Below are 63,664 nucleotides of genomic sequence, written 5' to 3' on the forward strand. Positions count from 1 at the left end.
ATATCCTTGCTAGCCCTATACATCCCGATGTGAACTTTTGCAGCCTTCCTCCATCAGAAAGATAGGAATGGTGCAAACGACGCAATCAACACGAAAGAACTTCCGTTCAAGAATTGCCATAGGATCGCTATCACAGAGAAAGAAAAATACAGGGCTCAAATGTTCAATCCGTTGGGACGTAAACTTCAAGGAGAAACGAGAGACAAGTTGTTAAATGGACACTCGTCCCTCACATGACTCACGTCCAGCCTGGCAAGCACAGGCACAACATCAAGACTAAAAGGCCAACTCGAGTCAACTCTAAACATCGAATTCAATTCTGCCTCTCAAATCGCCAACCATATCTATGTACACCCACATCACACCTCCTTCGTCCTCACGCCCCGCTCACCCAAGCCCACCCTCTCCTCCCTCGGTGCATCAATACTCCTCTCCACCATCTCAATCCCACTCAAACTCGGAAACCGCTTGCTGAAGTCCGCGATGACATCCTCCCTTTCTTTAGACGTCATATCCGGCCTCGCAACCAGCTTCTCTCTCTTCGGCGGCGAGCCGGAAGCCAGGCCAGGACCGGTGCTGATGCTGTTCAAATGCATCGGTTTCGGCGGCGCGTTCGGTCTTGCACTCCCTGTTTTGGAGACCGTGGCCGGAAGCGGCATAGGGAGGGGCATTGAGTTTGATGATGAAGAGGGTTGAGAGGTGCGGGTTTTGTTGAATGTGATGTCGTTTGAAATTGACGGTGCGGTGCGAGGATGGATGATACTTCCTACCCCCACTGATCCTCCTGCTTGGATTGGTTTTTTGGTAATGGAAGGTTTAGCAGTAGTTGTGTAAGGATTTGCTCCCGAGGTGGAGTCGAAGTTGTGATTTTGTGTTGGTGGAGGGGGGTTGTTGTCGGTAAAGCGCCCGTACCCTTCTGCTGTTTTCCTGATGGGTGAGGGGCCTTGGTTTTCGTCGAGGAGGGACTTGACTTTGTTCTGGATGGATGTTGCGCGTGAGACGCCGCCGATGCTCTTCGGTGCCGTGCTTGAGCCGCGCTCTGCGAGCCGTTGGCGGTACTCAGCCGCAGCGTTCGCGACACGCTTTTCTTCCATTGAGAGGCGTCTTCGTTCGATCTCGCGCCGTTGTTCAGGAGGAAGGTTCTCCATATCCTCGAACATGTTCCCATCGTCGCTTCGGCCGTCTGTGGCTTCCGAGCCGGCGATGGGCGTGAGATCTTTTCGCTCCATTTCTTGTAATGGACTCGGCGTTCGAGGTGGTGCGTTTGCATTGTTTTCGAAGCGTTTGAAGGCGTCGCCGAATTTCCCGGCGAGGAGGTTCTTAGTGCCCGACAAAGCCATAGATGGTAAGCTGGAGCGCTTCTTTTGACCGCTGCTTTTTCGTCGATGGTGATGTCTCCCTGAATCGCTGTCTTCCATCGTCTTTAGGAAATCAACATTTGATTCAATATTGGTTTCATCATCTGAACTCTCATCCTTGACAGCACCGTCTCTCGAGAATGACGGTCGCTTATCTGATAGAGAAGGCCTTCCACTGGCCTCTTTCTCACGAAGAAAATCCATATGGCTCTCCAGATAGGTACTGGCAGGTCGAGGCCGAGAATTACTCGACTTTGTCCTTGCGATCGGGTCTAAAACTTCATTGCTGGGTCTACCGCCCTCAAGTGAAGGGCGAGAGGAAGATGGATGTCTTGCATGATGGGGTTGTGGCGTGAAAGTCGGAGTTCGAGGAGCAGAAGATTGCAGGGATACATTTTCTTCTGGACGGAGAAATTGGGTTCTGGAGTTGGCTGCTTCTTGATTTCTAGGCAGACTCGATGACCGGTGATGATCATTTGCGGCTGGAAATCTCTGAACAGGTGAAGGATTGTATTTGACAGGTTGTCCGGTGGGAGGAGGTGTTGGAGAAGTCATAGTCCCTTGGGAGATGTAGGAGGGATTGAGCGGGCGAGTTGGTGTTGGCTGGTGAACAACACTGGGCAACGAAGCCACCGCTTTCAACTCGGGATTACTCGATATGATCTGCTGGGCTCTGGAAACTACAGTAGTTGGGAGCTTGGAAGACGTCCCCATCGGAGTTCTAAGTGCAGGCAATGCAGGTGATGCAAATGCATCATCGGCTAACTTTTCTGTAACTCTTTGGCCAAGATCACGAGGAGCTGTAGCCTTCGTAGGTGAGGCTTTATCAAAATCAAATTTCCCACCATCATGAAGCAGGGAAAATTGATCCAAGCTAGGGAATCGGTTCGAGATCTCGTCTACTGGGCCTGGGGGAGATTTCGAATCTAAGGCTTTGAAAGGATCATTGGCTGTCCCTCGGAGGGGGGAGGGGCTCGGTTTCGCACCATGCCCTTGTGAGCTTGCGGTAGGGCGCCCTCTCCGCATTGGAACTACATCAGGAATAATTTGCTGTTGCGGCGGAGGTGGCGAGAAGACAGCTCCAACTATTGGGGGTGTCGATGTATGGTCTGGTGGCGACGGCAATTGTTGGTTTCGTCGAGTTTCTGATTGCGTCCTTCCCGCATATATCTACAAGAATAAGCTTCAATTCCGTAATCATCTACGTCTAGACATACATCTTTGATCGGAACCTCGATTCCTTGCATCAGACACGCTTCTCGAAGCACCTGGTAGATATTCGGCCGAGATTTCGGGTTCTCTTTCAACATAGAGGCTATAGATATTAACATCGATCGGATTCTGGTTTCCATGCCACATACCTATCAGCTTCTTTAGCTTGTCTGAAAAGACTGGGTAGTTCGGAAATTTAAAGCTCGCATTCAAAATCGCCAATTGTCCCTGTGCCTCAAATGGTGTAGTGTAATAACACAACTTATACAACAGAACTCCTAACGCCCAGATATCCGATTTCTCGTCAATCGGCTGCTTTCGATATACATCAATCATTTCAGGACTTCGGTATTGCATCGTTGTGTGTTTCTGCACATCGTCTTCGATTAATCTGCATTCAGCAGCTGTCGTTGCCGCAGGTCGAGGAGGTGCTGTAGACCCAAAATCGCAGAGTTTGAATCTTTTCGAACTTCCTGTAGATGTTATAAGGACATTTTCGACTTTCAGATCTCGATGTAGTAAGGGAGGCTTCAAATAATGCATGCAAGCCACACCTTCCGCCACGTCTGAGAAGATCTTCAAAATCTCGGGCTCCGTTAATCGATTTTGCAACCGGGTATTCATGAAGTCAATCAGCCCTCCACCGTTACAGAATTCCATCAGCAAAAACACTTCGTACCCCCCACCCTTCAGCTGCGAGGCATGCGAGTCGTAGTATGTGACAATCGGCCGGTGCCCCTTCAACTTCTTCATCGTTTCCACCTCTGTCCGCATATTGGCCAGATGTTCCTTGTCCGGTACGGCGACTCGTTTTAGGACGGCGATGTCGGTCCCATCAATGGGCTTGGGCATCTTGACCAGATACACATGGGCAAACCCGCCCTCAGAGAAGTACTTCTGGATAACCACCTTGTGACTCCCGACTTGGATCTTCGTCCCTGGCGCAAACGTACCAGCCGGAGCGGAAGGGTCAGTCATGGGGATTGGGGCCCCGAAGACAGGTCGGGATGCCGTCGCAGGCATCGCAGGATTGTAGGAGGTCATTGCGCCTGGGCGACGGCGGGCTGGAGGAGGAGAAGGCTAGAACGTAAGGGTAGATAGTCACCGCATTGAAAAGGGAGTGGAGGACGAGTTGGGGCAAGGAACGAAGAGTTTGAGAGCAGGTTGAAGGCGCAATTTGGTCTGAAGCAGTGTTGGCAGTTTGGAGCTTCAAGTTGGCGAGCCTCAATGCCAGCCAGGCGGATGAGTGTCAAGGTCGGCGTCACCGCCTAGGCTAGTCCTCTTTTGGCGAGTACTGCCAAGGCAGATGCATCTCATTGCACCACTTTCACCACTGTCCCGTTCGTGGGGAAGCATCCCACTATCTATTCGTAGGCTTCCTTTATCGTGAAGCTTGGATTGCGGTCAGATCTCCAATCATACCTCTGTCTCAATACATCTTGATGAGTCGGGGCGCCTGCTCTGGCCAATCAAATCCCGCAACGAATCACGATTCGGCTCAAGCCACTGCAGCCTTGTCTTGTATTCAGCAAGCCCCCGACCTTTGTTGAAAGAGAGGCACAACAGAAATGGTGAAAGAGCATAGGCATCATTGAAGTCTTCCGGATTACGAGTCAAAGGGTCATGTGAGGCGAAGGTCACATCAGATATCAGCTTCGTTTCTGTCGAGTCATCCATTTTTCGCCGCAGTTTCATGTCTGGACGGCACAGGTTGCCTCTGCCTGTCCCATCAGAACAGAATAGCATGAGGCTTCAGATCGCCTTTCACGTTGCAAGCCAAGCCTCTGTCTTCCGACGGCATGCAGCCTTGTACAGCAGAGGGCATATCGTCTTGTATTGTAATATTTGCAACAGATATGCAGGGCTGTTTTCCATAGGGCAGGGATCGCCATCCAAGCTGAGAAGATGTTTGTCGCCTCAAACGGTGCTCGGCGAAAGAACCCATTAACCTGTGAACGACCGGCATCAACAACAGGGTGTAATTCACTGCCACTCGGTATCCATGGTCAATTTGCCCATTTGCCCCTTTTCGATGACGGTTAAGTTCTCGGGTTGTGGCTTCTGGCCTCTGGCTTCTCCAAAAATGATCTCCCCTTAGTCGAGGACGGCGCTAATCCCGGATTAGCGCTAGCGCGTGGCTAAGCGAATTTGGAAGGACCGACGCAGATAAATAAAGGCAGCTGGATCGCCCCAAGAAGTGACCGACGCTGCACGCGTGCAACAAGCCAGGCCAGACATCCGCACCCCTGCGAGCGCAACACCGACCGCGCATCCACCACCACTCTAAGGCTGCCCTGCTCCCGGCCAATAGCAGCGACGCCCCCTCCGCCAAAAGCGTGAGTGGTGCTTTATTGGTACTTTATTGGCGACAGACCTTCCTCGCATTTGCAACCTTGCGCCCGAGGCTGAACGACACACCCGCAACCGCGAACCCAGAAGATCCACCCTGCGTCGCCATCGCGACTTGACTTCTCCCATTCGGGAGGGAGGTATCTGCTGCCAGCACGTAAATAAGCTTTCGCTCCGGCGGCCCCAATTATTTATGGCGATTCCCACCCTTCACCCACTCTCTTCTACCAGATAATGTTGACGAATGTTGACGCGTGTTGAAGATGGCTTCAAGGTGAGCAGGGCCGAGAACGCGCCCCGCAAGGAACAAATCTCCGCTAACATCACGTGCAAACAGACTCGATCGCCTCGTCACGTGCGTATTTTAATATCTCTGAAACCCATCCTGGTCTCACTTGAGACAGCTCCATGCCCCGTCCTGACTAGACGCTAACATTGCTGATATAGGCTGTTGGAGACGGGAAGCACCCAACTGATTCGAAACACCGCCGCGACACAGCTAGCTGACGTCCAGAAAGCCCATCCCGAGGAGCTGTTCAACCTGCTCACGCGAGTTGTACCTTATCTCCGACACAAGACCTGGGATACACGAATTGCAGCGGCAAAGGCCTTGGGTGGAATCGTCGACAATGCTGAGCGATACAATCCCAATGCCGATGATAGCTTCACCAAAGATGAGGCGAAGAAGGAAGAGAGCGATTTGCCCATTAAGAAAGAGGAAGCTGTCGATGAAGCCCCTCTTGCCGAGGGGCAACTGAGTCTGGATTCCCTCGATATTGTTTCGGTCCTCAGATGGGGAAAAGAGTTGTTGAGAGGTGGCGGCAAGGAGGTCGACTATGCTCTCTCGCAACTTGATCCGGTGCAGCGGCTTGCTCACCAGAAGAAGACGCTTCCTGGTCGGCTTGGCTTACTTGGAGAATATTTTGATGATGAAATGGATATCGACATGCCTGTCGTTAAGCAGAATGGGACTACCACTCCCCAGATCAAAACTTCGAACGGGCACACCAATGGCAATCAACGGCCTCCGACTCCTGCTGAAGAAGTTGGTTTAAGCGCGAGACAACTTAACCAATTGAAGCGGAAGCGGAAGCGTGAGGCCCTGAGTTCCGGAGCGAAGAACAGACTGGTGGATTTATCGATTCGACGTTCGAGCACTATGGATGCTAGCTCTGACACGACCATGTCTGACATTGTAGACGACGCTCCGAGCGCGAATGGCATGTCCGACTATTTCTCGTTGGAGCGTACGACAGAGGTTGATGAAGACTCGAAAGTCATCTCAGAATTCAAAGGTCCTGCCCTACCGATCAAGTCCGAACTGGAAACAGATGAGGAAGCTGAGGGAGCAGAGTGGCCCTATAGGGTTCTGTGTGATTTTCTCATGATCGATCTCTTTGATCCTCAGTGGGAGACTCGGCATGGCGCAGCGATGGGATTGAGAGAAATTTTCCGAGTCCATGGCGCTGGGGCTGGTCGTCTAAAAGCAAAGTCGCGAGCCGAGAACGATGTCCTCAATCGGCGATATCTCGACGATCTTGCCTGCCGATTATGTTGCGTTTTCATGCTGGATCGATTCGGTGACTACGTCTCTGACACGGTTGTTGCACCAATTCGAGAGACAGTTGGACAGACACTCGGTGCTCTCCTGATTCATCTGCCTGCTAGTACAGTTTACGCAGTCCACCGAATACTGTATCGAATGGTGATGCAAGAAGATCTCCAAGTTTCGAAGCCCCTATGGGCCATCTGTCATGGTGGAATGATCGGTTTACGCTACTTGGTCGCAGTGAGAAACGACCTCTTACTGAAAGACAGCGATTTGATTGATGGAGTCATCCGTGCGGTTATGAAGGGTCTTGGAGACTTTGATGACGATGTGCGCTCAGTCAGTGCTGCAACTCTCATTCCAATCGCCAGAGAGTTCGTCAATCTACGCCCCGAAGCATTGGACGGCCTAATCAACATTGTCTGGGACTGCCTTTCAAATCTGGGTGATGATCTCAGTGCAAGCACTGGCCAGATCATGGATCTTCTCGCAAAGCTGTGCAGCTTCCCAGAAGTCCTCGAGGCCATGAAGAAGAATGCCGCCAGAGATTCTGATCAGTCTTTTGCTCTTCTCGTCCCACGGTTATATCCTTTCCTTCGCCATACTATTACTTCTGTTCGGTCAGCAGTATTGAGGGCTCTCATGACATTCGTCAACATCGAGGGTGAAGGCACTCGAGACTGGCTCAATGGCAAGATCTTAAGACTCATTTATCAAAATATCCTCGTCGAGCGAAACCAAGATACGCTGAACCTTTCATTACAAGTTTGGTCAGCATTGGTGAGATACTTGGCGAAGGATCCAGAGGACCCCGCCGAGCAATTCTCGGCCCACGTGGATCCTCTCATTCAACTCACACTTCACCCTATTGGCGTCTCGCGACATCCTATCCCTATGAATGCAACACTCTTCCAGAAGCCCTCTGGCAATACATACTCTTTGCCTGCTGGTTTCGTGCAAACAACAACATCTCGGCAAATATCTCCAGTTGCGCAAACCGAGCCTCCAGCTAAGAAACAAAGACGAAAGTCTACAAAGACTTCTGAGCCAATCCCAACGAGCAGTTCTCACGACGTTGATGGTCACATGATGCAGGGAGATGTCGATTTGGTCGGGATGGAGATCTTGATCAGATCGAGGATCTCAGCAGCAAAGGCAATGGGCTTGATCATGTCTCTCGTCCCAACCACTGTGCTTGAGGCATACGATGGCAGTATCGTTCTCGGCTTGTCATCGGCATACTCATCGACACAACTCACTGCGGCGTTGATCGTTGATGAATATGCAAAGAACTGCACCTCGAAAAACCAGCCAGCACGTTTTGTCGATCCACTACAAAAGATTATCGAGACCGACCGACCATTGCATTACCGAGACCTCGTGAGCTATACTCAACTCGTCCGTGCTCAATGTGCTCAACTTCTCAACACCTTCCGAGATGTTGGCAAAGTCTCACAAAGCAAATTGCCTGTTCTTGCTGTCGTCGTTCAAGGCGAGCCCGAGGCCGGGCCGGATGCATTCTCAATTGTCACAGCTGACAAGTGCGTCAATGAGGATTTCGAAAGACTGAAGAAGGCCATGGCTCCTGGTCAACGATTGATTGCCACACAAGCCTTGACTGAGGCCCGTGAGAGTGTGGTCGAAGTCATCAGCAATGCCAAGAATATCAAAGATCAACGAGACATCCGAATTAAAGCCGCTGCTGCCAGCGCTCTCGTTGCCATGAAAGTCTCGCCTAAGAAGCCGACCCACATCATCAAGGGCATGATGGACAGCGTCAAGAAAGAGGAGAATGTGGAGCTACAACAACGCTCTGCTGCTTCTGTCGCTCGGTTGGTGGAGCTGTTTGCCGAGGGTGGCCGTTCTGGGCCAGCGCAGAAGGTCGTCTCGAACTTAGCGAAGTTCAGTTGCATCGATACATCCGAGACCCCCGAGTTTGTACCAAATGCCGGCTTTACCAGTAATATCTTGTCACTCCGAAAGGAGGAAGACCGACGAGATCACCCCGATGCAGCCAAATTCGCCAGAGAAGCTAAGGAGGCTCGGATTGTCCGAAGAGGTGCCAAGGAGGCTCTGGAGCAATTATCCTATATCTTCGGTGCCGATCTCCTGGAGAAAGTACCAACACTCAAAAGTATCATGGAAGATGCTCTGCAACACGCTTTTGCTGGAGAATTGCCACCGGACTGCAAGGATCCGGAGCAAGACGTCGGCCAAGCTGCAATCGATGGAATGTCTGTTCTTCGGGCTTTGACCCCGACTCTCAGCAAGGAGCTCCATCGCTTTGTTCTTCACCTATTGCCATTGGTCATCAAAGCCCTCCACTCAGAGCTTTCGGTCTTCCGATACATGGCTGCCAAATGCCTTGCCACAGTCTGCAGTGTCATCACTGTTGAAGGTATGACAATGCTTGTTGAGAAGGTCTTGCCTTCAATCAGCAACCCTGTGGACCTCAATTTCCGACAAGGCGCCATCGAGGCAGTGTATCACTTGATTCACGTCATGGGAGATAATATATTACCGTACGTAATCTTCTTGATCGTACCGGTCCTTGGTCGTATGAGTGATTCGGATAACGACGTTCGTCTGATTGCCACCACAACCTTCGCCACCCTCGTCAAGCTTGTACCACTCGAGGCAGGCATTCCAGATCCTCCTGGTCTCTCCGAAGAGCTTCTGAAGGGCCGTGATCGTGAGCGTACATTCATTGCCCAGTTACTGGACCCTCATAAAGTCGAACCTTTCCACATCCCTGTGGCAATCAAGGCAGAGCTTCGATCCTATCAACAGGAAGGTGTCAATTGGCTCAATTTCTTGAACAAGTATCACCTCCACGGCATTCTTTGCGATGATATGGGTCTCGGCAAAACTCTCCAGACGCTTTGCATTGTTGCAAGTGATCACCACTTACGAGCTGATGAATTTGCTAAGACGGGAGCTCCTGATGTTCGCCGACTTCCCTCACTCATCGTCTGTCCCCCAACCCTGTCTGGTCACTGGCAACAGGAGATCAACACTTATGCACCATTCCTTACTTGCACAGCTTACGTTGGCGCTCCAGCTGATCGAGCTCGATTACGAGACCAGTTGGATAAGACAGACATTGTTATTACTTCTTATGATATCTGCCGTAACGATGCCGATATTCTCATTCCATACAACTGGAACTACCTCGTCCTTGACGAAGGCCACTTGATCAAGAATCCTCGCGCAAAGGTCACCATCGCTGTGAAGCGTCTCCTCAGTAATCATCGCCTTATTCTGTCCGGCACTCCGATTCAGAATAACGTCTTGGAACTGTGGTCACTCTTCGACTTCCTGATGCCTGGTTTCCTCGGAGCAGAAAAGGTCTTCCTTGATCGGTTTGCTAAGCCAATTGCCGCGAGTCGTTTCAGCAAGTCATCTTCTAAGGAGCAAGAAGCTGGTGCATTGGCGATCGAAGCCTTGCATAAGCAAGTCTTGCCCTTCCTGCTCCGTCGTCTCAAGGAAGAAGTCTTGGATGATCTTCCTCCCAAGATCTTGCAGAACTACTACTGCGATCTCAGCGACCTGCAAAAGAAGCTCTTTGAAGACTTCACCAAGAAGGAAGGAAAGACCCTTGCAGAGAAGGCATCATCGGGCGACAAAGAAGCCAAACAACACATTTTCCAAGCCCTCCAGTACATGCGCAAACTCTGCAACTCGCCTGCCTTAGTCATGAAAGAAGGCCACAAGCAGTACGAGGAAACCCAACGCCTACTTGCAAAACAAGGCACCAGTCTCCGTGACCCAGTCCACGCACCCAAGCTCACAGCCCTCCGAGACCTGCTCGTCGACTGCGGCATCGGCACCGAACCGTCATCCGAGAACGACCTGACAACCGAGACATCTTACGTTTCACCACATCGCGCACTCATCTTCTGCCAAATGAAAGAAATGCTTGATATGGTGCAAAATGACGTTCTGAAGAAGATGCTTCCTTCTGTGCAGTATCTGCGTATGGATGGCTCTGTAGATGCTTCCAAGCGCCAAGATATCGTTAACAAATTCAACTCGGATCCTTCCTATGACGTCTTACTCCTTACCACATCTGTTGGTGGTCTTGGATTGAATTTGACAGGTGCCGATACGGTCATATTCGTGGAGCATGACTGGAATCCGCAGAAGGATTTGCAGGCTATGGATCGAGCGCATCGTATTGGGCAGAAGAAGGTGGTTAATGTATACCGGCTGATTACTCGAGGTACCTTGGAGGAGAAGATCATGTCGTATGTCACCCCTCCCCCCTCCCTCTTTCCCAACTAACACCCCCAGACTTCAACGCTTCAAAATCGACGTTGCCTCCACAGTCGTGAACCAGCAAAACGCCGGCTTGGGAACCATGGAAACCGATCAAATCCTCGATCTCTTCAACCTCGGCGAGACAGCTGAAGGTATAGACAAACCTACTCTTAATGGAGCGAGTGCAGGGGACGGCAGAGAAGAGGATATGGTTGATGCCACCGGTGAGGTCAGGGAGAGGGGCAAGAAGGGCTGGTTGGATGAGATTGGCGAGCTTTGGGATGATAAACAGTACGAGGAGAGTTTTGATCTGGAGGGGTTTTTGAAGAGTATGAAATAGGCTCTTCGTGCCCTCCTCAAAACTTACCTTTCCGACGCCGGTTTTGTGGTGATGCATTGCATGGATGGCGTTTTTTCCTTTCCTTTTGCTTTGAGGAGTTGGGGTTGGGGAACTTAAGAATGGGGAGATATGGGAGATTGGAAGGGATCGTGAGCATGGCATGCATAGCGAAAGAGCGAGAATGGTGGTTTGCATGAGCATTCATGTTACATAGTGCTTCAGCTGGAACCTGAGGGTGCAGGCTGAGCGAGGGGAGGGGAGGAGGATTGTATTCATTGGGGTTATTGTACGATAGATCAAGCAAGCGCCGGCTCCTGGCCCGCCAAAGAAAATATGTCTTCACGGCTTGCCTGCGATAACCATTGTTCTTCCCTGTTGTCCTCTAACGAGGCATATAGCTAGACAGACTTGGGCGACTTGCGTTCTGCGCACGCTGATTGTTGTTAGTGGCCGTGGCTGCTCTCTCATATCATCCTCGAGAGTCTGAGGCCCGGCGAACTTCTCTTGTTGCTTGAGTGCTTGGCTGTCTAATAAAGGCGAGGCGAGCAATCAAGTCTTTGAATAAAGTCGTTCATGTGACACGATTACCATTTGCTTCCTCAGGCAATCCCACGTGACATGTTATTTTTCGCTTAACGTTTGCCCCAAAAAAATTCATACCTATTTATTAATAGCGAACGCAAAAAAAAAAAAGAGAATCAAAAAAAATTGGTAGCTTCTCTTTGATTGAGCGTGTCATCCTTAGTGCAGGGGCCATGCTAATCTTCTCTGTATCGTTTCAAATTGACCAACTATAAATTTCGTTAGTGATACACTTTGGGGGTGGAGTGGTGGGCACGTACATGTTCCGAAGAACACAATAATGTCGCTAACAAAACCTATACCCCCCCATCTCAAAACCAGGCCACCCATGGAGATTCGGTTCGGCTCCCACCGCGGCCTCCCACAACCCAAAGTTCTTCACTTTCCTCCCGACGGTCGATATATCGTAAAAAAGTATTTTAAAATGATGAGATGATTCTATTATGACTTATTGAAAACGAAGGAGCGATATCCTAGGCTTTCGCTCAGCGAAATGGACGGGTATTCAAGTTGGATGAGCATGAGCAAAGACAGCCTGGACGGGGGAAAGGGGATCATACAATTCAATTTCCAATGCCCCTGACTAAAGCTGGACATTGCAAATGCTCCCTCTCCAAATGTACACCTGTGTTATTGTATATTTGAAGACTGCCCCTCTAAATGTCCCAGCAAGCTTGGCAATAATCCACCCTGGAACGTTCCATGGAACATTCCAGCCCGTATCAATAAGAGTTAGGTAATACTTGGTATTGGATTATTCCAATCGTTCCAAAATGGCAGGGGTAAGCAAACACAGCTATTCCCCCACTATGGCTCCCCTCGTACGATTATTTTACCTTGAGTATATCCTCAAAATGTCTTCTTTAATTAAACCAAACCGCTCCCTTACACCGTCCGAGATAATAGTATCTTCTGTGGACTATATAAAGGAGACTTCCTTTATTTGGAAGCTGTAATGGTGTGAGGCACGTAATAGCAAGGGGATATATAAGTAGTCAAGGTAAGTAAACTGCAGAGTGACGCTTGCAAGTGTAACTGGTTCCAAGAAGTAATTCTAACAAGAGACTAATCGATGCCCCTTTCCAGAACTATGTGCGTCTCTTTATATATTCCCTAGTACTTAGCCAAGCGTACGAAGCTCTTTACTTAATTAGGAAATATAATCCGGTATAATCCGTATAATTCCGGTATAAGTAATACCCAAAATAGGAAATTAAATCCACGATACCTGATGTCCGCCCATGCTCCGTTACGTGTGCCCACCACATGAACCCAATTTACTAGTCTCCGTACGTTATCTTTAACGGTAGCTAGGCACGGTATAGCGGAAGTAACTAGAAGAAAAGAGGCGGTTCTATTAAAGAGCTAAAGCTAAGGAGAAAAGGAGAAGAGAAGTGTTCGACGCCGTAAGGGCGAGGTTATAGCTACGGACTTGAAACAGGCTAGGTTTGAGGCTATTCCCCTTACGGCGGTCTGTGAGGACCATAATAACGTGGCAACAGGTGCTCGCCCGTGACACCGACCTTCTGGGGTCTTTATATATGTCCGACGAAGCTACTCAGACAGTTGTATATCCAGAAAATGCTCGAGTGTATATTGTCTTCGCCATGTCTTTCAGATCTGTTCGTGAGAAGAGGTCATTAAAGGGGAACATGGTATTCAACGCTGGGATATATGAAGACATAAGGTCGGGATCGAGGGCGTGCCCGTAGCCCTGCAGCGCTCGAATATACATAAGTGTGGGGCCCACACATGAGTGGTAGAGTCATACACTATTCCTTATATTTTATTTCGTTTTTTGGATTTGATATAGATATAGATAGATGGAAAAAGTCCAAAGGAGGAATCCGTTTGCATATTAAAAACCTTATCTACCAATAGCCCCCTTCACATTCAATAACCAAACACGCACTGCCTTTATTAAACCTTTGATTTTTTTCTAGTTCGAAAATGTAGTCGATCCCAATGTCTCATGGACCTGACTTCTCCGCCTATCAGTCCCAGGCAACTCATGTTCTATCCTAGATCCGGCCAACTCATGCCCCTGCTTTGTCGCTTGCTGAGTGATTGCCCAGGAGTTCGCACCGTCCGCCTGAACTCGTTGCTTTCTCGCTCTCCAGAACCACCAAAGTGTACCGAGCACAAGCGCAACCCCAACTACACACCCTAATACCACTCCAGCGGCATCTCCTGGACTCAAACTGCTGCCTTTGCTTGTTACGGTAACAGTCGCAGGTGGGGATGTAGTCGTGACCGTGGTAGATAGGGTACTAGTTGAGGAGATGGACGATATAGGCGTAGACGTTACGGAGCTGCTCGTCGAGAGCGGTGCTTCGCTAATATTGAAGTAGTGCGATGTTGCGCCGTTGTCGCCCGCATTATCAATTTGAAGGTAGTATACATTATGGAAGGAAGGATTGATACCACCGTAGGTTACCTTCCAGTTTTGTGTCGTACCATTAAGGTTATCTATCGTAATCAGTCTTTACTATCCCAAGATAGAAGGTATATATGTCTTCTTTTCCGTACTGATAAGTGTTACCGAAGGGCCTCCTTGCGCATTGTTCGGATAATTGTCCTGCCAAAGGCCCAGCGTTGCGTTCGTCAAGCTTGCCGCCCATGCTAGGATGACAATCTCGCCGGTGTTATAGGCAAAATTCCGCGAATAATTCTTATCTGGACCCTGCGTCCATGGCGGGAGGAATTTATTCTGGGCTGCGACTTGGCCACCCCAGATCTGGCAGAGAATGAGCGCGAAGCATGGCAAATCCCACCAGCGCGACGACATTCGCATTATGGTAGATGAATTATCCCGAGAACTCCGAATTTATAAAGGATATGCCCATAATATATATGCAATCTGCGCTTCTGGCTCCTGCACGCATTGGGGGGAAGAGCCTGCGGCACCTAACGCCGTTCGTATTGGCCTTTTACAATGTACACCTATTGGATGCCGCCCGATGTTGCACTATTAATATCCGTGCGGGAGTGGTGGCGAGGGGCATGCATGAGACACGTAGTGCTCTACCTGGGGGCTCAAGAAGCCCTTCTTAAGTTGTGTTACCAGGGTGCCTGCAGAGATATGGCTGATAGGTGCCCAGGTTAACACTCTAATACCCTTTTGTCTAACTAATATGCATTCACTATGCGAAGATGGTCAAACAGCCTCAAAAAGATGGGTATTTACGGATACGATTAAGAATCGACTCTCCCAGTCCATCAGAAGTTGGTCTGACAGGAAGAAATAACAAGCGAGTGCGCGCATCCCGCAGAACGAGAAACCCCCCTTTCCCATCTTTTATGAAGCATTTTAATTTTCTCAACCTCATCCCGTCCGAGGGAAGCATAGAACATCGAGTTTGCAAGACTTGCAGGGCTGTAGAGGTTGGGTGAACCTTTGTGCTTTTGAAGTTTTGAGGCAGTGCCTTTCTACTCCATACTCCTTCAACATTTCCATCTTGCGGAGGTACTTCGTCCTGCTTCCCTATCTCAATTGCCTATCTGCAACTTTTATAAATTTCATCAAACGGCTGCCTTACCGGCCACTCGGGTGACACAAACACTGCCCCGCGCCCTCTCACAGCCATCGGGCGTAGATGCGGGCTGACTTGCGCCTGCACGCCGTCTGCTTGCTGCTTTCTTGGACGAGAAAACGACAATCGTTTGGGTGTGACTTTTGTCTGTTGCGGCTATTTCGACGAATTCTCCTTTTGTCTCATCCTCAGGCAGATTGTATCTCATCAAACCAAGCTGGGCAACTTCGAACGCCACTATCTGAAAATTTTCAACGCGTGGAAACAAGAGACATTGCTTCGGTGGCCAGAACCGTGCCTACAGAAGTCCAAGTGATGGGATTCTAGATTGCAGGTGAGTGAGGCGCAGGGAAACCGCTATGGTGTGCCGCGATTGGTAACCAACCTCCAAGGAGTGAATATCAATTCGTCATGTCTTGGTTGCAGGTTGGGAGTTTCCAGCTGAGGAAAACAGGATGCAGATTGGATCGACGGCATGGTTTTCCATGTTCACATGAGGGCGATGGAGACAGCCATGGTTAGGACGAACCACTCGGCATCTGTTGCAGTCTCACGCCCGCCTCATAATCGATCCCGAACCGGCTCTTACCTCGAAATTGAACAAAATGGAGACCAGACCCTCGAGTTTCTAGACTCATCGTTTAAATTGGTGCGAAACTCATTGGATATCAATCTCGAAATCTCTCTTCGATATGGCTCCTCGTATGCAACAGGACATCGAAATGGGCTATAGAGGTAGCGAGGCTGGGAATGAGGCTCAGGACGTCGAGAGTCTGCAGCCACCCCGTCGGGGCCTGGGGTGGAAAATACATGTAAGATTACGAAAAATCTCTGTTCCAGTTAAAGTGAAAGAATACTGAATATATCCTCACATAGGGCCAGCGAGTTGGTCCTGGTTTGAGCGCTGCAAGCATATCAAGTGCAATCTCGCACTGGTCAGTTCAATGGGTTGCCAGATGTAGGTATCTTGAGCGTTTAGAAATCTTACCCTGCAGTGGCATTCCTGAACGAGAACATTTAGGGGTTCCAAGATCAAATCGAGCAATCGCCGAGGAAGTCTCACCAGAGTCATTATCAGACGCTCAAAACAGTTTCCTCGCTGAAATATTGGGACTGGAGTTGGGAGAAAAGCCCCGCGAGGAACTGAAGGATGCCTGCGCCTGGTACATGAATTTCCTAGAATTCAAAATTAGACAAGCCTGGAAGTCCTTGTTTATTCCAGTTCTAAGAGGCACAATCGGCAATGAGCAGGCCCCTCCACCCAATAGCGAAGACTTTTCCTTGACCTTCGAGATCTTGAAGACTATTGCCGAGGCACTCAGACGCGAGAATCTGGCTCTTACAGATATTCTAGACAAGCTATACAATGAAAATCTGTTCAAGGAAGCCGACGGCGACCGCTCACACGCAAATCAGCTTGTGTTCGCTGCTCTGGGGTGGATAAGTGAGTTTCCTGTCATCTTGCCCCCTTTCTCTGCATGGACACTAACCACAAAACAACAAAAAGGCTCCCTATATTCCGCCAGACATGACCCAGATCCCATGAAGCTTCAAATAAACCTCCCAGATTCTACGTCTTCTGTACCCGAGAGTCCACACACAGCCCGCCGCCGCCGACGTTCCAAAAAAGAAACATTTACGCATTTCTCCCATACGCAAGAGAACAATGATCAGCCTCTCAACACTCTCCTCGGCAGTTTCGGCAAGGTGATACCGCAGCGGCAGAGACAGTGGGTCTCTGGACGCGTGAGCCCAGCCTCCATAAACCCTGTACGGCATGACGATGACTGGATCGAGCTCTCACTGCTCTGTTTCCACGCATTAAACAAGGTAGCAAATGTCAAGATTGAGTGGGTGGATAGTCTGTCTCTGCATCTGGAGTTTGACAATAAGACAAAAGTGCTGAAAGTCTTTCGGCTACCGAGCTTATGTCTACTTATGTGTTGCTGCGAGAAAGTATCACCTTTATCCCAGTTCGTTCCACCATCCCATTCATTACCCAACGTGCAAAAATCATCAAGGAGTAAGTAGCTCAGTGCTAAGAAAGTTGGTTGACAGAATATTCTACGACGCCACCGGGGAATCAGAAGGCTATTCCGACGACCTCGAAGACGCCTCGGATTTCTACAGCGAAGTGCTGCTCTCCTACCGCCTCATATTTGGGCAAGACCTGTCCTCCGCAGCCGACTTTCTACTCCTCGCGCGAGACACACCGCTTCCCCTCGACTTCTACGATCCTCTGCTCCCAGCCCTCTGTGGCGCCAAGTGGCCAACGAATGACAAAGCAAGAGAGGTCTACGAATTAATCGTAGCCGAAGACCCGTCGTCGCAATATCGCGCTTCGATCCACTTCCCGTTTCTGGGGAAGAGGTTGTTGGATATCCAGACTCATGTTAAGGGATTCCATCCGAATGATTTTCGGAGTCTATGGAATGATAGGAGGAATCGGGAGAGGTGGTGGACGTTTTGGGTTTGTTGCCCTTCCATCTTAATCCCACGGCTGGGAACTCGAGTTAACAATTGATTGAATAGGCGGTGATTTTCTTTGGCGGTTTGTCACTGATCCTTGCGTTGATATTTGGATTTCTTCAGGTAAGTTCGAGGGGGAGAAGTGATGTCGAGTAAACAGAAAGGGGCTAATGTTCTGTGATTGAAGACGATACTTGCTGGCTATCAGGTTTACTATGCCAGGAAACAATATTTGCAACAGCCAATGGCGCCTATTTGAACACTGCCAATGCATCGCTTTTCACAATGGCCACAGCCACGCTGAAGAAAGAGCATAAGTTGGGGATATCTCGTTCCTGATCGCCGCCACATGAACACAATCAAGCGCCAACCATAGCGCCAAAGCCAAAACTCTCGCAAGGGACAAATCACTCATCTAAAGTATCCCGGCACCAGCGAATCATACGCCTCCTCCATCTCATCACAATCTGCATTACCCTCTTCATCAACACTAAACACAATACCGCCTTCACCCTTGGCAGTCAGCGGCTTGAGCGCCAGCTCAGCTCTGATTCGCAGCTCCGTGGCATCCTCCTGGAAAGTACCGAACGTTTCGCTCTCCAGCACCACGGGCGTCTTCCACATGATGCGTGCCATGGTGCCGTCATCTCGGTCAGGGTTGCGGTGTTGTGCGATGGCCATCGCTCTGTCGAGGTATGCTCTAATGACAATTAGTCAGTAAATAGAACAAACCAATGCTCAACAAACGAAACCCGGGGATTTCGAGGGGAAAGGGGAATGAAGGCTTACTTTGCGTTGTCAAGATTGCCTCGCATATGTTCCACACAACCTAAACTGTAGTATGCAGCCGCAGTGATAGGATGGATTGGGGCATTGGCCAGGCCGATCCTGAGGCTTTGTTCGTACGAACGCTTGGTGGCTTCCCATCTCTTCTGGGCATAATCGACGTTGCCGTATGCATAATGTACACTAAGTAATGTCAATACCAGCCGTTCAATCACACACTCTTGCAAGATTATGTTAAGGAGGACTTACTGAGCCATGAAATGTGCATCCGCGCCGGAGATGCGGTAGAGCAGAGCTTCAGATTGAGCAAGCATGGTTAATGCTTCGTCGTAATCCTTCTTCAGGAAGTGGACGCGTGACATGCAGAGGTACGAGTTGGCGAGGAGACTGTTTGCTATGTCGCCGCCTGCGACGCGGATATCTATTGCGCGCTTGAAGTAGGCTTCTGCTTTCTCGAGATTGTCAGCAGCTGCCGAATCGGCGGCCTCAAGGTTCCCCATGTTATGGTAGGAGCTAGACAGCTAGAAGACTCCTGGGTTAGCAAGTTGTACGTGAATAGATCAAGTGGGCTGGTGCTTGAAGCGGTGTATACTTACTTCTAGGTGTCCTTCGGGTAATTTTACCTTTCGAATTTGCATGAAGTTCTCCCAGTTCTCGCGGCATGCGGTGAGTTGGTTCAGCTCATAGTAAGCACTGCCCGCGGTCATACAGAGTGTGCCGTATTGCAGTGACCCTTTGTCCTCACATGCCACTCGTGCAGTCTCCATGAGACGAAGACACAGGGGGTAATCAGAAACTTCATACAAGAACCATCCACAATTGGCAAGCAAGTCAATAAATAGTCACCGCGAACCTGCTTGGGAAAAGCTTCATAACCAAAGCTACCGCGGCGTCAAAGTACTCCTGCAAATCTTCAGAGGAGTGGTAGTTTATTGCCTCCTGGACGACACGATGTGCCCAGAGCTCACGTCCTTCCTGCTTGGATTGCTTTGCGGAGAAGAGGTGGAGGAGTGATGACACTGGACAGCGCCGTGTTCGAGTCCGCATCCTCCATGTGTTGAGTAATCTGCTTGCAGAATGCAAGTCTCCCGTCTAATGCTTTTTGATTTCGCGGGAGAAAGAGATCAATTAGGATACCATCTGTTATGGTTGTTACCATTTGCATCGAGAATCATGCGGGGACAGGCTTGCCTGGAGACAAGAGCGATAGGACGCTCAGCAGCGCCAAAGCGTTTCTTGACAGATTGGTAAATCGCATGTTCCAAAGTGAGTTGAGAGCGAGGACAACGTCGGAGCGAGCACTTGCTGGGCACTTTGGCAGGTTGGTCTGTTGTGATTTGAACTCTTCGTATGTCGATGCAATGTTGGGTCCTCCGATGGAATCGTTTTTGATCAATTCAGCCGCGCGTTCGATCGCAAGAGCAAGCTAATCCATTGTGTTAGTAGTTGAAATCGATTTTTGAAGCGTCATTTCCGCTTACCCCGCCCAAGTTCTTCAACAGCCCCGTGGCAGCCCTTTCCTCGGACCCCTTGATAAGACCTTTTCTGTCTTCTTCAGCCCATTGCGACCCGAGCAATTTCATGAGCAAACTCCAGCTCTCCTTTGGCGTGAACGGCTTGATTGTATCACCCTTACGGTGTGCGTCGTTTGTGAAGTTATAATACTTCCGGGAGATGATCCTATCAATCGTGAGCTTTCAGTATTTCATGGTCATAGTTGAGAGAGCTGTTCCTACAGAATGGAGCCTTTGACGGATACAGGCCAGTACCCTTTCAGAATCGACTAGCGCTCTGATCAACTATTAGTAAGAGAAATCCACGTAATGATAGCTACTTTTCGTACCTGCGTTGTCAAAAATCAACAACCACTGCCGTTCTGTTTGAACTCGGTCAGAATACTTCAAGAGACTGGCTCATAATTCAAAACCCACTGGTGGTTTTGAGCCATTTCAGTACTGCGAGCTGATTTTCCTCGTGGCGACCTACCTATTGTCAGCATGTATATATCGTGAGAAGTCTGGCTCCAAACCATTTCTGTCAGCCCCGGGAATATTGAGTGCAACCGCCATGTCGGTGAAGCTCTTTCTCAGAGCCACTGATGTTTCACAATTGACCCAAAATATGGCATCAAAGCCCGCTGGATTTGTGTGAGCATATTGCAGCGCAATATCGGCCTTTCCAACCCCGCGACGCCCATATATGGTGTATGTTCGAAGATTCGTATCTTTGTGGCCTAAGAACCCATTTATGTTCTTCAATTCGTCTGCGCGCCCAAAGAACTTTTCGTTCTTGTTTCTGGTTATCATTGCGATTGGGAATGTGACGTGCTCCTCGGGGTATTGGGCCGGGCCATGGCTGAGATTGAGAGTCTTGGTGGCCCGCTCAAGATTAACCTTCGAATAACTGTTGATGCCGTTGAGATTCTTTGTAGAAGCATCCATGGAAGTGAGGTCGCCAGTTATCTTGTTCTCTAGACTTCTCCAGCCAGATGCAGCCTCAGAGTCTGTGTTGAACCTGTTAGCATAGACTCTAGAACCTCTGGCCAGCTGGGCCAGCATATAAGGCGTGCGCCTCACCTGGTCTTCGAAGGTATTTGACAAATTCACTGAGTATCTGTAGAAGACAGTCTGGACCATCGATTAGTTTTCATCAGCAGATGGCGAATAAAACCATACCTATGACCTCGACCATGGCAATTCGAGGCTCATTCAAATCTTCGCAAACATCGAGACACCTATTGAAAAGCTCTACTACGCTGCGTAGTCGCTTCATCCAGCCCACAGTCTGAGTGAGCTTCTCTGAGGATTTACATGACAGCTTTCACCAATATCGGCAATCTCAGAGCCAAGATTGATCGGGCGTCTTCTCACCTTGATATTCAACTCAGTCAACCCCCAAATAATGTTAACATCTGGAACAGAAGGGTGGATGGCGCCTTCAAACTGTCCCACAAGAGTGTAGAGTGATCGAGGCAGTGGGTCGATGTGTGCTAGCAGTCTTTTGATGGGATGAGGTGTTGGTGGATCTGCTATGATTTGCCGTATGTAACTCTGCGCTTTCTGCCAATCTCCAGGCTGGTTGACGCTCTCTCGGTCTGGCAGAACAACGTTAGTTGGTTATATCTTCTTTGCCGGTGGGCGCAAGCAGGTGCCTACCTGCGACGGATAAACTTTGCTTGACAGCAGCCACCGCAAACTCATATCTCTGAGCTACGAATCCTTTTGTGTCGCTGATCGTGATCATTAGTTCCAGTAAGGCCAGTAGTGGAGGACTTGAATCACCTAAAATCGATGTCTTCTTCGTCTTCTCGAAGTGGGTGAAACACTCGGTCGCCCGTTTTGACCAGTTAGAGTGGGAACTGTGCACTCAGCCTTGCCAATAGAATCAAAGTGTAGATTGTGAAGACGAAGTGGAATGAATGAACAGGAGCCCAAAAGATCAGATGGGAGAGAGTTCGGGATGAGAGGAGCAAAGAATCGAAGAAACCTTCTACATCCGTTTCAACCCCAAAGGCAGAATCCGTTATCTGGAGGGATGCCAGCATCCCGGATTCAGGGCGCCCTCTATGCAATCAGAGCAAGCCTCACGCAGGCGAGGCTCTGCCCCCACTGTTTTGGCGGGATGCATGACCCCCGCATTCTCCTGCCAACCTGCAAAATGGCAGATACGGGCAGCCCCTTAGAACCGGGGTTCAGCCCGGGGTCTGCCTGCAAGTGGTCGTCCAACTCCATCAGCACCACGGAGCAGTCGGGAAGCCGGAACAACGGCTTGGCTACAAGTTAGTAAATTGGTGCGGGTTGTGGGTGTGCTACGAGAGAGTGTTCGGGGTTGCAGCAAAGCGCTTGAATTGTAGGGCCTCATTGGCAATTCTCTGAATTTAATGTACCTCGCGCATTGACAAATCATCCTCACGAGACATGTGGAAAGAAAGAAAACGCTCGTATCACATTAGGCTCTCGAATAAATCCGCCGGGTCACAGTCCACCAAGGTTATTACTTCCTATAACACAAATTCTCAATTAGCTCCTGATCTTCTGGCTTTTTGTTGACCGTAACCCCAAGCAGCGACATACCATATGTACATATCGAGGGGCAAGCAACAAGTAGCTTTCCGTCATCCGTTGGCTCTTGGGGGCCCTTCCAGACTTTCTTCCACGGTTGAGACTTTTGTTTCTTCGGGGTAGGAAAGCCGTCTGTCGGTACAGACATGAAGAATTGTTTGACAGACTCGGGCAGCTGGGAGATGGGGAGGGAGGAGGAGGCCAGCTCGGGGGAGACCGATCGCGAACTGGCCTGCGTGGCAGAAGAATTAGCTGTGGTGCAAGGAATGAATGGGGTCAGAGTATCATACTTGTCGCTGCGATAACGTCTCTGGGGAAACTGCTCGGGAGGAACAGGAAGCCTCCTGCGGAGGCAATTCTGGAGACATTGGTGCCATTTAGGATTTAAAGAATTGGACGACTCTCTCTGGGCAGAGCAGATCAGCTTGTAGGAGAAGAGAACATGAAGTGATCGCGCTTGCGCTCGAGACAAGATATTAAAATATGGGGAGGGAGAGGGAATCTGCCTTGCACTCGAGGCCCACGGTTGGACAGCATTGGGTGGGGGGCAAGCGATGCTGAGTGGTCCACACCGCTGCACAGTGCGATACTGGTAACCGTCACTGCTACAGGCGTTCTCTCGGGCATTCTTGCAACCCCTGTCCGGGCGAGATCAGTCAGCCGCAACGCGGTGTGACCCGAGAAACATAGAAACAATTCGATTTCGAGCTGAAGATCTTCACCTCAATTAACAGGAAGCGGTTCCCTCCATAACTGCTGCCCTCTCGGACACGGTATTGTGGCCACCTTCAACAACCGGACAAAGCCTCCTCGACGGCTGCTGCGGTCTGAAGGCGCTCCCTATCCCTCAGCGACCCCCCAATGCCGTCCGTACAAGCCAACATAGAGTACCTGCAAAAGCTCTCCCTGTATGATAAGGAGAAACCATATTGGTGCTTTCTCCCTCCCTCTGAGAGCTTCGATCCGGATGCTCAACGGGTTGACAACCTCGAGTTTGAGGATTATCCAGACATCCAAATCGAAGACATACGAGAGCTCAACGAACCCCCCAAAATCGACGACTCCGGGTTTGAAGTCTTGAGCCACCAGAGCAAGTTTTCGAAGTTCGACCGAGCAGATGATGTCTTCCAGTATGTGTCCGAGACGGAAGAGCTCCTGAGAGAGAGGATGGATGCGGTTTATGTCAAATGCTATGACTCTCGGCTCCGAAAGAACGCTATGTTCCAGCGAACCCAGCTAGATCTCAACGATCCTTTGCTCACGGAAGGTCCCGCTCGTGGAGCTCACAATGGTAGATCCTGTGAGGTTGCTCAACCTACCAGACGGTTACTAATGTCAGCAGATATCACCTATAGCTCCGGCCCTGTGGTCATCAACCGATACCTCCCCGAGGATATCCAGAAGAAGTTTTTGAAGCCTGGTTATCGCATTCGGATTGTGAAGTGAGTTGAAGCTCATTCGAAGCCAAAATATGTTTCTGACTCTCACAGCACATGGAGAACACTCAACCCAGTCCTTGAAGACCGCCCTCTTGCTCTGTGCGATAGCCGCTCTGTTGATCCTGATGATCTTGTAGCTGCAGACCGAATAATCCCAGCCCATGTCGGAGAAGTTTACTATCTTACCTACAACCCAAAGCACAGATGGCTCTGGCTTGAAAAGCAGACCCCCGTGGAGCCTTTCGCCTTTGTCATGTACGATACCAAAGCTGGTAGTCATGCCAGATGTACGTCACAGCGCCCCCTACGCGATATAAGCAGTAGCTAACAAACACTCCAAGTCTGCCCTCATGTGTCTTTTATCAACCCGCTGGCATCTGATGGTGCTGCACCACGAGAGTCTATCGAAACGCGTTCAATTGTAATCACAAAGAAATAGAATAGCGTCACTGCTCAATTGCATGAATTTTGCAGATTTCACAGCAGATTTCGCAGGACCCGCGCGCTACGTGTTTTCACTCACCCAGGATGTGAAAGACTCGTCCACCCCTCAAAATGCTGCAAACATCAAGAGATCAACTCCACTTGTTCCTCCCTCCTCCAGCACCAAGAAATACCCTCCAAATCCTTCGACACAAGCCACCTGACTTGCAGAGCAAGAATCTAGCTTCACAGGATCACTTGATCTGATGCGAGGGGAAAGGTCCGCACCAAGCGCATGCTTGTCCGTCCGGGTGAGCAGGGCCGATACATGTGGCTTTGCGAGATCGGTTGCAGGCCCCCGAAGGTGCTGTATAAAGGCAGTCTAAATTCGCAAGGATAACGCTTCTCATGGAAAATGCAAAAAGGGGAGTCTGCCATGCGAGTTCAGCCACCTGGCTATGCACACTTGCCCAATTGCCGTAGGTAGAAGGACTCCAATTGAAACGAAAATTAAGAAGCATTCTTTCAATGCATGATAAGTTCACGCTTTTTCGTTGCTGTGACGATGAAACAAAGTTTTCTGTGAAGTCCGGCTAACCTTAGTGGAGGAGGCTAAAATAGTTCGAGGCTAGTCTCGTCCCCTCTTCACCTTCGCTCTATAATTTGGCACACAACACAACAATCATCCTTGAAGAATCATCTACGCTTTCTAATTGCTATGTTTCACCTGGAAAATTCATTATGACGAGAGTCATGCATTTCCCTATCTACCTATGCATTGCTCTCCATGCATGTATCCATTTTGGTTGTGAATGCCTCATATGTAGGCGCATATCCCTGGCCTTTAGAGAAGGAGAAAGAAAGCAAATTATGCTTCCCCTCTCTGCGCGCATTCACGGTGAATGTCCCAATAAAGTCTAGGCACATTTTCTTCCGCTTCATGTCAAAGAAAGAAAGAAAAAATCATTTTGCTCCCCAACCCCCCCTATGCTCCGCAAATACTCCCAAATGCAATCCATTATCCCACCCAAGCCCCATCCGTGCATCATGCATCACCTAAACATCTAAAATCTCCCAATCATCATCCTCGACCGTATCCTTAACGGGAACTTCGAGATCCAAGTCCTCCCAATCCTGTTCCTTCTCTCCCTTGACGGCAGGATTCATCTCAACACTGGCAATCTCATCGGTCTGGGTTCCTTGAGAGACCATCGTAGGTTTGGTAGTTTGGGTTGCTTGAGATGTGGCAGGCTTGGCATATTGTGTCTGGGTGCCTCGAGAAATTGTAGCACGCAGAGCCTGCTCAATGGTCTGAGTGCCTTGAGACACCATGGCAGGCTTAGCGACCTCAACGGTCTGAGTGCCCTGAGACATCATGGTAGACTTGGTGATCTCAATGGTCTGAGCGCCTCGAGCCGTGGTATCGGGGTGAGGTTGCGAGATCGTTTGAAAGCCTTGGGATGCCATGGTAGGCTTGAATGCCTCCATCACTTGAGACACGATGATAGGCTCTGCCATCTGAGTTGCTTGGGACGTGACAAGCTTAACACCTCGCGTCTGAGTGCCCTGGGACACCACCTTTACCATTCTCGACTTCGCGTCCTTCTCATAAACATTCTTCAAGATCTCAGAAGCCTTCGGGTGTCCAATGTAGGAGGGCAACGCACGTCGGGTCGGACCTTTGGCCTCAACAGGCAATTTTTCAACCACGGTTGCGTTCTCACGCTGCTGCTCCAGGCGTGGCTGTGCCTTCAAAGTGTACGGCTTACCAGGGGATTCCTTACCCATGGTCTCTCGCTCTGTCGATTTTGGCTTCTGGTCGAGCAGGTTGGTCAGTACTGGCATCGGGTACTCCTTCGCCTTGGTATGCTTTCTCTCTACCTTCTCCGATCCGAGCTCATCCTTGCTCGCGCTCTCAGCAGAATCTAGACCCGCCTTCGCCATCTCGGACTTCTCAACGCGTTTTCGAAGGGGTGTATGCTTCTTTTTGGCGTCAGAGTCGTCAGAGGGATACAACGCGGCCTTGGATGGCTTGATGATCATGCCCAACGCCAGTCTCCGCAGCTCTCCGTCAGCTCTTCCCTTGCCACCATAATTCTCCTCAACTTTGTTTCTCTTAGTCTCGGATATCTTGGCCTCGAACTCGAGTCTCAGACGCTTTGCTTCAGCTCCTGGCTTCTCACCATAAAGCTTTTCATATTCAGCACACACCTTTGCGTATTCGGCACTATAAAGATAGGGCACGAATGGCTTCTGGCTAAGCTCTCTCTTCTCCTCCATCTCATCGATTTTGGCATCGAGCTCAGCCAAAGAATGGTCTGCTCGCTCGCTGTTATCATCAGGTGGGTTCTTCAGGACTGGTCCAGCAGCTTTCGCGGGGCATCGAACATTGCGGGAAGTTTCGAGGCATTTTTTACATGCTCTGGTGCTGCTTGAAATAGAGGAGATACCCATGTTGGTGCAGGTCAGCATGGCATTGCCGGCTTGAGAGTTGGGACAGGTAGAGACGTGGGTTATGTACGAAAGGCTGGGGTCTGAGGTTGAGTGGCCGCAGGTGTATTCTATTGCCCTTGTTAGCCGTTATACTTGAAATGTGAATTCAACAAGAAGAATATGTCGAGACGGCAGCGACGCCGAAATTTTAATTGAGAGCAGGAAGGTGGGATAAGATAATCAATAAGCTAAGGTCAACACCCAAATATGATAGAGGAAGAGTTAGGACGAGCCGGTGACGACCAACAAGGCATGAGGATGGGGGAAGAGAGGCAACCTCATCTGGAAACTGAATAGAAGACAGCAGAGAGAATAGACAAGGAGCAGACTCCGGCGGCTTGGACAAAACTGCAATAGTTGCCATCCAAAGGCTTTGACACAACGTCAAAGCGGCGCCAAAGCGACGCCGGAGCGTCGCGGTCCTTGCCAGGCCAAGCATTACAGAAAGCAACGAAGAAGACAAGAAAGCAAGAACACATACCAAGGAAGTTATAGTGGCACTTTTCGATAGTCTTATCCTCTTTATTAATGAAGCCGAGACCGTAATACTCCTCCATGCGGGGCAAGTATTCCTTGCTCAGGTCGGTGAAGCCCCAAACCAGGGGAATGGTGGTGTTATCAGACTTGTCCATTGTCACAGGGGTACCACAGACGAAGCTGAGATAGTTGTCGCACGATGGTATGTCGTTGTCAGGGCGTGATGCCGAGTGGTTGGAGTCGTTGTGCAAGGTGTTCGACATCGCGATGTTGTTGAGAAAGGATGGAGGAAGGTCGAAGACGGCGGAAAGGTAGCATATATATAAAGCACGCTAAGGAGCTAAGCGATGACGTTGAAAGACGAGGCTTTGGCGATTTTACAAGCAGGCTCCGCTTCAATAAATTTCGTTTAGCAATAGAAGAGTAGGTGAATGCGCACAATGTCGCCTCGCTTTTCAAAACACAATATGCGAAAGCAATATAGAAGCAGGAGGAAAATTCTAGACAAAAAAGGCTAAGTGCAAAAAATATAAATAAGGAGATTCGGATTTTAAGGAGGCTCTCACAAAGTTCTTGTGGTTTCTAATACAAGTCTCTATCCTCTCTAGTTATAATGACTCTCGCTTAAATAGGGGCCACCCTATTTTTTTTATACAATAACTTAGATTTCGCATTGCACTATAATCAAATCACCTTTATAAAAGCAAACTAGTTTAAATTTCTCGGGGGTAAGCGCAAAATGCGAGTTCGCTCAATGCTAGGACTCTTTTGAGATCAAAAATCCAATATATATATAGATAAACAGCGGCAAAAGGCAAAACTCTTCCGACCAACCGGCCGCCGCAGTCACAGGGTAGGTAATAGTGCAAACTGCAGTTTGAAACTGCAGTCCAGCCTCCAAATTCGAAACTGCTGTTTAGATTCGGCAAACTAAACTGGCAAGAAAAGGCTCAAACTGCAGTTAGACTGCAGTTTGACAACGGTTTAGTGCAGTTTAGTGCAGTTTACATACAAATTTTGCAGTTTGCAAAAGGGTTTTTAAACTGCGGTTTGGATACCCTGCACTAAACTACACTGAGATACGCCGAGGCTAGACTAAACCGCTAAACTGCAGTTTAGGCTGGACTGAGGTCAAACTATTACCTACACGCGGGGTGGCGGGTGGCGGGGTGGACTGAGAGAAAACCAGACGAACTGAGTTTTGGATCCGCGAAACAGCATATTGACTGAAGCGTGTGCGCTTTTTGGCTAGTTTAACCCTATACCATTTCGGAGTCTTATTTTAGCCACATCACAGTAGTGCTCATACTTATAAACAGAGTTTGTACGCTGAGTGATGGAAATTTCCATATTTTAGTATATGAAGGTGAGTGGTTTTTTATGGGGAATTCGGCCCTATGATATCGGCTTCGGGGAAGCTCTTTTGACACGCATCAAACGCAAGGGAATATACTGGCAGATGGAAGGGCCCAGGATTGAGTTCGGACAAAAGCTCCAATGGGAGATCCAATTCAAGTTCGGATGGAGATTCAGATTCAAATAATTTGTTGCACGAAGCAGTGCTTATGCATAAGAGATATGTGGTCCTTGGAGGCACCCAGGGAACAGTGACACTGGTCAGAAGTCAGGAAAAGATTTTGTGTGCAGGAGAAATACCCTGGCAAGGACAATGGATTCAAGATACTACGAGAATTAGCAGAGCAAGGGTCCGAAGATCTGTTCATATAGAGAGCGGCAACTTTAGTGATATGGAATGACCGAGGTATATTTTATACCAATTTCCACCAACCTTCGTACACGAGGGTCTTGGTGGACCCTTGACCTTCGACATAATTGCACCTCACTATTAGGGGCACCGGTCTGGTCACCTCCAGTTTGGTCGAACACCAAACACAGTCAGACAAACTGCTCCAGAGTAAGCCATTCTTCAGGGTGTCATGGATGATGGGGTCGCGATTCGGGAAATGGGGATAAGTCTAAGACTCCGAGGTTGACCATGAAGTTGAAGAGACCGAGGCTTCCTAAACCGAGTACTCTGCAGTTCCAGATAGCCCCGGGGCTTTGGCACGAGGTTCACAATGGTATTCTCGCCGAATATCAACCGCTGCACAGCCGCTCTCTAGCGCAAAGTTGCAGCAGTTCATTCTGGGAAGCCTCAGGTGCCATCCATAGGTCTGAATGAATGACCCCCACGGAGGTTGGCCTCGTGTAAACTTGAGCAATTTAGACCTTTGCCCTTCGGACTTAAGTTCTTAACCATCTGGATATTACGCTTATGTTCCCGAATCGTTTTCAAGCTGCTCTTGAGTTCCCATCCCGGTATGCTTGATGAAATAGTCCCATATTCCAGTCCCAGAGTTCAGCAAAGGGTGGTGCTGAAGACCAATGGTTTCGCCGGTGATCCTGAGTGAGGGCTCATCTAAGCGGTATCTCCACCGAATCATGAAGTCAGTACTGTTATTGGAAGAACTTAGGAGTGGAATAAGAGAAGGATTCGTGTGAGGGATATGCAAGTAAGGTGCACGTCACAGGAAGAGTATTCAAAGCTGGAAGGAAAGTTCGGCTATGCTTACACCACCACAATATTTTCCTCGCCTTCCTAACCTATCTGAATTCTTGGCAAAAAACCGCCATTCCGTATAATTAAGGGCGAAGATTCCATATCATGCAGGGACGGCTGCCCTTTCTGGGAGACGAATATTGTCGGTCCTCATTAACTCATTTTCTAGATGCAAGACTCTTTCAAAGTTGTGGCGACTGTTGGGTCATACAACCGGGAGAACAGTGTCTACCCATGGCAAGTGAACCCATGGGCTGATGTTTCTAGGTTGTTCTCTCTAAGAAACTTTCAGGACCACCAGACTTAGAAAATGATCCCATATTGGCATAGTATACTAATCCGCTGGCCGGTCCTTTGATTTCTACATCTACACACAAAACGGGACGATCGAATGTGTCAGGTTCGGTATCTTCGATCCCAGATCCTTCCTAAACTCAAGTATTTGAACCAGTATTGCCTTAAGAGGTAGAATTGGGACTTAAGATAGTGTTTGAGAGCATTTGCTTTGAGACACACATTATAGGGCGTAAAAATCCCGAGGGGCAGATGAGAAATCGAGAATTACCAACGTTCCTGGGCTAATTCAGTGGAAGACAAAGAATGCAGCCATTAGAGATATTCCCACAAGGGAAGTCGCGGACATTCCCCAAGTCGTCGCAGTGCTACTTTGGAGCATAAGGTTCAAATATTTTTTCGATGACTGGCCATTGTCCCGGCCCGCCACCTTGGAGCATTGCGAAGGGCACTTTGCCAAAGGATTGGTTTGAGCATATAACTAAACAACGGCGACCCCAGACATATATTATTTTGTAGTACAGACGCTTGTCGGGTAATGCTTGAAGGGTTTCTAGAGATCGTATTCGATGAGAGGTCCCGTCGTCGAAAAATGTGTGGAGGTCCAGGGAGATCGGGAAGCATTTGCAAGGAGCTCAATGGCTGAGCCTATTTGGTATACACTGGTTAGTCTATGCCATTATAAATCAGAAAGCACTTACAATTGGAGAGAGTAGAGGCATATTGTGCTCCACTTCGCATAGATTGTTTGACCACCCATCACGAACCTGTAGCAGTTCCTGATCACCATCACCAATCGCTCCTGTTGCTCCGGCTCGGACTTGACAATCAAATATTCAAAATTTTCGTCATAAAAGTATCCTCAGCCAGTGGCAGATCCTCGAGATTCAAGGTTTTGGAGGCAAGCAGAATTTGGTGACGTTGATGCTGCAATGGTATCTGGAGACTTGGCAGAAAAACTTGGACTTTTCCTTTTCGGACACCGCCTCAACTCGAATCGACCAACATCTTTTCATGCTTCTCCGCAGAACAGCTCTTCCCGAGTATTCATTCAAGTGATGCAGAAACACACATTTATGTGCCAAAGCATGCATGGAAAGAGATTTTGTCTATGTTCTTCTCGTTGAGAGAAGAAATACGACCCTGTTGAGCAACGAGCCTGGGCCGATTCGATCGGCGGACAACCTTTCTGCACTCATGTCACTTAACATCATTTCATCAATCAGTCAACACTCGTCGCGGTTTGGGGGGCCTAGACGAAAGATAGTATAAGGATCCCGCGTTCAGTATTGAAAGTTCAAGGGCAAGATGAAGTTGATCTCGACCCACTCTGCCCCACAAGCGTGGTCTCGTGGAGTCATGGAGTCGTGAGCAAAGAGCAGGGTTTTTAGAATGTTCTGTCGCTCTACTCCACCACGTGGAGAGATTTCGTCAATACTTGATTTGTGAATGTTTGGCCGCCCCCTTCTCCAAAAAAACCCCCCCCACAAGCTTGTACACAACCCACTGCATAACACCAACAAGTGATGGGTCAAGTAGTGTGCCTTGGATCAAGTTGCAAATAACACGCTGCTGCTGTGAGTACACGTTTTCTGAATTGATCCGTACAGAGTTCAAGCGCGGGATTTCACACCTCGATTCATGCTTGCATCAGAGGACTCTCATCATCCTCCCGTATGTCCTCTGAGACTGCATCGTCCATCTCTTTACGTGTGGACAAGACAACACCCGAATATTGAGCGTTTATTTGGTACAATTCATTGGTCCCTGCTCCCCGATCAAGGAGGCGTAGAAACCTCTACCCAATACATTAGTAATAGACGAGGGAAGGAATCCATCATTCCAACTCACATAGCTACAATGGCCCCTGCAAAGGCAGCTTGTGCTACATGACAAGTCTTCCTATTCTCCCCATGTGCTATTGTACAACCATGAATATGCTTCGAGTCAGCCTATCATTTTGAACAGCCATTTGCTCAAATGTGGAGTGCGTGCAGAATACCGAGCAGAGGGGTCCAATTGCGGAGACCGCATACGAAGAAGATCAAATTGCTGATAGCTGGAAGAAAGTAATGTGCATACTGTGTGTCAGATACCGGGGTACGGCTCGGGTGTTGTTTTTGCCTCAACAATTGTGCACGATGATCTTGTCAAGCTATCTTCGGCAAGCTGCTACGCTGAGGATAGTCTGGCACCTTGAAACATGGAGAGCTTAGTATGTCCGCCTACTGAGTGAGAGATGAATTTTTGAGAGATTTCGTCTCTTAATTTGGCTCGCTCAGATTCTACAGAACCCTTGTTGTACCAAGCCATGATGGATCTGCGCATTGGCGCGACAACGGGGAGCGCGTTTGAGCACGTTCTGCCATCCCAACTTCCAAGTCACAGCCACGTTCATAAATTTCTGCTGGACCCAGTCTTCGAAGATAGATTCTCGTGATAGCTATTTGTGGAACGTTCCGCAGAAGAACTCGAGCAAATTTGCGCTAATGCTGGAACGCATTGTAGCTTGAAATTTCCGGTGGCGGAGTTCTGGTTGGCTCCCGGGCCAAATAGCGTTCTCAGGTCCCTAAGTCTTTTTCATTTACCCTCCGAAGCTTTTGGAGTGTTGCTGCGCCCCGGCTTTCGCGTGGGTTTGAGGTGTTTTGAGGATGATCTGCGACATGTAGTATGAAATGAATGTGTACTGTTCAACACATTTATCTTCCAATACTTCCTTTGTGCGAGGCACTGAATCGCTGGTCTGAGCCGCGCACGATCCAGACTGAAGACGAGTTGTACCGAGAGTACCCAACGAGTTCTCGAGACCTCGGCTTTCCCAGTACACAATCAGCGAAATGGATATGGATATGGCAATGGCTGCGTCAATCCCATCGGCAACGACGAGTATGGTAATGCCGACAAGTACTTCAGCAGCAGCAGCCACAACGACCGTGGCCATGTCAATGTCAATGGGAGGAGGTACTGGATGCAAGCTTTCAGTAAGAGTCCTAAATCCTCAATTTCTGTCACTTTCCAGAATCCTCTAGTTCAGCCTCATAGAGGTTATAGCGAAGAGCACCTCGAAAGAGAGTTTAACTTTGTGAAGCAAATCGTACCGCCACGGGACAATGAATTCTGTTTGTTATGTGACTTGAAGCACAATCATAGATCCCATCCGTTTTTAAATTGAAACTGACCCTGCCAGATGCTTCTAAACTGGCATACAATAGATGCTTGCTTTCTATCATCGACTTTCCACATCCGATCATCATTTACGTTCTTCCTGTCATGCCTTGCCGCCTTCCTCCTAGTGATTTCTCTCGAATTCCTCCGCAGATCGCAGAGAGATTTCGACCGATATCTACGAGCTAGAAACGCAATTCTCCAGGATGAGGAATATGCCTTGCCGGAAGAGACAGAGGAGAAACTTTTCCCAAATGGCGAAAGCGGAAGAGAAAAGTTGATGCGCAAGTTGAAAGGGAGGACTCCGGTGGTGCTAGAACAACTGTTGAGGGGGCTCATTCATACGGTGCAATTCGCTGTCAGTTATTGTATCATGCTTTTGTTCATGTACAGCAATGGTAAGTTCTTTTTCCAGCTTGTCTCCCAGTGAAGTCCGTGTCAGAGGGCAACATATTAATACTCACCAGGCTACATTATAATTTCTATTCTTCTGGGCTCGCTCGTGGGCTTTGCTTTGTTCACGAAGGACACACTCAACTACAGGCAAAATCAGATGTAAGCACTTCCTCTCTCCAAAGCTTAGGAATCTGCTAATTTCTTTAGTAATGACATCGAGGAACAAGAAAAGATCTGCTGCTAGTCGCCCAGGAAAAGTGGTGTCTTTGGCAAATTCGAGCAGAGAGTTTTGGAGTTGGCGGACGGGTTCACTAGCTTTCCAAGCCAAGATGTCACACGCGCGCCAAGGCTAGCCTAAAGACCGATTTTGACACATCACTTGAGAGATAATGATTGCCATCCAAGAGACACAGACAGCACTCCAGCACTCACAAGGTGCAGTGTTGAGGAAACATCGTGGTCCCCTGTCCAGAACCCAACTTCCCACAATATCATGACACGACGGTCATGCGTGAGAAGGGAACCACACTCCACACTCGTGGACCGCCCTCTCAAGCTAATCTCATTCTTCATACCTATATTCTTGTTCATAAACCCCGATCAGGGGCCCCACTTCTGGCCAAGCCGCCGGGGTGAAGGTGACGCAACATCTCTCTCAATACCCCTCAACTCCCTCAATCCACCTCGTGTGGCGGTTTTTTTGATAAAATTTCGAGCTATAATTTCTCGCCAAGCAGTCATATTTCGGAACTGGTGAGCATGGCAGCGTAGTTGCTGTCGGATCTGTCCCTCTAGCAAGCTCTTCTAGCCACCCTGGATTCTGCAAAGACATTGGCGAGATGCACGTATTCATTAATAATCGCCAGCATCGTTTTTAGATGGAGGATCTATTGATTGATGGCATGGCGATCTGCTGTTTGTGGTGTCGCCTTCAGCGAATGGTCCAAACCATGACTCTCTTCCCCCCAAGGGAAACACAAGCAACGTGTCTTGAAGATACAGCAACCGATGATCCGAATAAGACGCACAACTGTCTCCTTGCAGCCCCTTGTACCTCTCTCTAACCGCAACAATAGGTTGCCTCTCCCTTGTTGTCAGAGCTACGGGGCCTCGAGTCAGTACGTATTCAGAAAACGGATTCCTTAGGATGCTTACCCCAAACTAATTGGTTCCCAGCTAAAGACGAATGACCCCAGAAACGCCCCAATAATGATGCAAATAATAATGTACCCATTATAATACATAGCCAACAACATGATGAAATATGCCACCGCAAACTGAACCATGTGGAACAATGCTCTGATCACTTGCTGGAACATGTTCGGCCTGAACTTCCTCGCACTTCCCCCGCTTGCCGTGACGGTAACACGGACAGGAAGTTTTCCAAATCCGTTATCATCGGGGGTATTAATGGTTCCCTGTCCGTGGGCCTGTTGCTTGAGCTGAGCTTGTTTGATTATGTAACGATCATATTCCTTCGAAGCCCTCCGTAGGAACTCGAGCGACATGACGAGTAGGATGACGCCGATGCAGGAGCCGGCGAACATGCCATGGGAGGTGATGTGCCATGATTTTGCAATGAAGCCTCCTTTCTGTCAGCTGAAACCGCAATCCGATATCTTGAGAAAGAAGGATCGGCGTACAAGAATCAACTGTGTACCAGTTCCAGAGCATCTAAGCCGGAGGTTAAGAATTGTATGAAAGAGGGAGCGGAGGGATTGTGTACGGAAATTTTGCAACTTGAGTCGGCGCCCATACTCATTGCCATGCTGGTCATGGCTGAGGCGGCGGAACCAGTCGCTGTGGCAGTACTGCCCATATCCATTGTTGAAGTTCCCATGTCCATCCTGTATGTTAAGAAAGTTGCTGTCAGATGAAAAATAGAATAGGAAGAGGAAACCAAGTGAAAATTTCACTGGGAACGACACGAATTTAAGTGAGGAAGTGATTGCCAAGAAAAGGCTGAACTGGAAAGTATCCACCGTGAGGGGAGGTCTTCAGAGGAACAAATTAGAAAGCTTATTAAAATATACGCTCGTACGAGGATTGCTTAGATCGGAATTTGTTTCCTGAGCTTGGCAGCTTCGTGGAAAGAATGATTCGTTCAAAGCAATGCTTGGGTTAACTTGGCTCCCGCTATGTGCGCGAGTTTGAGAAGGAGTGGTGGGGGGAGTTCAGGTCAGCCCCGCGACGGGCGCTCTGCGGTCGACACCCACATTTGCGGAAATAGGAAGCTGCATGGACTCGAAGTAATTTACGACGGAGGAGGGACGTGGAGCAAAGAATCCTAGCACAATAAATTTGGACTAAATGGAGAAGAATTACTTTCCAGACGGCTTCGAAGTATTCGACACTTATTGATAGCCTTGCTTGAAGGAAGATAATACTTTCTGATATTTCCCCAACGTTCCTCACTCTTTCCGGCTTTTTGCCTCCGGATAGTCTTTTGACCTTTTAAGGTCGACTGATCGGCTTCCTGCAGCCGCGGGAACATACCGTATCTGATAACAACACCCTGCAAGTCAATTGTTCCAGCACGGATCCTTCAGCTTCGCTGGTTAGGATCAACCCATGCGTGCATATGAAAAGTTTAAATGTAACGTCCATTCATTCCCAAGTGAGGAGGATCATGAGGAGTCAATACTTGTTGAAGCGACGGCAAGTATAGAGAAACAAGTAAGTATGAAAAGAACTGCGGAGTCTGATAAGGGACCGGCTTTCGTCCGTGTGCGAGATCAACCTCAATGATCATTTGGTCACGTGGCTATTCCTCCCGCGAAAGAACAAAGGAAGTATATCCTCGAAATGTTATTGCACTCTCTGAGCTCGCAAGCATCGGCCCCACTGCCATTCTTTCGATCATGGCCTTTGCACAGTAAGAAGAGAACGAGAACGGCAACTGGGCCGAAAAGACAAGGCTCTTGCAGATTAATCGAAACGAGCCATTGGGATGGGGCAGCAAAATTGAAACGGGAGGTTCGGATAGGTGGGGACTCTCGATGCACCAATCGGTTGACGCCAAGGATTGATTGAAGTGGGGCTGGCTTTGCGGAGAGAAGACAAGGTGCTGTATTGGGGAATGGGATGGAAATAGGATGGGGATGATCACTTGATCTGTTTAATTGGTTCGGATTGGGACAATGAAAGGAAGAAGAAATCTAGGCGTTGCAGGAATTGAAGATCTGGAGATACACATTTTGTCTCAAAACTATTTTCCGGGGTATATTCGTCATGAGACATTCCTCTAGGAAGCTCATCAAGTCTCTTGCCTCTTGAATCTCTCGGAGACTTCAGGCTGACTCCTCACATTGATTCTCCTCCGACATCAATAGCCACGCATCGACCCCGCGATGGCAGATTCCATTGCAGCTAATAGCTGGATCAAAATCAACGGTCGACCAACAACGCTCCCTCTCTTCGAACATCGTGACAAGTCCGTGCTTCGGTGTTTGTATCAAAAGTGAGAAGACCAACTCTCCACACTTGGAACTAGGCGGAAGCCATCAACTATCAATGAGCTCCGTGATGCATTGGTAATTGAGGATACTGACGGAATTTCCATCGTTCAGAGCCTCATTTTCTGATTGGATCGTGTCGACATTGTTGTTTGTATCCGTAATTGCGCATGCTGTCACCTCCAGGATGACATCAAGGTCAACAGAATCCCCAAAGAACCCAAGGAACGTGTTCACGCTGTTCTTGTCGAGAGCATTGCCATTGGCATCCACAAATTGGCTGTAGTCCGCGCTTGAACTTATGGCTGACGATGGGGCGTTATTTTCTGGTAAATCTTAGCTCTTGTTCTTTTAAAGTCGGAGCTGGTGGGCTTACGGCCAGGTGTTACAGGTGTTGTTTTTTGGTATGTGCAGTCTGTAAATAGCGGCACAGATAGCTGGGTGCTGGTATTCTTGCCACCAGTTCCGGGAGAAACCACTGTGACTCTGATGCTAGGAGGTACACAAGCGACTAATTCTGTGATGTTAAGAAACGGCTTGGGAGCCTGTGATGGTGTGGGAGGTACTGCCTTTGCAAGGCAGGTCGAGCTGAGGACCGAAATGGCAAGGAGGAGTCCCAACATGGCGGAGAATGGAAAGCTCCGTAGATGATGTGATGTTGTTGGTAGATGGTTTGAAAGGAAATTGAGACCGTCAGTTGCTATAAGGTCGCTGCTTCGGGAAGGAGGCGGTACTGGTGACCCGTTGCTTCTTTTGGCACTGGCTGCATCAAAATAGCTTGGACCGAGATGTCATCAATCCATGAGCGGCAAGTAACAGTCCAGGCAAGACGTATATCTTGCAAAAAGATAAGATATTGATCTGAGAGTAAATGAAGAAGGAACGAAGTTGTTCTATATTTGAAACATCGTTACAGAGGATCTTGGAAGTTGAGACGAAGATGATGAGCTTGTGGCATTCCCGGGCACTGATCATTTTGAGGCTCTCCCGGTTTGAGGAGAAGCTGGCCCGGGAACTCCGGGACTATCATCGGTCTTATAGCACTTCCGGAACGCGACCTACGCGACGACGTCCACGAAAAGGGGGCGACACAGTGTGCGTGGACGATATCTGATCGCTCGCCACCATGTTTGAAACCGACCAACGAGGCTCAACCCCCGTGGCAGCACGTTCCGAATCTGGTGAAACAGGCACATTGGACGTCTCTGAACCTTAGCCCATGATCCGACTCCCTAGTGGCGAGGGCGCTGTTTCATCTCGACGATGCTTCGACCCCACAGCGAGTCGCAAGCTTTCCCTAAACGGCTGAGCTTTCAGAGACCACCTTGTGGTCCATCCGACTGCGGAACATGAACCCAGGATTTCACTTGAAAGTGCCCAAGTTGCAAACTGTCAACCGAGCTCTTGCTTTGGCAGTAGTAGTGGAGTGAAGGTTGTGATTCTGTGAACTTGTGACGATGACTTGCAGTTGTGAAACACCCGAAGCGGCTAGCGGCTTCGAACCCCGCCAAAGCTCATGCTGAGAATGGCTTCAACCTCGCCCAGTCACAACGAAGCACCAGAGCTCCATCACAAGCTTCACATTGCAGATCTCAGCTTCATACGCCGTACCAGGCCTCCACAGGAACGCGGCACAGCTCCCCCTCCTCTCCATGGCACCATGAGAGCGGTTGCGTCTCCACTGCAATCAACTAGCCTCCACCAATCGTCGGAAGCGTGGTTCGATCAACAACAGCAACCATGATCTGCTACAATCCATTCGCATTTGTCCCGATGATCGTAACTCTCACTACTGCTATAGTCTACCTCGCCATCTTCATACCCGTCATTGTCATCCACGAAACCGTGCCGTCTGCGCCCAAGAACCCGACCGTGTATCGAGGTCTGAACCTCACCGAAGCCTGGCTCGACTTGGCAGAATTGACCAATGGCTACCATCCTTATAACAGCCGAAGAAACGACGAAGTTCGAGACTGGCTGTTGAGAAGAATTGCAGGAATATTAGATCATAATAGAGTTCAATACTCGTCTGAGTCAGATCCAAACAGTCAACTCAAGGAGGGCTCTACAGTGGATCAGCAAGCTCAAGAGCCCACATATCCGGATCATGTTGAATCGGTTACCCTGGATCACGATGAGCTCCGCGCACGATCTTCCTCGCCCACCGCGGTCATTTTCAACGACCTCGTTGCCAATTACACCGCGACTGCGCTCACGAAGCCGGGAGAGACAAGGAGAAGACTGGGGATCAGCACATACTTTGAAGGAAACAACATCATCGTATACATTAGGGGTGCTGAAGATGAAGAGGGGGAGTGGTGGAAATCCACTAAACCTTCTACGAAGACGAAACATGGCAAAGGTGGTGTGATGGTCAATGCACATTTTGACAGTGTTTCCAGCGGATACGGAGCGACGGACAACGGAGTTGGAGTCATTACGGTATTGCAGCTGGTGAAATATTTTACCACGGAAGGCAACACTCCCAAGAGAGGCGTCGTGGCATTGTTCAACAACGGCGAAGAAGATGGCCTCTACGGTGCCAAGGCATTCCTCTCTCATCCAATGGCATCCTTCGTCCATACTTTCATGAATCTGGAGGGAGCTGGTGGCGGCGGCAGATCTACTATGTTTCGAGCCACTGATACTGAAGTGGCTCGTGCTTATGGAAAAGCTCGCCATCCTTTTGGCACAGTCGTCGCCAATGATGGATTTTCGCTTGGAGTTGTACGAAGCGAGACTGACTACATTGTCTTCCGCGCGGAGGGTTACCGTGGAGTCGATGTGGCATTTTGGGAGCCTCGATCTGTTTATCACACTGACGAAGACGATATGAAGCACACCTCGATAGACTCTGTATGGCATATGCTGTCTGCTTCCGTCGAGACGATGAAATACCTGACCTCTCGCACCAACGAATTTATTGGGCCACGTGGAGACAAGGATGAAAAGAAAGTAGAAAATGGTCGCGGGACGCCTGGCGTCTGGTTCGATCTCTTTGGCCAAGTCCTAGCCGTCTTCCGCCTTCGTTCACTTTTTGCATGGTCTCTGGCTATCCTCATCTCATCGCCATTAATCTTGATACTGATTACATTTCTCCTCGTTCGACAAGACAAGTACTACTTGTTCGCCGGAGAGATCGAGAAAGAAGGCCTCGATGACCATGTGGTCTCTCTTCAGGGCTGGCGAGGATTTTCTCGCTTCCCAATCACCCTGATCGTTTCTGGTGCAATCACAACTGGTGCCGCATTCTTGCTCAGAAAGATCAATCCATTGATCATCTACTCCTCGCAATATTCGGTTTGGGCCATGTCGATGAGTTTATTTTTCTGTCTCTTCTGGTTCTTGATGGCCGGAAGCAACTTCGTTAGGCCGTCAGCACTCCACAGAACTTATGCTTTCATATGGATGTTCTCCATTGGATGGATACTCCTGGTTGCAGCCACAGTCTTTGAGGATCGCCTCAAGATTGGCAGTAGCTACATGTTCGTGATCTACGAGTCGGCAGTCTTCCTAGCAACACTCATTGCCTTGTGTGAGCTTTTCGCCCTTCCAACAAAGTCTTCTGTGGTCGAATCTTCTCGTGAGGAGCAGGAAAACCAAGCCGGAATCGCTGCTGTGCCTCGTTCAGATGCTCTTGTCTATGACAGAAACAGTCCGAACGGGCACGATGAAAGCGGTGCCGCTGAAGCCACTGAGACGACCCCACTCTTTGGAGGCAACAATCACCGCTCTGCCATCGGAGCTACATTCTCAAGAGGCTACCATAGATCAACTACTGCAAACTTAGACGGAGCTGAAGACAATTCTCATGGAAAACATCACGCCTTTGGGAATGAGCAAACATGGTCCGAAAAACTGCCCGCCTGGACCTGGCTGCTACAATTCTTACTTATTGGGCCCTTCACTCTCATTATCCTCGGACAAGTTGGTCTTTTTCTTGTTGCTGGATTGGCACAAACAGGGACTGACGGCAGTCCGTTACTTCTACCTTATTTGGCGGTTACGCTCTTCTCCATTTTACTCGTACTGCCGATCACTCCTTTCGTACATCGAGTTACACACCAAATTCCAACCTTCCTCTTCCTCGTATTCGTTGGCACTCTTATCTACAACCTCTCCGCCTTCCCCTTTTCGGCTAACGCCCGTTATAAGGCGTATTTCCAACAAACCGTCGATCTCGAGAGCGGAATCAACCGTGTGTATCTCATTGGACTTGAAGAATACATCCGCGACATAATTTCCTTCGTTCCATCAGCATCTGGTCAGACTATTTCATGTGACAAAAAGCCAACGATCCGGGATGGAGTTGTCTTCTGCTCCTATGAGGGTCTAGCCCCAAAAGTGGTGGGTAATGTGAAGGACGGTGTACCTCCAGAGAAGGCATTCCACGACTGGCTGACCTACAATGTCACACGATTGGAGGGTCAAAATAAGGCCACTTTCCACATCTCAGGCCTTGAGACTAAAGCTTGCATTATGCGATTTGACGAACCGTTCTCGGCATTTAGCGTTGAAGGCGCAGCACCGAGTGATGGCAAATGGCCGGATGTCCCTGAGACTGGCAGTGACCAAATCAAGCTTTGGCACCGGGACTGGAACCGAGAATGGGTTGTAGATGTCGAATGGCCCGTCAGTGAGGGCAAGAAGCCAGGAGAGGAAGGAAGAAATGGAAGAGTTGTATGCTTGTGGAGCGATAATAATTACCCTGGCGTAATTCCCGCATTAGATGAGGTCAAGAGATATGCTCCAAAGTGGACGAGTGTTGTTAAGTCCATGGATGGCTTGGTTGAAGGCAGCAAGCCTTTCGTTGTTTGAACTTTTGGGTTGGAATCGAGGCTGGGGTTACGGTTTATGAGATTGACGGTCAATACTAATAACATTGTACATATGAGCTTGTAAATTGCTCGCGATTTGACTGCTTCATTTGTTCTTGCGATATTTCCGAGGTCTCATAGTTTTGTCGCCGTCAACCCCTAAGCAGAAGTTCCGCATCTGTCCCTACTTTCAATCTTCTGCCTCTTCCGATATTTACTATCTTGGCTTTTATCTCGCTCCGATCTATCTCAAGTGAGCCTTTCTAGGGGGCTTCTTCTAGCTCGCATCAATTTCCTCATTCTGGGTGGAACGTCTACTACCGCAAGCCAATAAAGGACAGAAACAAGTCACACGATAGGCCATGACCTCCCCAGATGTCGGTGCGAGGACTTGAGGCACAATTCTAGCTCGCTCTTGGGAATTACATAATTGGACCCCCTGTATGGCCTATCGCTCTCTTTGAGGCAGCCCAATTGCCTTGTTAGGCTTGTCGGAGCGGTAGCCACAAACGCCGCATAACAATGTACTCGCACAAGCGGATTTAAGGTTAATCCTTTATATACCCCGCGAAACATAAAAAAATATGCTGTGGCTAAATCAATCTCGCCCCCTACATGATCTCGCATGTCGCAAGGGTGTCCGGACGTCTGTCGCATAACACGCGAGCGTCTTGCATGCAGCTGGGAAGTCTTCTTTTTGCTGTCCACCCTGTCTTAGTTAAGTTTCTCTCTGATTGAGAAATGCGCTCTCAAATTCTCGTGCTCTTAGGGGCCGTGGTTTCTTTGATTGAAGCCCAAGGGTACAATGGGTACTGGGACGCGGCATACGCCAAGGAGGCAATGGCTCTTGGGAAATTGTCTACTGTTGAAAAGGCTGGACTCGTCACGGGTATCGGATGGGAAAAGGTCAATGCACTGGAAATGCCAGTCCAACGAACTCGATCAACTTCCGCACATTATGTTTACAGGATGGACCGCTTGGTGTTCGCTCAACGACTGGTATTACTGCTTTCCCACCGGGTATCCAAGCGGCGTCGACATGGGATCGAAGCTTGATGTATGCCCGTGGCCATGGCGTTGGTGAGGAGACGAAAGCGATGGGGATCAACGTCATCCTCGGTCCCGTGTGCGGACCTCTGGGATAATTCGCGCAAGGCGGACGGAACTGGGAGGGCTTTAGCAGCGACTCGTACCTGGACGGCGTCGCCATGGAGCAAACCATTGGCGGGATTCAAGATGTGCGCTAAGCGTTACATTGGCAACGAGCAGGAGAGGGGCCGTGAGATGACGAATCCCGTGATTGATGATAGGACGATGCTTGGGTTGTATCTTTGGCCCTTTGCGGAGGCTGTGAGGGTGGCTGTCCTGTGCAGTTATAATAAGATTGGTGGGACTTGAGTGTGTGAGAACCAGCATACAATTAATGAGTTGTTGAAGAAAGAGCTAGGTTTCAATGGGTATGTAGTTACGGATTGGAATGCAGGACATAGCAATATTGGGGTTGCGAATGCTGGGCTCGATATAGGGCTGCCGGGTACAAAGTTCTCCTTTCTAACCATTTCGCCCCTCTTCCCTTCATTTTTGAAATCTCCGGTACCCAACAGAATCTGACCTTTTCAGGAACCGACTCCGTAGGAAAGAATCCCTTCCGGGGCTCCGCCCTACAATCCGCCATCGGTTCCGGCGTCTCCAGCTCCCGTCTGAACGACATCGTAAACGCATCCTCGCGTCCTAGTACCTCACAAAGCAAAACTCCGGCTACCCGTCGATCGCCGTAACAGCCAAAGGTGGCGGCAGCGGTCGAAACGTGCAAACAACAAACCATACAGCGACCACCCGAGCAGTGGCTCGCGATGGCATTGTGCTCCTAAAGAATACCGGAAATCTGCTACCGCTGCGGAAACCGAAGAGTATTGCTATCATTGGATCAGGCGCTGTGGTGAATTTGAAGGGCATCCATAGCTGTGTTGATTTGGGCTGAAATACGGGGATTTTGGTGCAGGGCTGGGACTCAGGGACTGTCACGTTGCCTGTGAGTTTCTCAATTTCCATTCTCGAAGACAGGAATAGACCAACTGCTAACTTGTAGAATTTGAGCGCCCCCGCAGACGCAATAACCACCCGCGCTAAAGCAGACGGAACAACCATAACCACCTCCGCGTCCGGCACAGCCAGTCAAGGCTCTACCGCTGCTCAGAACGCAGATGTGGCAATCGTATTCATCACTGCCGATTCAGGCGAGGGGTACACCGTCGTTGAAAAGAACACCAGTGATTGCAGTGACCTCGAAGCCTGGCACAGCGGCGCCGAATTGGTGAAAGCTGTTGCGGGCGTGAACAAGAACACGATCGTTGCCGTAAACACCGTGGGCCCGATCCTACTTGAAGCTTTCGCGGACCTACTAACGTGAAAGCTATGGTATAGTCAGGGCCGCCTGGCGAAGAAGCAGGGAGCGCCTTGGTACTGTGTTGTATTGGATTGTAAGTCCGAGTGGGATGCTACCATACACGATCGCGAAATTAGCGTCAGATTATGGAAACTCGATACGATCGGGAAGTGATAGCTTTGCGGAGGAGGTTTTCATTGATTACAGGCCCTTTGGTAAAGCCAATATTGCGCCGAGATCTGAGTTTGGGTTTGGTTTGTGTGAGTCTCTCTCTTCTACTGTGATGGGTGGTTTGGTATGGGAGCTGATAAAGGGGTAGCATATGCAACGTTCAACGACACCAATATCTCCATCGCCGGATTGCCCACCTCTGGCGCTGCATCCGGGACAATCGTCCCCGGCGGTTCCTCTTCTCTTTTCGATACCGCGGCCACTGCCACAGCTATAACCACGAATTCTGGATCCGCCACTGGCGCGAAGGTTGCGCAATTATACACTGGGCTTCCTTCGACTGCGCCATCGAGTCCTGTGAGGCAGATTAGAGGTTTTCAGAAAGTAAGCATTAAGGGGAGGGAGGGGGGAGTGCGACTGTGACATTCAGGTTGAGGAAGAAGGATTTGTCATATTGGGATACGAGCGCGAAGGCGTGGACGGTGCCGAAGGGGAGTATCACAGTCAGTATGGGGGCCAGCTCGAGAGATATTAGGTTGACGGAGCTATCGTCGTTTCTTGAATGATAGTGAAATGGAAGGGATGTATATAGTGGAGAGTGTTTGGGACTTGTAAATAGGTTCATTTCGAGGTGTGAATAGAATGTATGGAAGCATTGGCAGGTTTCATTTGCTCTGCAATCCAAGTCTCCTTTCAATTATCTCGCTTATCTATCGTTTGCGCTCAAAAGATTGGAAAGCGCATGCATACAAGAAGAGGAAGGAAAGTATGAAGAGATGAAATAGCAAATATATCGAAAAACACACACTTAAATATATGGGTTCGGAGCTCTGATCATGTGAATGGTATCTCGCTTCGCAAAGGTGAAAAGTCAACAATAGCCCAATTAAGCGAGACACCCCCCTCACCCAAAAATGCTCAAAAAAGTTGCAAAAAAAGACAAAAGAATCACAAAGGCCGGAATTATGGAAACCTGAAGCCTTAGGACCAGAAACTATGCATGTTGTCTGTGGCAGAGCAGCTCTCTTCTAAGCCGAACCCTATTACAGCTGTACCCGGTGTAGCAGCTAGGGTGAGTTTTAGCTAGGGTATTATCCCATACTATCCTCGAAACTTAATTCACGACTGGAGATCTCTTGGGAGGAAAATCGCTTATTTGGATACATAAGACCCGGATGGCCAATCATCGCTTGTCGGAGCTATGGCTTGTTGACTCCCCGATTAGTATGCCATGTGCAAATATCTTTTAAACTGCCTCAGAATCTCGTTTTCTATTTATATTCTATGTACTTCCCAAAACATTCGACGCTTCGCAGTAGCGACTCTTTCTCTGGCATGACGCTCACAACCGCCTCTGCACTTCCATCTGGCAGCTTGGGCAAGATACAACATCCCGCACTTCCAACGACACGTGGGTATCGATATCGAATCAATGGTCCAAATGCCTCCCCCCAGTCTTGATAATACAGCATACCGCTCGCCCAATCTGTCCCCACCGCGACTCCGGTTGTGGCATAAGACTCCATGAATCCCCAAGCAGGCCACTTCTCATTCGTCGTTGCCAGAAGACTGATCACCTTGGCTGGCGTCACGGAGGCGATGGCTCGGCGGATGGAACTTGCTGCTTGCTTCAGACCGGAGGGTGAGAAGAGCGTACCGAGTTCTAAGGTGGCGGTGAGTTGGTAGACGCAGTTGCCAATATAGGATTCTGTCAAGTTGAGGTGACGGCGTGCGTCAGATGGGAAGAAGACGCTTCCTAGAGTTGATGATGGAAGGTTCTGGGCTGTGGCGGAACGGCGGCTGCGGACGAGGAGAGAAGATTGCCATATGAGAGCGGCAAGTGCGTCGTGTGTAGATATAAACGGGGCATCTGGTGTCGTGGCATCTGCTTTGAGCTTCTTGAGGTTGGCTGTAGATATGTGGAGGAGGACAGCGGTTTCCGGTGCCGAGGCCTCGAATGGATGGGAAGATGGGTTTTCCAGTTGTGGAGCACCTTCTGGAGGAGCATAGTTCCATCTTTATGCTGGGTGGTCTTTAATATTGAACGGGCCGTTGCTCTTCAGATTTCGCAGAGCACTCCGGTCCACCATGGATGCAGCCTCAGAGAGATCCCCACTCGTCACGGCGCTGCTAGAGGACGCTTGTGATCGTCTTGTCTCCTCGGCGAGTACTCTTGTCAGCTCATTCGTCCCGGAACCGTCGCCAACAGAGTGTGAGATAGCGATCGTTATGATGGTACCTCCTTCGATGACGCCGAACTGCACTTTAAATGCAGCATATGGACGATCGTTACCGATATCAGGAGGTACAGGCGTGAGCAGGTCATAAGGAAGCTGCAGAGCTGGGAACTCGGCGGCCTCGAGCTCATTGAAGGAAAGCAGTTTTGTTCGTAAGTCTCTCAAAACAAGTTCGATGCCCTTGTCAGGCACAATTGTTCGCCAATCCTCTTTTCCATTCTTGGCATCATTAAGTGGTAGGGGGACAACGATGCCACCTAGCATGGGACATCGATTGACGAGAGCCTGCAAACCAGTCTTGGCTGCGGAGAGTTGCGCGTCTCGTTGTGCAGAGGAAGTGCAACGGAATATTAGGAGACGGTTGCTGTAGTGGACCGGATGGAAGGCATCTAAACCTGCCAGATCAACGTGAAAAGATGGGCCTGAGATCAGCAAACTGTCTTCCTTGAAGGATGAGTTGGCCATGATTTGGAGAGAGGTATCGGTTTGATGTCGGGGTTTCTTGGGGTTGTTTATCGCTCACTGTGAGTCGATACCAGGCCCCTATCCCGAATAGGGATTTCGCGCGGGTTCAATCCCCTGACAGCCGTGAGCTGTGGGCTTTGATACGCTGTATTACAGGCGGCTGTCCCTGTCGTACGGGTAGTGGTCACCGAAGAGTGGGGTAATTATGCCCCGCAAGTAGGCCTCACAAGTCAGGCACCTCATTGATAAAGGTTCCTAACGACCTTCTTCATCCAGCCACTCTTCTCCTACGGATTTCTCTATCTTCACTTCTTGCTGCCTCTGCCAACCCCTCGGAGGTCGGCAGGTGGTTCTCACCATGCGGCATCAATTCAACTGGGTCAATGGAGCCTACCAATTGGCTTCTCGAGATGTGATCCAGGTCATCAACCCCGCGACCGAGTCCCCAATCGCAACAATAGACTCCACGCCCCAGGAAACAGTCAATGCCATCGTAGTTTCATCCCTGCAGAACTTCTCAAGCGGTGTCTGGAGCCAGGCCGATGCGTCAACCCGGTTCACAGTCTTATCGAAGGCCGCAAACCTGCTCCGAGCTCGTCTGCACGAGTTCATCAATCTCGAGACGCGGCAGACGGGTCGACCTATCCGGGAAATGAAAGCACAACTTTTTCGTATCCCTGAATGGCTTGAATACTTTGCTTCGCTAGCCCGTACGCATGAAGGCTGTGTGACGCCCTTTAAAGGACCAGTCGTCAACACACTCACACGCTTACCACTTGGCGTTGTTGTACAGATCACCCCTTGGAACCACCCACTCCTGATAGCAACTAAGAAGATTGCTGCAGCACTGGCTGCTGGGAATTCTGTCATTGTCAAGCCATCCGAGAGTGCACCACTTTCTGTGCTGGAGATGGGAAAGCTTTTCCAAGAAGCGGGCTTGCCTGATGGAACATTACAGATTGTGTCAGGATATGGGAGAGAGACTGGCAAATTTCTCTGCGAGTCGCCGCTGATTTCGAAGATTGATTTGACGGGTGGTTTGGCCACCTATGAGGCAATCGCGCCCACGGCGAGCAAGAACCTGATCCCGATCACAGCTGAATTGGGTGGCAAAGCACCAGTGTGCTTCTTTCCCAGCATGCCAATTGAGAAGGGAGTGAAGGCTGCTTTATTTGCGAGCTTCATTGCAAGTGGGCAGACTTGTGTGACAGGTAGTCGATTATTGATACACTCGGAGATCTATAACGAATTCGTTGAACAATTGGTACGGAGGACGATGAGTTTGAGACTCGGTGATCCGACTGATGACCGGACGCAAATTGGAGCTGTGATCTCACGAGCGAGTGTAGAGAGATGCACTGCGTTTGTTTCTCATGCTATGGTAGAGGGAGGAAAGGTTCTTTGTGGCGGGAAGCCCACAGATGTGGATGGAAAAGGCTTCTTCTTCGAGCCTACTCTTATCGAAACGAAACCCGACAGTAATCTGGCATCCAATGAGGTCTTCGGTCCTGTCATCGCACTCATCAGATGCGAGTCAGAGGAAGAGATTATCAGAGTAGCAAATGCTACATCCTTTGCGTTAGGGGCGTCTGTTTGGAGCAACGACTTCAATCAAGCGCATCGTGTTGCAGAGAAAATCAATGCGGGGATAGTTTGGATCAACGGGCATCACTTGAATGATCCTTCATCGCCTTGGGGTGGGTTCAAGGAGAGCGGGTTGGGCAAGGAGAATGGCATCGAAGCGTATGAGAGCTACACGAAGTTGAAGAGTACGATCATCAATTATGGGCAAGAGCCAACTTGGTTTGATGATGAAGTTGAGAACGCGAGGTATGGGTAGTGGGCAACCTCCGACGCCTGGAATCGTGGGAAGAGAGGAGTTAGCGTATGCCTGGTTGGTCTTGTCGAATATCATATCAGACGTCTTCGCCTGATGTTCACTGCATCTGCAAGAGCGAGAGAGTCTCCAAGCGTCGCAAGGTGATTCGAATTCCTGTGACCGTTGGGCGTTTAGCGATGATTGTGTCGTTGGTCCCCAGTACAGATACGCTGGCGATCTACCCTCAGATATGATCGTGACCGGGGTTCTCCCAAGTCGCCAAGAATCGAGTCTTCCTCGAAAAGTCATGGTAGGGTTGCTTTCGAATCCTCCTACGTTCCTGAATTCAGGGTCCTTTGACTTCAACCCATTGGTATATTTCCGTGTTAGTTCAAAATGTGTTGGAAGAAGAATTTTACAGATGAATGAAGTGAGAGCTGAGCTGTTGTTTGCACTATTCTTTTTTGTTGTTTTCCTTTCCTCAAGCAGTCGATCATGGACGAGATACTGAATATCCCCCCTGAGATTGCAATCACGAAGTAGTTCTCCACCCCTTTATGTCACATTGACAACGTCTGGCAAGCGAGCTGCTTCAAATTCAGGGACAAGTCCCGGGAATGTACTTGCCATGTGGAAATGAAACGATGACAATTTTCTCCCGCGAATAGAAACACAGGATGAATCTTAACCGAGACCTTGGAAAGATAGCATTCTTCCCCCTTGCTTTCTTCAGCGGATCTTTACGATCTGGGTCTCTCTATAGGTCAGCTCAGATGGGGAGGGGCACACCCGAGCTGAAGCAGTGCCGCATCGGTTGGAGTCTTCCACCCGGGATTGGACGCCCTACGGCACAAGCGGCGCTTAGATCCTGCGGTAAGCAAAGTTTACGCAAGGTGCTATCCTTTCTCTTCTAAAGTGATACGTTCACTACAAGGTTTGTAATCCCATCGCGTTTAAGTGCAGCAGCGTCAGAATCTCAAGCCTTCTGGGAAGAATTCCACGGTCTTTCGATGAAGGCATCGATAAATGTACCCCTTCGCCGAAATATGACAAGGTCTGAATCAATGGAGACATTGGTTTGATGATTAGAAGAGCAGCTACAGCGTTCAATACATTTGAAAGTTGAACTCTCAATGAGCCAGACTTGGGCAGCAAATCTGGGCCCGCCCCCACACCAGAAGATTGCAGCCAAGTCTCCCAACATTGTCGCGCGCAGTTCTGTGACGACGGGGCACAGCCAACAAATTTCCCATGATGCTCTGACCTCGTTTGGACATGCTGCAGACGCATCCCTGAGGCGTAGAAGTTAAGTGTTGGTTTCTCAAAATTTCGCGTTGAATATCAGAGGGTGGATACTTTGTTCAAGGCACGACCACAGTGTCGGCTCTTTCTTCTTCACATGCTCGACTCCCTCTCCAGAGTCCGAGTTTCAAAACATGGAGTTGTTATTTTTTTGTCTCTTGTTATTTATTTCGTGCGTCTGGAGCCAGGCTTTGCTTTCTGTGCTTCAAAACCACTTCGAACTCAGCGCGTTCAACAGCTATGTGAACGGTTCTCAGAAGTTGACTAATTTACTATCATCTGCGGACAACGTCACGCTCCTCGCACCGTCTAATGCTGCTTTCAAATCATGGCTTCCAAACCAAGCACCAAACTTGGCGGAGGACCAGATCGAAGCGTTGTTGACTTACCATATCGTTCATGGCGTATTTCCTTCGGTAACTTTCTCGAGTCAACCGCAGTTTTCGAAGACTTTCCTGAACAACATAACGTACGCCAATGTCACCGGTGGACAGAGGGCGGAGCTTTTGACGGGTAGTAGTGGGAACCCGGAAATCGTCTCGGGGAACAAGATCGTGAGCGGGATTTCAACAACGGTAAGACCTCCAGACGCGAATATAGGGAGGGAGCTGATGAGAATAATAGGATAGGATGTACTATTCACTGGAGGACTGATACAAATCATCGATACCGTCTTGACAATACCTCTCAATTTTGTGATCTTGATCACACAGGCAAACTTTAGGTAAGGGAATTCTTCGAGCGTGTTCAATGTTCAGTTGGTGTTGAAGCCCAACGCCGTGACTCCCATTCCGTTTCCTTCACCTAGAGCTCGAGAAGTACTACCTTCGCTTCTCATTTCATCCTGCATGGTGTTATACCACCTTTGTGAAATAATTCTGACTTTCCACAGGTACTTTGTCGCCATCCTAAATGCAGGAGGATATCTCAGTCCCAACGACACGCCTCTCGTCAGCAACGCCATCTACGCACCAAGCAACACCATCTTCGCGCCCAACACACAAGCAGCGGTAGACTCATTCAATTCCATCTCGGCAACCATGTCTCAAGAGCAACTTGCTGAGATCTTCAACTACCACACCGTCCCTGGGTTCTTGGGCTATAGCACCCAGTTGAAACATGGAATGCAGCTGCGCACATTGCAAGGCACAAATCTTACCATCACGATTCAGGGAAACAATACGTTTGTTAATAGTGCGAGGATTATGACGTATGATTATTTGGTTTGTAATGGGGTGGTACATATGATTGATAGGTGAGCCTCTCCTCCTTCCCCTTCATGTCAAAATTGAAATTAAAGATCAATGCTAATGAGGATCAGTGTCCTCAACCCCTCCAACACAACCGGCCCACCGCCGCCCACCGGAGCCCAAACACCACCCGCCACGACATCCTCCTCAACAACTCTCTACATCAGCATCCAGCCCCCGAAATCAGGCTGGACCCCAGCCTCCAAAGCTGGTGTTGGCATCGGCGTCGTTCTGATCGCTGTTGCACTGGTAAGAGCGATGTATTTCCTGTTGATGTGGATGAGAAGGAGGCAATTGGTGGGCGGAGAGAAGAGACAGAAGTCGAAGGTTGTGTGGAATGTGGGGCCGGTCTGGGGAAGGAAGGTTACAAAACAGATGGGGAGGGAGAGAGGGGTGAGTCCGCAGGAGCTGGATGCGGAGCAGAAATCGGGGATGGATATGGCGAGCCCGGGGGTGAGTGAGGCGTTGACGATGACGATGGGTAGTCGGTATGAGGGGAGTACGGTTGGTAGTTGGGGTGGGGAGTTGGAGGGAAGTGGGGGTCCGAAAATGGTTATTGTTAGAGGACATATTTCGGGCGTTGCTGGCGGTGGTGGGAGTTAGTTTTGAAGGGGAGCAAATGAGTTCTGGGATTTACTTAAACGGAACACCACAAGTTACGGGTTTCATCATTGGTTGTGTGCCATTCTCATGTTCTCTTTCCGGTATCAGTGCTGCTATGGCTCACCTGTTTCGTGCAGCAAGCGGCTGTGTTTTAATCATTAAGGCGGAGTTATGAGAGTTCTTGGGGTGCGGGGGTTTCCTCATCTACCTAAATGTAGTGGAAGCTTCTGTTGATTATCGATTTCTCTCTCGTCTCTCTCCAATGAGCATCTCTGTACTAATAACGTCGCAGCTACTCGAGCTGAGAAGCTCCCCACAACAACTGCTCCTCAAATTTCTGTCTGTTCAAGGTCGCTCCGCATGCTCGTTCTCCTTTGGAATATCCAAAACCAGCTTCCGCCTCGAAATCCCATTTCCCCCGTCTCTGCTGCGGGGTTGCCGTCTGGTAAATGAAATAGAGTATGGCGGATTTGCACCTAGGTGGTCCTCTAGTAGTTTGATAATTCCTTCGTGACCACCTACTTTAGCTAACATTAGTGGGGTATTTCCTTTTTTGTCCTTCGACACAACGTCGATATCGCTTCTCGTAAGCAACAACTTTACAATACCCTCGTTCCCTTTGGCTATAGCGTGCGAGAGCAGGGGCCGTCCATCTTCAAAAACTTTCAAGTTAGGGTCTGCGACTCTAGGAAGTAGCAACTCAACGGTGTCCTCACGCCCCCCTGCTACAGCTCGCGAGAGCGGTGTTTCCCCGAAATCATCGATCGAGTCGGTGTCGGCGCCACTTTCAAGTAACTGTCGAACAACGTCGCTATAACCTCCCCCTGCAGCAAAGGAGAGCGGGGTCTGTCCATTCGTATCCTTAGAATCAGGGTCGACGTCTCTCGCAAGTAGTAGCTCAATAATTGCTAGACGCCCGTTCAAGGCAGCGTAGGAGAGCGCGACCCGTCCGTATTTGTCCTTCGAATTAGGGTCGGCGTCTCTCGCAAGTAGTAGCTCAATAGTTGCTAAATGCCCGTTCAAGGCAGCGGAGTAGAGCGGGGTCATTCCCCCCATATCCTTAGAATCAGGGTTGACGTCTCTCGCAAGGAGAAGCTCAATAATCGCTAGATGCCCTCCCTCCGCAGCAAAGAAGAGCGGGGTCCATCCACCCGTATCCTTAGAATCAGGGTCGACGTCTCTCGCAAGGAGAAGCTCAATAATCGCTAGATGCCCTCCCTCCGCAGCAAAGGAGAGCGGGGTCCGTCCAATCGTATCCTGAGAATCAAGGTCAACCTCCCTTGTAAGTAGTAGCTTAACAATGGCCTCATGGCCCCACTCTGCAGCGTGGGAAAGCGGGGTCCGTTCCTCCTTATCCTTAGAATCAGGGTCGACGTCTCTCGCAAGTAGTAGCTTAATAACCGCTAAATGCCCGTTCTGGGCAGCGAAGGAGAGCGGGGTCCATCCATTAACAGTATTCTTCGAATCGGCATCGATATCGCTTCTCGCTAGCAGCAGCTTCACAACGGCTTCAAGTCCCAAAATAGAGGCTACATTAAGCCCGCGATCCATATGACCAACATGACCCATGGAATAGCCGGGACCTTGATCATAAATTTTGGTCCAAATCGAGAAACCCTTTATATCAGGATCACAAAGTCTCAAAGCTAATGATGCGTCTATAGCATCCTGACCAATGTCACCCTCGCGAAAATGCCCAGGCCAATATGTGGCCGAATAGTCGAGAAAGACGGGGTAATCGATGTTGCTGTCAGTTTCTGGGTTTGCCTCTGGAACATGTGGCAAAACAACCTCGAGATAGACTACACAAATCTCCGCAAGAACAAGATGGCCTTGCTGGGGAGTTATGGAGCCATTCCACCGCGAAGGGGGCATCGAAGACAATGCAAGTTTTGGAAGAAGGAACTCTCGAGCAGTTTGATGAAGGAAGTAGACCTTATGATGGTAGATCGACACAAACAAACCACACCAGTTTCTTAGGGATTTTTCAAAGTCGTCTTCTGCTTCAAGGTCCAGGTCTTCCAAAGATCTTGTTGAGGCATCGACATTGAGGGCAACATTCATCTCCGCGAGCGTGAGAGGTCGTTTCGCTACCAATATTATAGACAAGACCTTCCGAACTATCCCCTGGTCCTTGGACCTACTAAGGATCCCTTCATAGGCTTGATTTACACTCTCAGGGAGTGTATCAATCGTGGAATCGATGCCCTTCCTCGTTTTCTTAAAGACCTCTGACTTTAAGAAGTCGAATACCAGGTAAACCCAGAGATAGGTACGATGGGGAATTTCGAGCAATCGTTGTTTGAGATGATCCTTGATTTCCGCTTTCAAATTCTTCTCCTTGGCCAATTTTTCAACTCGAGATTCGATTACAAGATTCACCTCCTGGCTGATGGTTTCCGAGCTCTCTTCCCCCGGTATATGAATATGAGGGAAAGCATCGACCAGCTCTCGGAATTCGGAAACGATGTGTTCATAGGGGCGACTGGTTACGAGGAATTTCGTCTCGTTGAGTTGCCTCTGATCCTTATGAAATAGCTGCTTCAACATGCGGATCAAATCCCGAAAGTCAGATTCGTTGCATTCGTCTAACGCGTCCAAGACGAAAATGACAGGTCCTGTTTCGGGGTCTTGAGCGACGTTCCCTAATATTTTCCAGAGCGATGTCGTGATTTTCACAAAATCTGGTCCGTTGTTGGAATAATCTGGCATGGCATGTCGAATTAGGGAAGGCTTTTCGGTGAAGAGCTGATGTAGTAATGCGCAGAACGCTTGTTTGAGAGTGTTCTGATCCTGGTCTTTGAAGAAGAAGTAGCAAGTGGTACTCGATCGGGGCAATTCGACGTCGATCAGGTATTTGGCCAAGACAGACTTTCCACACCCAGGATCTGCCGAGACCAATAGAGGGCCTGAGTCTTGCCTCAACCAGTTTTTGAAGTTGTCGTGTTGCAAGAACCATTGGCAAGTACCTTCCACTCGATCTTCCACTCGGTTTTTGTACCATTCATATGTCTCATCCTTTTCATCCTTCGTGAGACGGAGGAGTTGAAGACACGTTCCTTCGTCTTTGGATAGCATCCTTTTTGCAATCTCTTTCTGCACCTGCAGGGACTGCTCGGCCACGTGCAGCTGATTTTCGGCTACTGACAGGATGTCGTGCATGGTTTCAAGAGACTTGCCCGCCTTCTGGTTGAGATTCTCGAGTTCTTGCCTTGAAGACGAAGTATTTATTTGCTGGGAATCGTTCCGCACGACGATTTCAAGTGTTTCGATCTTGGTCCGCAACTTAACCCAGTCCTCATGTTGGATCAAATCTCGCCCAAAGTTCCCGAAACGTCTCCGGTAGAATCGCAAGACACTTCGGAATTGAAATTCAAGAATATGTTGATACAGATCCACGATATGGCACTCAAACCCCAAGATCAAATCTGGGGTGATAGTGGCACTGGAGTGATCACGATCACGAGGTTGTAGGAGGGGTTCGAGTGCGATATAATATCGCATCCGCGTTGTGACATAGGTAAACCCATCAAGATTGGCCTCGTCTGCGGCAATGGGCCTCGTGAGGACCGGCAGAATCATACACACACCTGCGAAGGCCATTGATGCTTCCGGAGAGACTTTGATAGCCTTACCAATCCATTCTTTTGCCCATAGAACCAATGCGGCAGTCTGTGCAATCTGATCTTGTACAACATATTCCTGACCAGCAATATGGTATTTGGTCTTCCCTTCGTCCATCCGTTGTAAGCCATCTTTGGCAATCTTGTCTAGTTGCACGCGACGTGCTTGAAGATCTTGATCAATCTGATTCTCAGTCTCATCCAAATTTTTCGAGGCTTGGTCAGGCTTGCTGCTCGGTTCATTTGATTGCGAACCTGTGGCAACTCTTGGGTCAGCAGCAGTAGCATATGCTCTAATAAGACTCGCACCTGTATCTTGGAGCTCTCTTGATAGCAGCTTCTCGTACTTCTCCACCAGTTCGAAATCCTTGATCCTCAGGGCTTCATACGCGCGGTCCCACAGAGACGGCAGTGCGCTTGATTCTCCGTTGTCCTTCTGCGGATTACAGTTGCCAACAGGTACTTGCAAAGGGCCTCCAGTGTCATGCGACGCAGTTGACACAGCAAATCCAGCAGTCGAGGATGCTGTCAATGCAGTATCAGGCTGGGTTCCTTGTCTCTTGCGACGGAACTTGTCTCTGATCCTTTCTGCAATCTCCGGCGTTGAAGAGCCAGCGCTAACAGCAGCTGCTGGCTTCTGCTTATTTCTGTGCTTGAAAAGATCCATGGCATGGTGGAAGGTGTTGTTGTCGTGATATTCAAGCGCAACATTGTGCAGAAGTGCCCAAAGTTCCAGCCTGATGTGGCGTCCAATCGAGATAATTAACCTTCAACCAACACAACAGGGGCTACGGAGGGGCCTGATCTTTGGTTCTGCATGTGGAGGGCAACCTTGGGACGGCGTCTGTTTTTCTTGGACCAGGAAAAGGGGCAGTTCCTCCATGGATGGCGTCCTGTCCCCATATAACTCTCCTTCGTATATATCAGTTCTGTTAAGGCGTGCTGATGCCATAACCTGAGAGAAAAGGGGCCTCGTTAACCGAGTATGGCGGAGTTTGTAAGAGTTTTGGAGTTCAAGTTCTCCTTATCTTTGGTGGAATGTACGCTGTATTTCTTTATTCTCTCATCTTCGTGATACACCTCGATCATATTTCAAGTGAAGTCTGAGGAGGATGAAAGACGGAAAGAATAAAGTTTAAGAACGGAAGGGGGTGATATATGGTCAATTGGGAATCACGTGGTGAACCTTGAGAACTGCCAATATTTCCTTGTCTGTATTTCCAGGATGAATTCAGATGCTCTTCTGTTTGATATAATAGGGTTAAAGAAGTGATTCAAACCTAATATATTACAGCTGGGGTAAGTAGGGTCAAAGTCGAGTTGTAGGTGAAGTGGGTAGGGTAGAATAGGGGAAGGCTATGGAGATTGCTGCTGGGGCGTAAACTTGTTCTTTGCATACGAAGTTCAGTTTGAAAAAATAAATCCACATCCGCCAAATGCCTTTGATTATATATTGTTGTATGTATGAAGAGGTCTAGAGAACGATGAACAATCTTCATCCTTCTGTAGGTTCACAGTAGGAGTAGCCCACCAACCATAACACGGAACGCATTTTCGTCCCTTGTAACGCTCTCCTTCTCCTCCTTGCCCTCCTCCTAGAACAAGACAGGTCCCCCTATAGCCTCGCGAGGAATATGAAACAACACAACGAACTCGTCCTTGTCACCCCTCTCCAAGATCCTATAGTTAACCAAGTGCTCAATTGAAAATACAGTTCCCCTCATCCCGACCAATCTCCTACCTTCAATTTCAACTATCTCAATCTCATGATCTGCGAGACTGACGTTTTCTTCCAACTTTTGGGCCCAATTTGCGGCATCGGTTTTGCAGTTTAAAAAGGGAGATGAAAGGACTTGGAGCACGGTTTCCCAAATCAGGTGCTCGCGAACCGGGGAGTGTGTTTACCATGCGAATACACGGAGACGGACTCTTGGCGTAGAAACAAGCCCCATCCCAGAACCTAGGGGCCGTTGCGGAAGTACTATGGCATCCACCCTCGTGCGCTGAAGATTCCTAGAAATATAATCGACGGGCTGAGGTACTGGAATCTCTATCAAATACAAGAGGAGAATCTTCTCCAGTACGGATATCAATAATGACTCTTCCACCAAGTACAAGCATTAATACGAAGTTAGTGCCGTACCCTAAACACACTCGAAGATAAATCCTGTCGTCGATGTGGCGAACTTCCAGCCCATTTTAAAGAAGAGCAGCGGGTTTGGAAAGAGGAAAGCGAGATTCCAAAGATCAAGCGTTGATTGGGCGGAGCTTTGAGGTATGAAGGGTAGCTTAAATGCATTACCTATGTTCTCCTGGCCGCTTTTACTAAGCTTCGATCGAATTACATGCGACAACGCGTCAAGCTATTAGAGCACCTCTCTCCTCGACCGCCTGCCGGAATTTGCATACCAAGGTGCAAAGTACGATACATTATACAAGCTGATATATAATCATGCTAGGGGACTAACCTGTAATAGTTGTACCGAGGGTGGGCTCGTGATAAGGATTCCTCGGCCAAATACAGATGCGTTGCTCCATTTCGGGACTATTGCTTCTGGAAATCAAGTCATGAGGGATAAAGTGACTAGGGATCGGTTAAGTGCAGAGTTTGGTAGAATTCTTTGTTTTGAGATAGAAGCAGCTGGCTTAATGAATACCTTTCCATGCCTTATTATTCGAGGGATTTACGACTACGCAGACTCTTACAAGAACAAGAGGCGGCAGCCATATGCTACTACAACAGCAGCTGCGTATGCTAAGGAACTTCTCAACACGATACTTACAAAAGCCGCAATACAAGCAAGTCGTGTTTAAATCAAGTGCGCGAAGTGGGATATCAATTGTTATATCAATTCTTATGTAAACGTCCCATTTGGGCTTTTGACACTAGGACATATATGAACCGTAATTGTAAGGAAGCATAAAACAACAATTATATCACAAACGGCTGAATTCTTAAACTGGGGCTATCTCAATGTTAAATCTTATATCACATCTCGAACATAAAGGAAATAGTAGTAAATTTCTTCATTTGCATTAGCTTATTAAGCTTCGATTCCGTTTTAAACGATTTTGAGCCAGTAGCTGATCCATAGTATTACTTAAACTGATCGATATTATTAATTAGCGAGAATACCTTTGTATTTCCCATAATATGGATCAACTTTCCTCTCCAAAAACCACACTGTATCTACTAGCTTTAATAATAAATAAACACCTGTCTTCGTTCACACCTCGTTCCAACCCCGACCTCCGCCCAACGGCCCGCCAGGCGCCTGCTAGTATAGGAGGGAAACTGCGACAAGACAAAAACCCACATAAAGTACACCAGAGTGTAAAAACGTAACTTGACAGCAAAATAACAAGATCAAAAGCATAAATAGTAAAGTATAAATAGTATACAGTATGCAAAAGCTCAATTAATTGAATATTGAGGAGGGATTATTCTCTAGGACTATAGAAAAACCAGCTTTCTTATATAATTCCCGTAAGTCATATATAAAAGGCCGTAGCCTTTGCCATATAACCAAAACCTCAAAACCGCCAAAATAATATAATTTTTAGAGAGTATGGCTTGCTATACTATATCCGACCTCCTATTTATTTATACTTATTCCCTAAATACCAAAACTAATAGAAAAATCCTACTCAGAGTCCGAAATAATAAAATAATCAGGATTTTCCTTTATTAGCTAATCTAATTTCTTTTTAATATACCTAAAATAAAATCTATTACCCTTAAATAGTCTTATTTTATATTCCCAAATTTACTTAAAAGTAATCCGAACCCGTTTAGTTATATTCTTATACTAAATCTAATATAGTTCTTTATATTAATTAATATCCGCCTTTAACTATTATTTAATTTCTGCCTTTATTACTAGATATTAAAAAGGCTTATTATAGCAAATTATATTATAAATTATACTAATATATTCTAAATAAATAGCTTTTTCGAATTTTATATTATTTATAATATTTTTAAATTAACCTTTAATAAAAGAAGAAAGCTCTAAATAAGAGGCTTTAATAATTTTATAAAAGACTTTATTTTCGTATATTTTATTCTTAATAGTAACTAGACTTATTAGAATTATAATAAAAGGTCTATTAAATAGCAAATTATTATTAAGCTATTCTTTAGTTTCTATATTATTCGAGAATTATTACTTATTTATAATTTCAAATTTATAAATTATTTAGCTAAAGGCATTTATTTATTTAATTAAATAAACTATATTTAAAGCCTTTTCTCTTATTACTTTTAGTAAATACTTACCTATTTCCTTTACTATTTCCGGTTTAAAATTATTAGAAATAGAAGAATAATTAATATCTTTAAAGAACTTCTTATTAAAGATATTAGCTTTCTTATAGTTTATAAGAAAAATATAGCTAATATTCCGATATTCTTTATTAAAATAGAATTCGCTATTTAAAGCTTTAATAATAGCCAGATTTTTAATATTATCTTTATATTAATTATAATTAATATTTCCAGGAATATAATATTTAATTAGTTAAAAATAAATAATTAGATAAATAGAATACTTATTTAATACTTTATAAAATCCGAGCTATATTAATGAATTTACTATTAAGAGTTAAGAAACTAAGGTAAAATAGCTATTATTTAGATTTTTATACTTTATTATATATATATATATATATTTTTAGAAATGAAATTATAGTATTTCTATTTCTTATATTAAAAGCTCTTAAATACTAAGCTTTTTAATTTATTTCAAATAATCTTTCTTATAAATATAATTATTTATACCTAAATTAATAATACTAAACTTAGAAACAGAAATTATAATATTAAATTAAAATTAATTAGAAATATAATACTTATATTTATATTCCTTAATTTCCTAGCTTTCTAAAAAGAAATCCTGTATTTTCTTATTTATTCAAGTAATAGAAATATATTTCTTGCTTTTAGTAATTTTATAAATCTTAGTAACTAGCTTTAGAATATTTTTAATAATATAAATATCTCTTATATTAATAAAAAAAAGTATTAGTAAACTATTAAATATATATTTTATAAGAAGTTTTAAGAAATCTATTAGTAATTCTATAATACTTTTATTTATAAATAGATTCCAAAATACTATTATATATTTCTTTAAAAATATATTTATTTTATTAAGTAAATATTAACTTTTATTTAGCTAGTATTTTATAAATATATTTATTATCTTTAATTTCTCCGGATTTAATATCCTTAATTTTCTGTTTCTTAGTTCTAGATATAATTACGGGAGTCTTTCTAAATAATATCTTTCTTTTTAGAATAAAGAATTTCTTCTTACTTGCTTCTTCTATATTTTCCTTTATTTTATTAGTCTTATATTTAGACTAGTACTCGGATTTTCGCTATTTATTAGAAGTTTTAGGCTTAGTTCACTTTCTATTCTTACTAGGTTCTTTTTAACTAATTATATTAATAGAATTATTACTAGACTATATTAAATTAGCTTTATTTTTATTAGCTAAATCTAATTAAATTAAAGCTAAAATTATAATAGGGGCTTATTCTTTAGGCTTATTTCGAAAAACAGAAAAAAGTTTATTATTATAAATTCTTTTAATTAGAATTCCGGAAGCTTTAAAAATATATTATTTTACTTTAAGAATATTAGCTAATAATAACTTAAAAACTAATTCTTTAGGTTTTAAAATAGCTTTAATATATATAAGTACCTTAATAATATCTAATTTAGTAAATATACTAATATTTTAATATTTCTTATTTTTAATATATTCTAAAGTAGCTTTATTAATTAATTAAATAGCTTTATATACTAAAGCTTTTATTTTTAAAAAAAGTATAACTTTTTATAGATATTTTTATTAAGGTTATTATAAATATTATTAATATATTAGCTAAAGGCTTTATTATATTATATGATTTTATTTTAATTCTTGGTTTTAAGACCGTTTATTATAGTCTTAATTTTATTAAGCTTTTCTTATTTATCTTTAGAAAATGCCTTTAATAATATTCTCAAATTCTCTATTATTAGCTTAGTAATTCTTTAGTTTCTTTTTAGTTAATTCTAGTCTAGTTCTATTTCTAATAAAGGTTTTCTATTTTAAGAACTTATTATATATATTACTTAGCTTATCTAGAATATTTGTATTAAATTCAGTAATTATAGTTATTTTTCTAATATTAATAGGCCTTCTATAACTACTCAAGCTTTTTTAATACTCTAAACTTTAATACTATTAATTTATAGGCTTTTAATAATACTATAGCTCATAAGAACTAGCTATTATACTTTACTAGCTTAAGAAATCTATTTTTTAGCCATTTTATTATTCTTAAAAAAATTATATAAATATTATTAGTATAATAATTATAAGTTATAGAATTAAAGGTTTTTGAAATTATAAGGATTTCTTTTAAATACTTTCTAAAATAAAAAATAAATTAGAATAGACTTGAATTATATAAAAATATTATATATATTTGAGTTTTTCTTTCTTTTTATTAAGAAAATAAAGCTAAAATAATAGTATATATAATAGGAAAAATAGATATAATAATTAAATATATTTAAAGTAATATAGTTATAAATTAGAAATAATTATAAAAAGTAAAATATAGAATTAGGCTTTTATTATAAAAAAAAATATAAATATATATATCTAAAGAAATATAATTTAGGAAATAATTAAAGCAGATTAAACTAAGTAATAATAATATAAAAATAAAAAAGTAATATAATAGAAATATAAATATAATAATAATATTTAAAGTATTAAAATATAAAAGAAAATAATAAAAAATTTATAATATAGGTATATTTTAATTCTTTATTTATTTGAAAACATTTCTATTAACTTAAAGAATAGTATAAAAGAAGGGAAATAATATAGGAAATATATAAAAAATAAGATATATAAATATATTAAGAATATTAGAAAAGTATAAAATAAATATTAATAAAAAAAAAGTTAGAATAATAGAATTAAGAAATAATTTAGAATAAGGTATTACTTTTTTTAAAACAGATTTATATCTTTTTTAAAAGCTAATTATATTTATTTAATATTTATTAAAGTCGATTTTATATAATAAAAAGCTATTTAATTAGTTGGGACTTTAAAGTAATATTTATATTTATAAAAGTAATATTAAAGGCTTTAAAAATTATAGAAAAAAGAATTATAAAATAGTATAAATAGAATTTATAATACTATTATTAAGTTTGAAATAATTAATATTAAAGTTAATATAGAATAAATAAAAAAATAAGTATTCTAAATTAGTATTAAGAATATAGGATTAAAGGTATTTTTCTAATTATTTAAATAATATTTAATAGTAAGAAATAGATTAATAATAAGAATTAATAACTTATATTAGCTTTTTCGAAAAAGTAATTAATTTCTAGTAATAAAACAATATTATAATTAGGAAATAAGTTCTATATAAAAGAAATTTCCTTTATATAGAAATAGAAATATATAATATACTAACTAAATTTTAGTATAGGTTTTAAATATAGCTATAATTATATAGAAAAAAAGGTGAGTTTCCTAATATAAAATAGGCTTTAAATAAATAGATCTAATTTATCTAATATTTAAGAGATTCCTAGAATTATATATTATTAAATATCTTCGGAAATAATTATTAGATTTAATTAGGTTTCTCTTTCTTTTTATAAAGCTTCTAGTTAGCTATTTTATTTATATATAATCTCTAATTAGGAAGTTTATTTAAATATTATAAATAAACTTATAATAGTAATTCAAGTTAAAATCGAGATCTA

The 63,664-nt window shown here is 46.8% G+C and overlaps 22 protein-coding genes across 22 annotated transcripts; 9 read left to right on the forward strand and 13 right to left on the reverse strand.

Annotated features, from left to right (window-relative positions):
* Positions 1-212: 212 nt before the first annotated feature.
* Positions 213-3,773, reverse strand: K444DRAFT_592266 (kinase-like protein). Its single transcript, XM_024878231.1, has 3 exons — positions 2,720-3,773; positions 2,576-2,673; positions 213-2,528 (listed from the first exon to the last, which is right to left on the reverse strand). The coding sequence occupies exons 1-3, from the start codon at positions 3,612-3,614 to the stop codon at positions 360-362; spliced, it is 3,162 nt and encodes a 1,053-aa protein (XP_024735205.1). The 5' UTR covers positions 3,615-3,773; the 3' UTR covers positions 213-359.
* Positions 3,774-4,782: 1,009 nt separating this feature from the next.
* On the forward strand, positions 4,783-11,222 carry K444DRAFT_614558 (putative helicase mot1). Its single transcript, XM_024880550.1, has 4 exons — positions 4,783-5,193; positions 5,257-5,274; positions 5,367-10,715; positions 10,762-11,222. Exons 1-4 carry the CDS (start codon positions 5,183-5,185, stop codon positions 11,066-11,068), a joined length of 5,685 nt encoding a protein of 1,894 aa, XP_024735206.1. The 5' UTR covers positions 4,783-5,182; the 3' UTR covers positions 11,069-11,222.
* Positions 11,223-13,531: 2,309 nt separating this feature from the next.
* Positions 13,532-14,444, reverse strand: K444DRAFT_664771 (uncharacterized protein; the record flags this gene model as incomplete). Its single annotated transcript, XM_024887001.1, has 2 exons — positions 13,532-14,119; positions 14,180-14,444. The coding sequence occupies 2 exons, from the start codon at positions 14,442-14,444 to the stop codon at positions 13,590-13,592; spliced, it is 795 nt and encodes a 264-aa protein (XP_024735207.1). The 3' UTR covers positions 13,532-13,589.
* Positions 14,445-15,790: 1,346 nt separating this feature from the next.
* On the forward strand, positions 15,791-17,987 carry K444DRAFT_442681 (uncharacterized protein). The gene is made up of 7 exons (XM_024872852.1): positions 15,791-15,995; positions 16,060-16,141; positions 16,205-16,627; positions 16,691-17,156; positions 17,242-17,653; positions 17,716-17,775; positions 17,840-17,987. The coding sequence occupies exons 1-7, from the start codon at positions 15,876-15,878 to the stop codon at positions 17,909-17,911; spliced, it is 1,635 nt and encodes a 544-aa protein (XP_024735208.1). The 5' UTR covers positions 15,791-15,875; the 3' UTR covers positions 17,912-17,987.
* Positions 17,828-19,205, reverse strand: K444DRAFT_664773 (uncharacterized protein; the record flags this gene model as incomplete). Its single annotated transcript, XM_024887002.1, has 4 exons — positions 17,828-18,352; positions 18,442-18,621; positions 18,688-18,959; positions 19,035-19,205. 4 exons carry the CDS (start codon positions 19,203-19,205, stop codon positions 18,064-18,066), a joined length of 912 nt encoding a protein of 303 aa, XP_024735209.1. The 3' UTR covers positions 17,828-18,063.
* Positions 19,171-20,191, reverse strand: K444DRAFT_442723 (uncharacterized protein). Its single transcript, XM_024872853.1, has 4 exons — positions 20,175-20,191; positions 19,920-20,118; positions 19,630-19,864; positions 19,171-19,578 (listed from the first exon to the last, which is right to left on the reverse strand). The coding sequence occupies exons 2-4, from the start codon at positions 20,019-20,021 to the stop codon at positions 19,403-19,405; spliced, it is 513 nt and encodes a 170-aa protein (XP_024735210.1). The 5' UTR covers positions 20,022-20,118; positions 20,175-20,191; the 3' UTR covers positions 19,171-19,402.
* K444DRAFT_442726 (uncharacterized protein) lies at positions 20,189-21,710 on the reverse strand. The gene is made up of 7 exons (XM_024872854.1): positions 21,594-21,710; positions 21,114-21,532; positions 21,015-21,065; positions 20,468-20,941; positions 20,370-20,420; positions 20,282-20,314; positions 20,189-20,229 (listed from the first exon to the last, which is right to left on the reverse strand). The coding sequence occupies exons 2-7, from the start codon at positions 21,208-21,210 to the stop codon at positions 20,222-20,224; spliced, it is 714 nt and encodes a 237-aa protein (XP_024735211.1). The 5' UTR covers positions 21,211-21,532; positions 21,594-21,710; the 3' UTR covers positions 20,189-20,221.
* A 551-nt stretch (positions 21,711-22,261) lies between these two features.
* On the reverse strand, positions 22,262-22,977 carry K444DRAFT_614562 (uncharacterized protein). Its single transcript, XM_024880551.1, has 3 exons — positions 22,790-22,977; positions 22,512-22,731; positions 22,262-22,438 (listed from the first exon to the last, which is right to left on the reverse strand). The coding sequence occupies exons 1-3, from the start codon at positions 22,874-22,876 to the stop codon at positions 22,413-22,415; spliced, it is 333 nt and encodes a 110-aa protein (XP_024735212.1). The 5' UTR covers positions 22,877-22,977; the 3' UTR covers positions 22,262-22,412.
* A 266-nt stretch (positions 22,978-23,243) lies between these two features.
* Positions 23,244-24,496, forward strand: K444DRAFT_442740 (uncharacterized protein). Its single transcript, XM_024872855.1, has 4 exons — positions 23,244-23,790; positions 23,842-23,941; positions 23,990-24,225; positions 24,280-24,496. Exons 1-4 carry the CDS (start codon positions 23,361-23,363, stop codon positions 24,375-24,377), a joined length of 864 nt encoding a protein of 287 aa, XP_024735213.1. The 5' UTR covers positions 23,244-23,360; the 3' UTR covers positions 24,378-24,496.
* Positions 24,497-25,364: 868 nt separating this feature from the next.
* On the reverse strand, positions 25,365-25,848 carry K444DRAFT_614566 (uncharacterized protein). The gene has a single exon (XM_024880552.1). It carries the CDS (start codon positions 25,826-25,828, stop codon positions 25,418-25,420), a length of 411 nt encoding a protein of 136 aa, XP_024735214.1. The 5' UTR covers positions 25,829-25,848; the 3' UTR covers positions 25,365-25,417.
* A 6,798-nt stretch (positions 25,849-32,646) lies between these two features.
* Positions 32,647-33,166, reverse strand: K444DRAFT_614568 (uncharacterized protein). The gene has a single exon (XM_024880553.1). The coding sequence runs from the start codon at positions 33,124-33,126 to the stop codon at positions 32,770-32,772; it is 357 nt and encodes a 118-aa protein (XP_024735215.1). The 5' UTR covers positions 33,127-33,166; the 3' UTR covers positions 32,647-32,769.
* Positions 33,167-33,249: 83 nt separating this feature from the next.
* K444DRAFT_442803 (uncharacterized protein) lies at positions 33,250-33,930 on the forward strand. The gene has a single exon (XM_024872856.1). The coding sequence runs from the start codon at positions 33,373-33,375 to the stop codon at positions 33,778-33,780; it is 408 nt and encodes a 135-aa protein (XP_024735216.1). The 5' UTR covers positions 33,250-33,372; the 3' UTR covers positions 33,781-33,930.
* An 829-nt stretch (positions 33,931-34,759) lies between these two features.
* On the reverse strand, positions 34,760-35,553 carry K444DRAFT_592278 (Ctr copper transporter). The gene is made up of 2 exons (XM_024878232.1): positions 35,390-35,553; positions 34,760-35,331 (listed from the first exon to the last, which is right to left on the reverse strand). The coding sequence occupies exons 1-2, from the start codon at positions 35,418-35,420 to the stop codon at positions 34,898-34,900; spliced, it is 465 nt and encodes a 154-aa protein (XP_024735217.1). The 5' UTR covers positions 35,421-35,553; the 3' UTR covers positions 34,760-34,897.
* Positions 35,554-36,913: 1,360 nt separating this feature from the next.
* On the reverse strand, positions 36,914-38,190 carry K444DRAFT_664779 (uncharacterized protein). Its single transcript, XM_024887003.1, has 2 exons — positions 37,578-38,190; positions 36,914-37,527 (listed from the first exon to the last, which is right to left on the reverse strand). The coding sequence occupies exons 1-2, from the start codon at positions 37,822-37,824 to the stop codon at positions 37,250-37,252; spliced, it is 525 nt and encodes a 174-aa protein (XP_024735218.1). The 5' UTR covers positions 37,825-38,190; the 3' UTR covers positions 36,914-37,249.
* A 561-nt stretch (positions 38,191-38,751) lies between these two features.
* Positions 38,752-42,249, forward strand: K444DRAFT_614572 (putative zinc metalloprotease). The gene has a single exon (XM_024880554.1). It carries the CDS (start codon positions 38,942-38,944, stop codon positions 42,017-42,019), a length of 3,078 nt encoding a protein of 1,025 aa, XP_024735219.1. The 5' UTR covers positions 38,752-38,941; the 3' UTR covers positions 42,020-42,249.
* A 665-nt stretch (positions 42,250-42,914) lies between these two features.
* On the forward strand, positions 42,915-45,141 carry K444DRAFT_644190 (glycoside hydrolase family 3 protein; the record flags this gene model as incomplete). The annotated part of the gene is made up of 11 exons (XM_024884932.1): positions 42,915-43,137; positions 43,174-43,256; positions 43,288-43,405; positions 43,460-43,552; positions 43,654-43,730; positions 43,766-43,984; positions 44,021-44,050; positions 44,108-44,424; positions 44,468-44,664; positions 44,724-44,948; positions 44,981-45,141. 11 exons carry the CDS (start codon positions 42,915-42,917, stop codon positions 45,139-45,141), a joined length of 1,743 nt encoding a protein of 580 aa, XP_024735220.1.
* Positions 45,142-46,347: 1,206 nt separating this feature from the next.
* K444DRAFT_443149 (uncharacterized protein) lies at positions 46,348-47,275 on the reverse strand. The gene has a single exon (XM_024872859.1). It carries the CDS (start codon positions 47,074-47,076, stop codon positions 46,594-46,596), a length of 483 nt encoding a protein of 160 aa, XP_024735221.1. The 5' UTR covers positions 47,077-47,275; the 3' UTR covers positions 46,348-46,593.
* A 281-nt stretch (positions 47,276-47,556) lies between these two features.
* K444DRAFT_614574 (aldehyde dehydrogenase family protein) lies at positions 47,557-49,538 on the forward strand. The gene has a single exon (XM_024880555.1). The coding sequence runs from the start codon at positions 47,636-47,638 to the stop codon at positions 49,115-49,117; it is 1,482 nt and encodes a 493-aa protein (XP_024735222.1). The 5' UTR covers positions 47,557-47,635; the 3' UTR covers positions 49,118-49,538.
* K444DRAFT_443154 (uncharacterized protein) lies at positions 49,233-49,642 on the forward strand. The gene has a single exon (XM_024872860.1). It carries the CDS (start codon positions 49,347-49,349, stop codon positions 49,605-49,607), a length of 261 nt encoding a protein of 86 aa, XP_024735223.1. The 5' UTR covers positions 49,233-49,346; the 3' UTR covers positions 49,608-49,642.
* Positions 49,643-50,532: 890 nt separating this feature from the next.
* On the forward strand, positions 50,533-52,251 carry K444DRAFT_631357 (FAS1 domain-containing protein; the record flags this gene model as incomplete). Its single annotated transcript, XM_024883347.1, has 4 exons — positions 50,533-50,973; positions 51,028-51,122; positions 51,291-51,653; positions 51,720-52,251. 4 exons carry the CDS (start codon positions 50,533-50,535, stop codon positions 52,249-52,251), a joined length of 1,431 nt encoding a protein of 476 aa, XP_024735224.1.
* A 1,212-nt stretch (positions 52,252-53,463) lies between these two features.
* On the reverse strand, positions 53,464-55,413 carry K444DRAFT_532617 (uncharacterized protein; the record flags this gene model as incomplete). Its single annotated transcript, XM_024875091.1, has 1 exon — positions 53,464-55,413. A coding segment is annotated over one exon (1,950 nt), but the record flags the coding sequence as incomplete, so codon positions are not given.
* K444DRAFT_592293 (uncharacterized protein) lies at positions 55,396-56,541 on the reverse strand (the record flags this gene model as incomplete). Its single annotated transcript, XM_024878233.1, has 2 exons — positions 55,396-56,090; positions 56,178-56,541. Coding segments are annotated over 2 exons (1,059 nt in total), but the record flags the coding sequence as incomplete, so codon positions are not given.
* Between the last annotated feature and the right edge of the window lie 7,123 nt (positions 56,542-63,664).

The sequence above is a fragment of the Hyaloscypha bicolor genome (assembly GCF_002865645.1).
Source record: "Hyaloscypha bicolor E unplaced genomic scaffold K444scaffold_98, whole genome shotgun sequence".
NCBI classification, from domain to species: domain Eukaryota; kingdom Fungi; phylum Ascomycota; class Leotiomycetes; order Helotiales; family Hyaloscyphaceae; genus Hyaloscypha; species Hyaloscypha bicolor.

What these genes read in the sequence shown, in the direction of transcription:
- K444DRAFT_614568 (XM_024880553.1), bottom strand. Translation starts at nt 33,126, where the DNA reads ATGGCCACGGTCGTTGTGGCTGCTGCTGCTGAAGTACTTGTCGGCATT.
- K444DRAFT_592278 (XM_024878232.1), bottom strand. Translation starts at nt 35,420, where the DNA reads ATGCTCTGGAACTGGTACACAGTTGATTCTT. An exon ending in CTGGTACACAGTTGATTCTT is followed by an intron (nt 35,332 to 35,389) that starts GTACGCCGATCC and finishes GACAGAAAGGAG; the next exon opens with GCTTCATTGCAAAATCATGG.
- K444DRAFT_442803 (XM_024872856.1), top strand. Translation starts at nt 33,373, where the DNA reads ATGCTTCTAAACTGGCATACAATAGATGCTTGCTTTCTATCATCGACT.
- K444DRAFT_592266 (XM_024878231.1), bottom strand. Translation starts at nt 3,614, where the DNA reads ATGACCTCCTACAATCCTGCGATGCCTGCGACGGCATCCCGACCTGTC. An exon ending in CAAGCTAAAGAAGCTGATAG is followed by an intron (nt 2,674 to 2,719) that starts GTATGTGGCATG and finishes TAATATCTATAG; the next exon opens with CCTCTATGTTGAAAGAGAAC. An exon ending in TCGAGGTTCCGATCAAAGAT is followed by an intron (nt 2,529 to 2,575) that starts GTATGTCTAGAC and finishes TTATTCTTGTAG; the next exon opens with ATATATGCGGGAAGGACGCA.
- K444DRAFT_442726 (XM_024872854.1), bottom strand. Translation starts at nt 21,210, where the DNA reads ATGAAGCGACTACGCAGCGTAGTAGAGCTTTTCAATAGGTGTCTCGAT. An exon ending in TCCCGGGGCTGACAGAAATG is followed by an intron (nt 20,421 to 20,467) that starts GTTTGGAGCCAG and finishes GACAATAGGTAG; the next exon opens with GTCGCCACGAGGAAAATCAG. An exon ending in GAAATGGCTCAAAACCACCA is followed by an intron (nt 20,315 to 20,369) that starts GTGGGTTTTGAA and finishes GAGTTCAAACAG; the next exon opens with AACGGCAGTGGTTGTTGATT.
- K444DRAFT_442681 (XM_024872852.1), top strand. Translation starts at nt 15,876, where the DNA reads ATGGCTCCTCGTATGCAACAGGACATCGAAATGGGCTATAGAGGTAGC. An exon ending in CGCTGCTCTGGGGTGGATAA is followed by an intron (nt 16,628 to 16,690) that starts GTGAGTTTCCTG and finishes AACAACAAAAAG; the next exon opens with GCTCCCTATATTCCGCCAGA. An exon ending in AGAGGTGGTGGACGTTTTGG is followed by an intron (nt 17,654 to 17,715) that starts GTTTGTTGCCCT and finishes TTGATTGAATAG; the next exon opens with GCGGTGATTTTCTTTGGCGG.
- K444DRAFT_443154 (XM_024872860.1), top strand. Translation starts at nt 49,347, where the DNA reads ATGATCGTGACCGGGGTTCTCCCAAGTCGCCAAGAATCGAGTCTTCCT.
- K444DRAFT_664779 (XM_024887003.1), bottom strand. Translation starts at nt 37,824, where the DNA reads ATGTTGGGACTCCTCCTTGCCATTTCGGTCCTCAGCTCGACCTGCCTT. An exon ending in AACACCTGTAACACCTGGCC is followed by an intron (nt 37,528 to 37,577) that starts GTAAGCCCACCA and finishes AAGATTTACCAG; the next exon opens with AAAATAACGCCCCATCGTCA.
- K444DRAFT_614562 (XM_024880551.1), bottom strand. Translation starts at nt 22,876, where the DNA reads ATGGCACCAATGTCTCCAGAATTGCCTCCGCAGGAGGCTTCCTGTTCC. An exon ending in AGACGTTATCGCAGCGACAA is followed by an intron (nt 22,732 to 22,789) that starts GTATGATACTCT and finishes TCTGCCACGCAG; the next exon opens with GCCAGTTCGCGATCGGTCTC. An exon ending in CCCCTCGATATGTACATATG is followed by an intron (nt 22,439 to 22,511) that starts GTATGTCGCTGC and finishes TTTGTGTTATAG; the next exon opens with GAAGTAATAACCTTGGTGGA.
- K444DRAFT_443149 (XM_024872859.1), bottom strand. Translation starts at nt 47,076, where the DNA reads ATGCTAGGTGGCATCGTTGTCCCCCTACCACTTAATGATGCCAAGAAT.
- K444DRAFT_614558 (XM_024880550.1), top strand. An exon ending in TTGGAGGAGAAGATCATGTC is followed by an intron (nt 10,716 to 10,761) that starts GTATGTCACCCC and finishes TAACACCCCCAG; the next exon opens with ACTTCAACGCTTCAAAATCG.
- K444DRAFT_614574 (XM_024880555.1), top strand. Translation starts at nt 47,636, where the DNA reads ATGCGGCATCAATTCAACTGGGTCAATGGAGCCTACCAATTGGCTTCT.
- K444DRAFT_442723 (XM_024872853.1), bottom strand. Translation starts at nt 20,021, where the DNA reads ATGAAATTGCTCGGGTCGCAATGGGCTGAAGAAGACAGAAAAGGTCTT. An exon ending in TGTTGAAGAACTTGGGCGGG is followed by an intron (nt 19,865 to 19,919) that starts GTAAGCGGAAAT and finishes ACAATGGATTAG; the next exon opens with CTTGCTCTTGCGATCGAACG. An exon ending in CCTATCGCTCTTGTCTCCAG is followed by an intron (nt 19,579 to 19,629) that starts GCAAGCCTGTCC and finishes CAACCATAACAG; the next exon opens with ATGGTATCCTAATTGATCTC.
- K444DRAFT_614572 (XM_024880554.1), top strand. Translation starts at nt 38,942, where the DNA reads ATGATCTGCTACAATCCATTCGCATTTGTCCCGATGATCGTAACTCTC.
- K444DRAFT_442740 (XM_024872855.1), top strand. Translation starts at nt 23,361, where the DNA reads ATGCCGTCCGTACAAGCCAACATAGAGTACCTGCAAAAGCTCTCCCTG. An exon ending in CGCTCGTGGAGCTCACAATG is followed by an intron (nt 23,791 to 23,841) that starts GTAGATCCTGTG and finishes TAATGTCAGCAG; the next exon opens with ATATCACCTATAGCTCCGGC. An exon ending in AGCTGGTAGTCATGCCAGAT is followed by an intron (nt 24,226 to 24,279) that starts GTACGTCACAGC and finishes AAACACTCCAAG; the next exon opens with TCTGCCCTCATGTGTCTTTT.
- K444DRAFT_614566 (XM_024880552.1), bottom strand. Translation starts at nt 25,828, where the DNA reads ATGGCATCCCAAGGCTTTCAAACGATCTCGCAACCTCACCCCGATACC.